This window comes from Ochotona princeps, chromosome 3, assembly GCF_030435755.1.
Source record: "Ochotona princeps isolate mOchPri1 chromosome 3, mOchPri1.hap1, whole genome shotgun sequence".
In the NCBI taxonomy this organism is placed as follows: domain Eukaryota; kingdom Metazoa; phylum Chordata; class Mammalia; order Lagomorpha; family Ochotonidae; genus Ochotona; species Ochotona princeps.
Genome location: NC_080834.1, coordinates 100,764,750 through 100,825,697, shown reverse-complemented (window position 1 = coordinate 100,825,697; position 60,948 = coordinate 100,764,750). Strand labels below are relative to the sequence as shown.

The following is a 60,948-nucleotide window of genomic DNA, read 5'->3' as shown; positions in this document are numbered from 1 at the left end:
AATACATGAATGAGTGAAAACAAGACAGAAGAAGAGACAGGCTGACTGATGTGTGTGGCTATTTATTGGCACGGGGTCCTGCAGGGCCAAGACCACACCCTTCCCCCGTCCCATGCCCTCTTCCCTGTAAAAATAAATTCTGTCCTTCCTTCTCCCTGTCTCCTTTCTTACTGAGTCCAGGGAGAATCAGTCACCCTCAAAGACCAGAACCCCCGACACATACACACTTCCACGTTCAACCTAGGGAAATGATATTGGTGGGACACAGGTAAGAGTTGCACTAAGAGCTGGGCACAACTGGTCTCGTTGGTGAGGGCTGGCAGCTGTTCATGAGCAGTAATATAGGAGCACAGGGCAGGGGTTGCCCCCCCACCAAGGACGGGGCTGAGTCCACTCACAATTAAGCACTGGGTGAGCCTTGGTAAGGATGAGGGAACAAGCCTCTTTCCCACTCTCTGCCACACCTCCCTAGCTTTGCCTGCTTCGAGTGGGGCAGGCACAGCGATCCCCTGGGCTGCCAAGCTGAGCAAGCCCCGGGGCCAGATGAGGCCAACTCCTTCCTATGAGGGGCAGCACCCCTGACCCAGACCTCTCCCAGGCAAGAGGGATACCGAAGGGTGTCACAGTGAATGGTGGGGGCTCTGCTGGAGGCAGGGGCACCCCCAGGGCAGAGGCACAACGTGATGGTCGGTCAAGGGTAGGTACTGAACCCAGCCAGGCGTTGCCTGGGTTTCCTCCTGAGCCAGGAGGTCACAGCTTCACCAGGCATACTGCTCCAAGCTACTCCCCACCCCCAACCCCCACCCAGGCCTACCAGACCTCACACAGCTGCCCTGGGTTCATGGGGGAGCCAACAGGGCAGCCGAAGTGCCGTAGGAAGTCACGGGAGTTGGAGAGAGTACCCAGCACGCGGAAGCGGGCGGGGCTGTGCGGGTCGGTCACCAGCCCCTCGTGAGAGCTCTCTGGCGTGCGGACGGAGCACCACACCTGCGGGCCAGGACAGACATGGGGTAGGGGTGGGAGGGTGCCTAGAAATGTGTGGGATGCTGCTGGACCACATACCCGGCTGTGGGCAGAGCTGCTCCTGGCCCAGGAGACCTGTCCTCTGCCCTGACCCTGGGCCACCAGCACCAAGGGCTGGGACCACTCTCTCCTTGCCAGCAGCCTGAAGACCCCTAACCCCAGAGTCTCGCTGCATCCTGGGTTGCCCAGCATGGATGTGGCAGATGGGGGAAAGTGGGGAGTTCCTGAGCCTGCCTGCTGTGACCCAAAGCACCCAGCACAGACCTTGTCTGAGTCTTCACTCTGCCATTCTCTTCATTCCTGGTAGCCTCAGACAGGCCATTTCATGTCCCCAAGCTCAGTTTCCTCCCCATAGTTACCTCCCAGGCACACTGGGAATCAACACCCGCTCCCATCCCTTCTCCCTGTGTGATCTGCAAAAATTCCACCTGACACTCTCATCCCTGGGGGCCAGCCCTTCCCAACTCAGCCTCCGCCACACCCCAGACCTCTAGTGACACATGCAGAAGGCCATGAAACAGCAACTCAGCCAGCCCCCTGACCCAACCAGAGCCCATACCCACCTGGGCAAATCCCACAAAGAAGAGCTGGTGGTTGTTGAGTTCCACGGCTGGCAGCCACTGCTCCTCACCATGCTTTCTCAGCCATGCCTTGTAAGCCTGGGGAATTCGGCAGGGAGGGGGGTGGGCAGAGTGTAGTCAGGGCCCTATGCAGGCTCACCTGTGCCAAGCACCCTCCCCACTCCAGGGCCAGTGGGTCACTCACATTGTAGGCAGCCTTGAGCCCCCCGTTATCGGCGATATTCTCCCCCAGTGTCTGGCGGCCGTTGAGCCGCTCGCCGTTGACCTGGTACTGGTTGTACTGCTCCTCCATGCAGGCTGTGTGGTTCCGGAAGGTGGCCAGCGACGCGTTCTGCCACCAGGGCCGCAGGTTCCCCTCCTTGTCATACTCGCGCCCTGCGGAGAACTCACCTCTGCACCCCGTGGTGGGATGCATAGACCTGGCCTGCTGCATAGACCATGGGGCAAGGGCAGGGAGAGCTCAACACCCCAAAGCCTTTGTGAGAGCCACAGGGACTTCTGGGCTGGAGGGGACAGCTCCCTGGGCCCCTACCTTGGTCATCAAAGGCATGTGTCAACTCGTGGCCCATTACCACACCGATGCCACCGAAGTTCAGGGCCCTGGTGGGTGAGGTGTGAGGTGAGGGAGTTATGGGAAGGGTCTTGCCAAATCCCACCCCTAGGCTGCACCCAACTCAATGCCAGCCCCACTTCCCCTGCCTCAGACATACTTGGGATGGTTGCGGGCATAGAAGGGGGCCTGCAGGATACCAGCGGGGAAGACAATTTCATTTTTGGTTGGCAGGTAGTAGGCGTTCACAGTCTGTGGGGTCATACTCCACCTGAGGGCAGAAGAGAGACAGAGGCATAGGCTCCTGTGGTCCCTCTGTGCCCCACTGCCCTGCCCGGCTTCCTACAAGGGCCTCTCGGTCTCTGCTCTAGTATCAGTCTTGCCACCCCCTTCCCCCAGCCCTGGAGCACTGCTTTCCCCATCTTTCTGCTGCCCTAGATGTCTGTCCCCCATCCCCACTCTCACTGGTCTCGGCTAGGAGGCTTGCGCAGCTGGTCAGCCATCACCTTCGCAGAGAAGTTGTATAGATTCAACATGTTTTGGAAGAAGGAATCTTCAGATACTTCATACTGTGGGAGCAGTGGGAAGCAGAAGCGAGTGAGGATATATGGCAGGAAATAATAGTCTCAGCCCGGTTGCTAATTAGTGCCTCTCCAAACCTCAGTTTCCCCAACTGTAAAATGGGGCTAAAGTAGCCTATAAATCATACTTGCCAGGATTTAAACAGCACTTACATTGTAGGTTGTGTTTTTGGTCTTGACTTCTTGCAAATCTGTATTTACATATTTGAGAACCAGAGAGAGGAAGAGACAGAGACCAAGAGATTCTGTCCCTGGGTTCAGTTCCCAAATGTCCACAGGCTTAAGGCTGAGTGGAAGGCCAAGGCCAGGAGCCAGAAACTCCAGCCAGGTTTCCCACCATGGAGGGCAAGGGCCCAAGGCCGGGGTCCAACCCTTACTGCCTCCCACAGGGCAAATCAGCAAGAAGCTGGAATCGGAGGGTGGAACTAGGATTGGAAGTAGATGGCATGAAGGTGTCCTAGGCTGCATCTTCCACACTGTGCCAGGGACTGACCCCTGCACCCGTCCTGTTCACATCCTGCCCTATTTTTCATTCTCGCAACAACTGCAGGAGGGAGGTGCTGGCAGGACACCTGTTTTGTGGATGAGCACACTGAGGTCCTGAGAGGTGGTGTCCAAGGTCACAGGAGTAGTTAGGGATAGAAGCAGGCGTGAACTGGGCCTTGACTCCCCTGCCCCAGGTGTTAGCACTGTGTTTCCCCTCCTGTCTGGCCTCAGGCCCTGCACACAGTCAGCACCTCAGCCCAGGCCAGAGGCTTGCACCTGCCTCTGAAAGGGGTTGAGAAGTATCTCCTTCCCTCCGAGTGCTTGAGCTCCAAGCACAGGGCTTCCATGATGCTGAAGCTCAGCCCTGGTGAGTACTGGCACTCACCCCATCGTACACGTCATCCAACTCTTTGGGCTCCAGGATGAAGTCGGGGAAGCCAATCATATCATAGATGGCGTCTGCCTGAAGAGAAGGGGTGAAGGCTTTTCCCTTTCTAGGTCCTGGAAAACACTGCATTCTCCAGCCCCACCTCCAGATGGCGCCCCAACCCTTGCCACGGCTCACTTTCTCCTTGGCTGCCTGGCGGGTCTTCTCATCCATCCAGACCAGCTGCCCCAGGGCCTCCTCAAAGGCTGTCCGGATTTCACTGATCATCCCCTCAGCCTGAGAGACAGGGACACGACTCAGTCCCCCACCTCCACCCACAGCCCAACCCATCTCTCCCACCCAGGGACTGCTTTTCCCCCTGCCTGGACACACACACACATACACTATACCTAAAGTTAGGTTGAATAACATACATTTTTGTAATCTATTTTTTTTTTTCACCTAGAGATATGTCCTGTTAGCACGAAGGCTGCTTCATAATATACCATAATCACAATTTATTTTTTCTCTTCTCAGCTGGTTGCACGCTTAAGCTGTCTTCATTTCTCTCTATTATAAATAACATTGCCACAACCATCTTGTGGATAATATTTTAAGCTCAGCCATGACCATCTCATAATAAACAAGCTTATTTTTTCTAATTCTAGAGAAAGCTGTTTATTAAAAGTTTCAAAAATATAGACAGCTTTAAAACCAAAGAAAACTTTGACTAATCCTACCATTCCACAGCTGCTGCTGTGCTTATGCACGTCCTTGGGGCTTTATTTCCTATACGTACACACCTGTACCAGAGTCTGAAACAGAACCAGGAGTGGAGAGTGCCGGAAGAACCTTACAGACTCACAATTTCCTTGCTTTGCCGGTCAAAGGTGGCCTTCACAAAGAGAGAGCCCAAAGCAAAGCCCAGGGCGTCGTCCGTATTGGAAATGCAGGTCTGCCACCTCGGCAGGCAGGACTGTGAAAGAGACAGAGTCAGGCCCTGGAGAAGAGCTCTGTCCCTGGGGCTGGGAACTTGGGTGACAGTCTCTTTCTCATTCTCCCAGGGAAAGGAGAAGTGCTATCTCCAAGCCTGCCCATCCGGGAAACAAAACCTCAGCAGATGCACATACACTGCCCACTCTGCACCCAGCATCATCCTCTGCAGTTCCTAAGAGGGGCCGATGGCAGGCCACAAGTTTCTCTGGCTCAGCCCCATATCCCAGTCTTCTATCCACTAAGTCCCCGATGCCAGAAACCTTGGAGCCATCCCAGCTTCCTCCCTTTCCCTGACCCCCACCCCCTTGCAACCTGGCACAAGTTTCTGCAGATTCCACTTCTAAATCGCTTCTGTACCCCTTTTTCCCTGCAGCACACCCCAGATCCCACAACACTCCAGCTCTGGCTTCCTAACTCACACCCCAGCTTACAGCTCCCACACAGCAATCAGAAAGACCATCTCCTCTGTTACCAAGCTGGTGATTCCTCTCTCACCATTACATATTCTGTGATTCCCCAGGCCAGACAGCACCAAGGCCAGGCTTCTTAACACAACATTCAGGTCCGGGTCTTGGAGGGCCCGCCCCCACCAAACAACTCAGGCCAGAATGTGTGCGAATCACCAGGTTCCTTCTGACCTCTGGGTGTGTGCACAGGCTGCTCCTTCTGCCCTGGACATGCTCTCTCCCTGCTTTTCTAGTGGATTTGACTGTCTGATAGCTCTTCTGTTGGCCCGCTTCCCACCAGTGCTCCCCACCCTCCCCCACAATATCAGGACCCATGAGGTTACCATGCATGCATCTCAATCCTGCTAGCTAGTCCTGCTATACAGACCAGGAAATGGGCTTAGAGATTTCAGGTGGCAAGCTTAAATTCTCAAAGGTTAAGAAATAGAGGATCTTGGGGCTGACATGGTGGCTCAATAGATTAATCCTCCCTCTGCAGCACCAGCATCTCATATGAGTGCCAGTCCCATCTGCTCTACTTCCAATCCATATCCCTGCTTGTGGCCTGAGAGAGCAGAGTCCCTGGGTCCGGCACCCATGTAGGAGACCCGGAAAAAGTTCCTGGGTCCTGACTTTAGATTAGCTCAGCTCTGGCCATTGCAACCACTTGGGAAGTGAATCAGTAGATGACAGATCTGTCTCTTCCTTTCTGTAAAATCTGCCATTCAAATAAAAGTAAAGAGATCTTGAAAAAAAAGGGGGGGAGGTAGCTGGGACTGGACCCCAAGTGGATTCAATGCGACTCTCTCTCTCTCCGTGACCCACTGCTCCCGTGCAGCTGGAAGCATACTGTCGGGGTGTAGCAGCCGCCAGCCGGGAAGGGAGGCTTGGGCAGAGTCAGCGAGCACACCTTCTTGGTGCCGTAGAGGGTCTCTAACAGCTTTTCCTGGGCAGATTCAAAGCGCCGGTCCAGGCTGGAGGTTGTCTTCTGCACCAGGTTCCAGATCAGGTAGTTGTTCAGCACGCTGACAACCAGATGGGGAAATAAGGAGGGTGGCAGAGGCCTTTTCCCCACCTCTCCCCAACCCCAAACTGGCTTCCCAGGGTCACACAGGCAGCAGGAAGCCTGAGAAGCACACGAGGTAGCTGTTTCAGAGGCGCTCTCTCTCTCTCTCTCTCTCTCTCTCTCTCTCTCTCTCTCTCTCTCTCCCCCCCCTCCCAACTCACTCCGGGACCACAAACCTGCCTGGAGATGCAAGGTCAGAGCATGGAGTGGGAACAGAGCCCACAAGTAGACACCCTGACACTCTGGCCACAGACCTCATGTGGCAAGTCCTGCTCTGGCTAGCTGTGCCAGGCCACCAAGCCCTATCCTTGCTGGGAGCGGTCCAAAGAACCCTGAATCTCAGTCTCTGCATCTGGGAAGGGGCGGGGTCCCCCTTACCTTGGTCGCGTGTGGTTGATGAGCTCTGACACCTGCTGCAAATAATCTGTGCCATAGACTACGACCGGCTCTGAGTCCCCCAACTCCAGCGGTGACAGCAAGAAAGACAGGAACTCAAGCCAGTCCACGGAGGGCGCCAGAGCCTGCGAGCCAGCAAGCGAGCCAGAGAGAACATCTCAGGCTGCCTCGCCTCCCCACAACTCCGCAACCTTCCCAACCTCCCAGCCCCCCCTCCGACTCCAGCAGACCCTTCCCCCACAGATCCACTGCAGCCTGGGAGCTCTTCCCATTGCCATGGCAACAGCTACCGGCTGCTTGGTAACTCCCTTCTGCAATAAATCCTTTTCCAAGCTTTAACAGCTTCTCAGTCTGGGAGCCCAACCACTTGCTATACCGGGAAAACCCACCATGTGTGATATTCAGCTGTGGCACAGAGAGGCAAATATTTTCCTAACAGTTGATAAAATACCATGCCCCTGCCACCGCCCCCCCATCCCCACCCCATGCCCTGGCCTCTCCTGCAGGGCCCCCTCTTCCTCAACCTCTTCTGAGCCCAGCCCCCAAAGGCCAATTCCTGGCACCATTTGGATAGTCTCATGGACATTTCACATAGTCAAGAACACCTTTTTAACCCTAGCCCTCTGGGACAAGAAAGGCTGAGAGCATGTCTATCTGGGAGGGGTGGCCTTGAAAGAGCAGCTGGGAAGCTCAGAGAAGCACTAGGGGCAGCAGCCTCAGGAACATGCCATGAAGGCCAGCCGGCCTGGCCTCCCAACTTCACCCCGGATGTGTCCAGTCCCTCGCCTTCCCCACCTGCAGCTCCATGATGCTCATCTTGTGATAGATCTTCTCCTCGTCACGGCGCTGGTCCTGGGGCACTGTGATGTTGGCCAGCTGCATCTCCAGTTCTAGCACCTGCTGCATCTGCTCCCGCGTGGAGCCTGCCCTTCCACCCAGCAATAACCCCAGCTCCTCCATGTAGTCCAGGTAGGCAGTAAGCACCTGTCAGGACCATCACCTGAGTTACTCCCTGAGCTCAACAACAGGTCCTGCCTGAGGCTGGTGGGGTCTGTCTGCATGAGGCTGCTTAGAGAAGCATTCCTGAATGGCCCAGTATTATTTTATTCTTCACAGAAAGCTTACTCCTGTCTTATTGACATGTGTGTGTGCTTACTTATACCCATTTCCCCAGAGAGAGAGCATTATTCCAGGTTACCACAGCTTACAGCCACTATAAGATGAGGCTGGCCCAAACAAGCTCTCTGTAAAGATCTGTCTGATGGTGGGGGTAGTGGCATGGGGGCATTGTGGCACAGCAGGTTAAGTCATCAAAGCCACTACCTGGGACACCAGTAGCCCCTGTGAGCACCAGTTGGAGTCCTAGCTGCTCCACTTCAAATCAGCTCCCCGCTAGTATGCTTGGGAAAGCAGCAGCAGAGGTTGCCAAGTGCTTGGGCCCCTACAATCATGTGGGTGACCTGGGTAGAATTCCTGGTTCCTGGATTCAGCCTGGCCTAGCCCCTGCTGTTGGTCACCTGGGGAATGAAATTAGCAATGAAAGACCCCTTTCTCTCTTCCTCTGACTTTCAAATAAACATAAAGCTTAAAACAAATCTGTCCAGGGGTGGAACTGCTTCCCACAATGTCGCCTTCTCATTCCCTGAAGCCTTGTGAGTTGGTCCAGCCCATCAGTGGCCATGCACCTACCGTGACCCACCTGCCAGTGGCAACCCCACGTCCTACCAGGCCTCACTCTGGCTGCTTCTGCACTGTTTTCCAGTTCCCACAGGGTAGAAAAAGTCAGCAGCTCCCAGTGTAGACTGAGCTCAGACTCTGCTAAGGGCTTGACATCTAATGTGTCTCCTGTCCTAGGGAGATGAAAGATGCTAGTCACCCCACAAGCTGGCAGGTGCCAGAACAGAGCCCAAGCCAGATGATTCCAGAGATTACAGCACTTCCTTAGGGACCAGGGCAAACAGAAATTGCTGCATCCCCTGCTAACATGCTAGCTCCAGAAGTGAGGCCAGGGGCTGTGCTTTGCTCTGTGCATCCCTGTGGTCCACAGTGCCTGCCACACAGAAGCTGCTCTGATCCCAACCATCCCAGCTCCCACAGACTGCTAAGCACATACCAGCGAGCCATCTCACACTAGACCTTGCCTACTTACTTCCTTCCAGCTTCCGACTTGGGCGGCTGCCCTGAGCCCTGCCTCCACCCTAGTTTTTCTCCTGTTTTACCCTTCTTCATTGTGGTGACTCCCAGATGCCATCACAAGAGCTTCCTGCCCAAGTCCACTGGGGACACACTTGTGCTCCACACCTTCAAAGTGCTGGCTGAAGTTGCTCTCTCTCATCTGCCCCAGCTTCTGCCTGCCCCTGGTTCAGGTGAAGTCCAAATTGCACCTGGGTGCCTAACTTCTGGAGTTCCCCTTTTCATTTCTGTTGGGGTATATCCTGAACTTGACCCACAATGTTCAGCCATCAGGAGTCTGCACATCTCTTTGAAGGACTCAGGCCTCCTCTCCCCTCTCCCTGTGTTTCCACTGCGCAGTCCTCCCCTTCCACGCAGCCCACCTGCACCCTCGCACTAGGCTTGTTCTGGGCTATCCTTTCTCCTCTTTGCCAGCCCCAACACCTGCAAACAGGACAACGGGGTAACAGGACGTTGCATATCCTCACAACACACACATTTAGACAGCAGTGACACCGTCTTATCACTCCATGTCTGGAGGAAGGCCAGGCTGTGGGACAGGAAGGACAGAACAAAGCTTGCCCTCCTGGTTTGTAATGCTCCATGGCTGTCTTCTTGGCCCCTCTCTCTCCCTCCCCCAGCTGCCCTCAAAACATAAAGTTCTCCTTCTGGCCTGTGTTTGTTCCCCACCCCTCTCCTCATACCTCCCCTAAGGCCCTGGCTAGTTCTTCCAGGGGAGGCCCCAGAAGCTCCAGCCTTCATCTTCATTTGTACTGTAAGCCTCCACAAGAGCAACTTGCCTGGCTGCCTGCTGACTTCTCCACACACAAGGTGTCTGGACCCCTCCAGCTCTCATGCCCCACATGTCTGTCACATCCTGGAGTAGAAACTTGCACCCCACATACCTCCTAGCACTGAATGAGGGAGCGGTTAGGATGCCCATTTCAACCTCAGAGAAACTCTCTCACTTGCACAGAGCAGCTGAGCTGGGTTGAAATTCAGGTCTGACCTCAAGTCTTTGCTGGTGACATCACACCGCCTGCTCTGCCTGCACCCGACCCATGTGCCCTAAGCTGTTGTCCCTCCCCAAGGACCCCTCCACTCCACTATCACCCAGCTGTGCAGCCTCAACCCTCCTCTCCCCTCCTCCCTGTCCTAACAGCCTGTCACCCCTAGTCTCTGTTGAGATTGCACTTCCTACCTCCACTTCTCACATCTTCTTCCTGGGCTCTTGTTAACGTTGAGTCCAGAGCCCGACAGAAACTACCCACTTGTGCCCAGGCCCCGTCTTGCATCTAGCATCTATATCTCAGCCAAATGACCTCCCAGGTCTTTCATTTCCCTCCCCTGGAATGTGCAGTGGGCACTCTGAGAGTCCAGGCTGAAGTGTGATGGGACAGCTTTCAGGGTGCCCACCGTCTGGCTGCAGCTCTGCCCACATCACACATCTCCAGCCACTTGCTGCTTTGGACACCCCACACTGCTGACTGCACTCCTTTGCAGGGCCCAAACACACCAGGCCTTCCTTCCTTCTATGCTTTGTTTTCCTGTTCTCTCTACCCAGTGTGTTTTTCTCCAACCCTCTGGATTTTGCATGGTCTGGTGCTTTGGGAAACTTCCTCTGGCTACCTGAGTCTCTCCGGAGTCCTAGAGACAGACCCTCTTTCCAACCTGGGTCTCAGCTCTCTAAGCCCAGGAACTTATCAACACCAGAAGCTCCCTGTGACAATGGCTCTGAACTGTAAGTCTTCCATGGAAACAGTGGGTGCCTACAAAGTGACCTGGGGAGGTGCGGGGTGGAGGGGGCGTGGGGAGAGGAAGAAGGATTATTGGCTTCCTGAGCGACAGTCCAGGCTCACCTTCCCTACCCTGACCTTGGGCAAAGAGTAAACTAAACCAGCATTGGCCTGCCCAGCAGTGGCAGGGACTCCTAAAGATGACCCTTACTTTCTCGTTGGCAGTTTTGTTTAAGTAGTAATCGCGAGAGGGCAGGAAGAGCCCAGATTGGTCCACCTGCAACAGTAAGGAAAGAAGTGAGATCTCATTTCCCTCCCCCCTGCCACCAAGCACAACCTGGACTTCTAGGTAGGAGCTGGGAGGGGCGGAGGGGTGAGGAGCAGGGAGTAGGGAACAGGGACAAGCCCAGCCCCCACCCTGGGATAAGAAAACCTGGGTTCCAAGTCCCTGTCCCTCCCCCAGACCAGCACCTGAATAACATTGCTGTTGGAACTCTTGGAGTCGGCACTGACATAGACGGTAAAAAATGGGGTGGCCCTGTAGGTCCCTGCTACTGCCTTCAGCACCTCCATGAAGTTGTCCTGGTCCCAGGGTCCCGTAATGTTCCACCCACCAATCTGAGGAAAGACCGAGAGTGGTACCCATGTAGCCAGGAAGCTTCCCTCCTCGGAGCTTTCTGGGGTCACATCCTCTCTCACGCCCCCTCTGGTGGTCCACCCCGTCAGTAACCCCACTCAGCCAGTGGCTGGCGGTCTGGAGCAGCCTACTTTGTCAATGAGGTCTCGCAGCGGCTGGGCTCCCAGCTCCTCTATCCGCTCCACCTGTAGGCAGGACAGGTAGAAGCGCTGTGTCTTGCGCTCAGCTTCACTGCTGGAGTTGAAGGTGGTGTTTTCTGTGGGAGGCAGAAGTGCACTGAGGGTGGGGGTCAGGGGGTGTGTCCCTCACCTAGGCTGGTCACAGTCCTGCTGGCTGCGCTCTCAGCAGGCAGACATTCATCCTTAGGGAAACACTAAGGCAATGTACTCCCTGCCCTGTCCACAGAGACGTCGTCCAGTGTAGGAGGACATTGTGACCCGAAAAGGTCAGTGAGCACAGGACTACAGTTGGTTGGATAATATTTGGAGGAGAATAACCAAATGGCTACCTTTTGTATACCTTATTGGATATCATCTGCATATGTATATGAGAACACCTGGTGGAATATACAAGACAAAAGGAGTTCCAAACAAGCATTAATGGTTTTGTTGATAAGCTCAGCACTTCCTCCCTTATCCTATATGACCCTCAGAGTATAAAGTCTGATGCTACTAATAAACCTCGGCTTTTGACCATCAGTCAGGGTCCACGCGTGTTATTATCGGCTCCGTGCACCAAGTCCATCGCTGCGGGACAGCGACAGTCCAGCAATCCCTAAGCACTGTGGCTTCTCAGCATCTATGACACCCTTGTGGTGCAGAAAGAGGCCCCTCCAGTGGCATTCTGCCCCCCTGGTCTGCGTTCCCACAGCAAGGAACGGACAAGCACTTTCTACATGTGGATTTCAATGAGTCCCTGCAAAGTGACAGTCCCTTGTGCTGGGCACCAGGGCCTGTATGAGGCACACACAGCCACACTGCTGACCCCACTCACCAAGCAGGTGCTTCAGTATGGCCTGGTTCTGGTCCCAGAGGCTGTTGAAGGTATTCCATCGGGAGCGCCCATCAGGCAGGGGGTTCCTTCGAATCCAGCCACCGCAGGAGAACTGGTAAAAGTCATCACAGGGGCTCACACTGCGGTCCAGGGACTCCAGGATCTTTCCAGCCACGCGGACGCAGGCCTCCGTGAGACAGGTGCCAGGCGACGGCTCTGTGGCAGGGTGGGAGACTATCAATGGGTCTAGGAAAAGCAACCAGACCCTTGGGGCAGGGCCCTGACCACAAAAGGGCAAAAGGAGGGAGAAAGGCCACTGGGCCCAAGCAGTCTTGGAGAATTTCAGAGGCCCTTGGGCAGCCAGCCAGAGTCCCTGCAGATTCAAGGGTGGGGGGCTGTGGCTGCCTACCACCTACCTCTATGGTGTTGAACCCCTAGGGCCACCAAGCAGCCCACGAGCAGTGCAGCCAGCAGCAGCGAGATCCCAGCCAGTGACAGCTCCAGCTGTGTGCGGGAGCCCAGGAGTGGTCTTGTTGCCTTCCGGAACCCCACCTAGGAAGCAGAGGCACAGATAGCTGCTTCAGCTGCGGGACGGGGATCTGCAATCTCAGGCAGTTTCCAAGAGCCACGGAGCCGCCAAGAAGCTTAAAGGGAGTGAACTTCGGACTTGGAGCCACGAAGCGGGATGAGGGGGCGCCCCGAGCCCCCTCTTTGTGCAACGTCATGGTTGAGTTCGCCTCACCACAGTCCCAGCAGAGGCCGGAGATGGAGCGGACAGAGGTGGGGGTAGGCGACCCTCCAGCACAGCCCAGAGTTCCTGTACGGACCAGGCGTCACGCCAGGGCTGGGAGGGCCTGCTGAGGACGGGAGGACCCCCTTGCCCACCTCCACGGCGTCCGGGGAGGCCCCGCCCTCTACGGGGGTCTCGGGTGCGTCTTCATCCCGCAGCGTGGCCCGCTTGTACTCCACCATCTGCCAGACAGTCGGGGCGCCAGCCGAGGTCAGCCAGAGGGGTGCTGTGCGCTCCCCCTACCCCCGCCCCCGGCTCTGTCCCTGCACCCCTGCCCAGCAGCGACCAAAGCCCTTTCCCACCTGCCAGAGACTTCCCCAGCCAGGATTCCCTCCACCGCACCCCGTACGCAGCCGGAGGTCTTGTCCCATTCCGCCGACCCCATCCGGCTTGGCCCCCTCCACACCGGGCTCTCCTCCCCAGGCCCCTACTCACGTTGCAGCCGCCGCCACCGCCGCCCAGCTCCTGCAGCGCGACGTTCATGGTCGAGTCGGGCCGAGCGGTACCTAGGGCTACCCGCGGCTGGCCCTCTGCCGGGCCGCGGTCCAGGACCCCTGCCCGGCCCCGTCACCGCCGCCGCCCGCCATCACAGCCGAACCGCCGCCCCTCCCCGCCCGGCCGCGGCCGCCCCCGCCCTGCCAAGTCCCCCCTCCCCCCGCGGCGCCGCGCCCGGGGTGGGGGTGGAGAAGGGAAGGAGGGGCTGCGGGTGTGTGGGGGGGTGGGGGGGTGGAGAACCAGACCGCGACTCCGGGCGAATGGCCCTGCTCCCCCCACCGCGACACCCGGGGTCCCTCCACTCTTCCTGAGCCGCCCCCCCATCTCAACAGCATCCATTCTGAAAGCCACCTATGGTTTGTCTTCCTGCGATCCAAGTGCCAACCCAATCTCCAGAACCCAGGCTCTCCCCCAAGCTCCCCAGGCACCTGGGAATGTGCCCTCGAAATAAACATCTTCCCCGAGTAGCACCCGGCAGGCCCCACAGAACTGGGTGTTCCCTAGCATGGAGACCCCAGGCGTCAGACAGGCCGAGCCACAGCCCCAGGCACGGTGCACGCATCACCATCCCCTCACACACGGCGTGGATGCGTGCACTGCACCCCGAGACAACGGGTATGCAGTCCTTGGGTACCCCCCAAGCCTAGGGCAGGGGCAGCGGCAGCGGCAGCGGCAGCATCTATCCAGCTTGCACAGGCGGCCCACCCGGACTCCACTCTCCCGCTGTGGCCTCAAGATGCACTTTTACTCTTCAAGATAATTGCTGTCATCAGATCTTCTCATAAAGGGAAGGTTACAGATGGTGACAAATTGGCAGGGAAAAAAACAGCCACACACAGATATTTAAAGAAAAGACGTGCTAACACTTCTAAGTTGAGGAAAGCAAACCATTTTATTTGGGAGGTTTACAAGAGGAAAAAAAAACCCACTAAGCAATATTTAACTGCTAGGCAATCGTGTGGCATCCATGCATCTGCCATCTGCCTTCCATATTGTCACTCCGTCACCAGGCCTGGCAGTGCCGCCTTCAGCTGGCAGAAGAGTGCCTGGTGTTTTCTACAGTGGGGGAAGGGGCTGCCTCATCCTCCTCCCGCATCAAGATGGCGCCAGAAGTCCATTCCTTTCACCTGAGGCCGGGTCCCCACAATCCAGACCTCCTGACAGGAGGGTGGCTTGGAGGGGTGACAAATGTGCCATCTATTTCTGACCTTCTCCTGCAGAGAGTCCCCACATAGATTGCATGAAAAGTTGCAGGGTCCATCCCAGAATCTCGGGTTCCCAAGCAGGAGACACAACAGTGTTACAACTAGGAGGAAAGATTAGAGATTCTGGATTTAGACCCAGCTTCCTTGTCTGTAAAATGGAAACAAAAATGGCACTTAGAGCCCAGCACAATGGCCTAGTGGCTAAACTCCTCACCTTGCAAGCGCTGATTTTAACCCTAGAAGCCCTGCTTCCCTGGGAAAGCAGTAGAGGATGGCCCAAAACCTTGGGACCCTGCACCTGTGTGGGAGACCTGGAAGGGGCTCCTGGCTTCAGATCGGCTCAGCTCCAGCTGTTGCAGCCACTTGGGGAGTGAATCAATAGACAGATCTTCCTGTCTCTCCTCCTCTCTGTATATCTGACTTTCCAATAAAATTAAAAAATAAATCTTAAAAAAAAAAAAAAAATGGTACTTACTTCAGGGACCATGGTCCTGGCATAGTAAGTTAAGCTCCTGCCTGTGGTGCCGGCATCCCATATGAGCACTGGTTGTAGTCCCAGCTGCTCCGTTTCCTTTCCAACTCCTTGGGAAAGCAGCAGAGGATGGCCCAAGGACTTGGGCCCCTGCACCCACATGGAAGGCCTGAAAGAAGCTCTTGGGTTTGGCCTGGCTCAGTACTGGTCATTACGGCCACTTGGGGAGTGAACCAGGGTATGAAAGATTCTCTCAATCTCTTCCTCTCTCTGTAACTCTCTGCCTTTCAAATAAATAATAAATAATCTTTAAGAACAAAACAAACTTTAAAAACAAAGAAGTAGTGCTGTGCCACAAGGCCCATCCTTGACTCAGCTTTTTGTTTGGAAGTACTAAAACCATTGTAGCCATTTTTTTTTTCTGTTTGTTCATCTCACCCTTATTTATAAATACTGAAGAAGGAAGAGTGGGGCAAGTGTTTGGTGTAACAGTTAAGGTGCCACGTGGGACACCACATCCCATAGTAGCCTGTGATCAGGTCCTGGATCGGCTCCTGAACCCAGCTTCTGAAGAAGGCACACTCTGGGAGGCAGCAGGTGAAGTCTCAAGTACACGGGTGTCTGCCATCCACACTGATATCCACACTCCTGACTTTGGCCTGATGGAACTCCAGCTGTTGTACGTATTCGGTGAATGAACCAGCATATGGGATATTCTTGTTCTGCCTCTCTGCTTCCCAAATTAAAATATTTTTGAAAGGGGGCAGCAAATGGAATCAGTGTGCAACATTGGAAGACTTGTGAAATAAATCAGATGTACTTATAATGGGACACACTATGCAACACTTACAAATGATTTGAGTTAATACACTGGGGAACTGTTCTTTACATGGGATTAAGTGGAAGAGCAAAGGGATTACAAAATCCCTTGGGGTAGGGCTGGTGTTACAGTACAGTGAGTTAGGCTGCTGTCTTCCAGGTCAGTATCTCACAGGAGGTGCTGGTTCAAGTTCTGGCTTCTTTCGATCCAGTTCTCTGTTAATGTGCATGGAGAGGCAGTGGAAGATGGCCTGAATGCTTTGACCCCTACTTCCAAGCAGGGAAACCCTGATGAAGTCCCAGGCTCCTGGCTTTGGCCTGACCCAGTCTAGGCTGTTGAAGCCATCTGAGGAGTGAACCAGAAGCTAGGTCTCTCTCTCTCTCCGTAACTCTGCCTTCCAAGTGAAGATGGGAGTTGGAGCAACTAGCACCCATATGGGATGCCAGCATCACAGTGGCTTGCTATACCACAATACTGATCCCTAAATTAATCTTAGAATACACACATACACATCAGAATTTCTTGGGGCCAGGTGTTTGGTGCAATGGTTAAGTCGCACCTTGGGACACCAGAGTGCCTGATTTGAACCTTTATTGCTTCTCTTTAGATCCATGCACATCCTGGAGACAGCAGTTGATGGCACAAGTGATCAAGTTCCTGCCACCCAGATGACAGACCTGATTGTGACTGTGGCTCCCACTTTTATCTTACCCTTCTCCCGCTTCTGCAAGCATTTGGTGAGTGAACCAGTGGGTGGAAGATCTTCGTGTCTCTGCCTTTAAAAGGAGCAAAAGTGAGCACACACATACAATCTAGAGCCAGTATGGTGGCACAGCCAGTGAAGCAACCACTCATGATGCTAGCATCCCATACTGGATGGAATGCTGACGGCAATCCTGATTAGCCTCCTTCTGATCCAGAAACCTGCTAATGTACGTGGAAAGGCAACGGAAGATGGCATAAATATTTGGGCCCCAGTACCCCAAGACCTGGAAGACCTGGCTAGAAATTTTTGGCTTCAGGGGCTAGCATCTGGCTCAATAGGCTAATCCTCGCTGCTGCTGTGGAGCCAGTATCCCATGTGGGGACTGGTTCATGTCCCAGCTGCTCCACTTCTCGGGCAGCTCCCTGCTTGTGGCATGATTAAGCAGTAGAGGATGGCCCAAGTCCTTGGGACCTTGCAACCCATGTGGAAGACCTGGAAGAAACCCCTGGCTCCTGATTGACTCAACTCTGGCCATTGTGATCACTTGGGGAGTGATCCAATGGATGGAATACCTCTCTGTGTCTCACCTTCCTTTTCCCTACAAAATATGCCTTAAAATAAAAATAACTAAATCTTTGAAAAAGAAAGAAGGAAATTTCTGGCTGCAGCCTGGCCCAGCATGTCCATCGGAGTCAATTGGGAAGTAAACTAGTGGATAGAAGACATCTCTATGTATCACCTTACTTTTCTTTTTTTTTTTTTCACCTTACTTTTCAAATAACTTTTATTTCACTTTTGTGAAGCAAAATGTATAAGATCTCAGGTTGAAAAAAAAAGATTGGAAAGATACCAGACTGAATGTCAAAAACAATATATCTGAGAGCCAGCACTGTGCCACAGCAGGTTGGGCTGTGGCTTTTTCACATGCAACCCAATTGGAGTCCTGGCAGCTCAGCTATTGATCCAACTCCCTGCTGTTGTGCCTGGAAAAACAGTGAAGGGTGGTCCAAGGGCTTGGGCTTCTGCCTCCCACATGAGAGACCCATGTGGGCCACCGGGACATGAACCGGCACCCATATGGGATCTTGGTGCGTACAAGGCAAGGACTTTAGCCACTAGGTTACTGCACTGGACCTCATTCTGCCTTTTTAAATAAGTGAAAATGGATCTTTGATAGGGAAGGGGGAGAATATATCTAACAATAACATTGCTTGAATTTTTTTTTTTTCAAATTTATTTCAGGGCCCAGCGTGATGGCCCAAATCCCGCCCAGTGGCTAAATCCTCGCCTTGATGAACTGGGAATATGGGCACTAGTTCATGTCCCAGCTGCTCCACTTCCCATCCAGCTCCGTTTGTGGCATGGAAAAGTAGTGGCATCTGGCCCAAAGCCTTGGGACAATACACCCATGGGGGAGACTGGGAAGAGGCTTTTGGATTCAGATTGGCTCATCTACAGCTATTGCGAGTATTTGGGGAATGAACCAGCAGTTAGAAGATTTAAATATATATATATATATATATATATATATATATATATATATTTCATAGCTGTGGTGTCCTGGCAGCTAAAAGTCCTTGAATGCACTGGGATCCCATATGGGCACTGGTTCTAATCCCGGCAGCCTAACTTCCCATCCAGCTCCCTGCTTGTGGCCTGGGAAAGTAAGAACGGCCCAAGGCCTTGGGTTCCTGCACCCATGTGGGAGACCTGAGGAGGTTCCTGGCTCCTAGCTTCGAATCGGCGCAGTATCGGCTGTTGCGGTTACTTGGGGAGTGAATCATCGGACAGAAGATCTTCCTCTCTGTCTCTCCTTCTCTCTGTATATATGACTTTTCAATAAAAATGAATAAATGTGAAAAAAAATATTCAAGAGGTGGAAAGTCAGCGAAAGTTCCTATGCACTGGCTCACTTTTCCAAATCCCTGAAGTAGCTGAGACTGTGTGGGGCCATAGTTGGAAGATGAGAACTCAGGGCAGCTCTGCCACAAGGGTAGTCAGGACCAAATCACATGAGCCATCACTACTGCTTTCCAGGGTCTGTGTTAGCAGGAAGCTGCAACCAAGTGCTGGGGACCTGAACCACATATGCTGACGTGGGACTTGGGTGTCTTACTGCTCATGAGTGAAATATTTTTAATTCCTCCTTTATATTTTTCTGTTTAATAATACCTAATATGTTTTTTTAATTTATTTTTATTACAAAGTCAGATATACAGAGAGGAGGAGAGACAGAGAGGAAGATCTTCCGTCCGATGATTTACTCCCCAAGTGGGCACAACGGCCAGTGCTGCGCCGATCCGAAGCCGGGAACCAGGAACCTCTTCCGGGTCTTCCACGCGGGTGCAGAGTCTCCCATGCGGGTGCAGGGTCCCAAAGCTTTGGGCCATCCTCAGCTACTTTCCCAGGCCACAAGCAGGGAGCTGGATGGAAAGTGGGATTAGAACTGGCGCCCATATGGGATCCCGGGGTGTTCAAGGTGAGGACTTTAGCCGCTAGGTCACGCCGCCGGGCCCCAGTAATACCTAATATGTTTTTAAAACTTATTTTTTATTTGAAAAGCAGATTTAAAAATATATATGAAAGCATTCTCTCTTTTTTTTAAGATTTATCCATTTTTATTGGAAAGACAGACACACAAAGAGAAGAGAGAGAGGAATATCCTCTGTCCAATGACCGCAACAGCTGGTGCTGCACCAATCCGAAGCCAGGAGCCAGGAACCTCCTCCAGGTCTCCCATGCGGGTGCTGGGTCCCAAGGCTTTGGGCTGTCCTCGATTGCTTTTCCAGGCCACAAGCAGGGAGCTGGATGGGAAGTGGAGCCACTGGGACCAGAACCGGTGCCCACATGGGATCCCAGTGCGTTCAAGGCGAGGACCCCAGCCACTAGGCCACAGCGCCAGGCCTGAAACCATTTTCTTTCAAAAAAAAATTTATTTACTTTTATTGGAAAGATTTACAGAGAGAAGAGACAGAGAGAGAGATCTTCCATCTGCTAGTTCATTTCCCAAGTAGCTGCAATAGACAGAGCTGAGCTGAGCGGAAGCCAGGTTCCAGGAGCCTCCTCTGGGTCTCTCACACAGGTGCAGGGTCTCAAGGCTTTGAACTGTGCTTGACTGCTTTCCCGGGCCATTAGCAGGGAGTTGGATGGGAAGTGGAGCAGCTGGAACACGAACTGGTACCCATTCCTGTGCATGCAAGGCAAGGACTTTAGCCACTAGGCTACTGCGCTGGGCCCTGTAAGGCAGATCTACAAAGAGGAGAGAGAGAGAATCCTCGTCCATCAGCTGATTCACTCTCCAAATGGCTACAACGGCCATAGCTGAGCTGATCTGAGGCCAGGAGCCAGAAACCTCCCACATGGGCTCTGGGTCCCAAGGCTTTGGGCCTGACAGCTGGAACTGAACTGACCAGAAACTGGGAGCCTGGAGCCTCTTTCTGTTCTCCCATCAAACACTGGGGCATCCCCTGCTGCTCTCCTAGGCCATAAGCAGGGAGTTAGATTGGAAGTGCAGCAGCTGGGACATGAACTGGCACCCACATAGGATGCCATTGCTGATAAGTAGGAAATTAGTCTGTTGAGCTACAACGATAGCCCAAATAGCTAACACTTCAATATTAACCTAAGCACTCTATGTTCGATGACTTCTGTGATTCTTGCAAGGCTCCAGTAAGATAGTCTATTGATATCATTGGCTCTGTTTTACAGCTGGAGACTCTAAAACATAGGAAGCTTAACAACTGACCCAAGTCAGAGGGAAGACAGAATCTTGATTTGATTCAGACTTTTTTTTCTTAACAGATTTATTTTTATTGTGAAGTTAGATGATCTACAGTGAGAAGGAAAGACACAGAGAAAGATCTTTCCTGGTTTACTCCCCAAGTGGCTACAATGGCCGGAGCTGAGATGATCTGAAGCCAGGAACCAGAAGCCTCTTTGGGACTCCCATGCAGGTACAGGGTTCCAAGACCTTGAACCATCCTTGGCTGCTTTTCCAGGCCATTAGCAGGGAGCTGGATGGGAAGTGGAGCAGCCAGGACATGAACCTAGTACCCATATGGGGTGCTGGCACTTGCAGGTAGAGGATTATCCAATTCAGCCATTGCACCAGGCCCTAACTTCAGATTCTTAATCACTATAATACTCTCTTTCCAAAGGTAACTGATTTGGGGCCCGGCGCGATAGTGTAATGGTTAAGGTCCTTGCCTTGAATGCACCAGGATCCCATATGGGCACCGGTTCTAATCCCGGCAGCTCCACTTCCCATCCAGCTCCCTGCTTGTGGTCTGGGAAAGCAGTCAGGGATGGCCCAAAGCCTTGGGGCCCTGCACCCGTGTGGAAGACCCGGAAAGAAGTTCCTGGCTCCTGGCTTTGCACCAGCCCTTGAGGCCACTTGGGGAGTGAATCATCGGATGGAAGATCTTCCTCTCTGTCTCTCCTCCTCTCTGTACATCTGCCTTTCCAATAAAATAAATAATTTTTTTTTAAAAAAGGTGACTGATTTGTCTAGGGGGCTGCAGTGTGATGTTGGTAAGTGAACTAGGACTACATAGTCTGTTTTTTTTTTTAATCATTAAAACTACTTTGCTGCAATGTAAGATACACTAGAAGAACACAGAATAAAAGATGCAATCCATTCTTCTGCTGCTGGGATCATAGCACCCTAATTAGAGATAGCCATAACCATTTGTATGCATTTACATACATAAACATATTAAACAATAAATGCTCACAAATGTGTGTGTGCACATGTATGTACACTTCCCACATACGTGAAATCATAGTCTATCCTTGTTTGGTGATATTTTGGTAGGTCAAGGAGGTCTTACTATGTCTTTTCATACAAGTCTGGCTCTGCTCTTGTAACTTTTTAAAAAATAATCTATAAGCTCCTTTTATTTTATTTTAAAATATTTATTTGGGGCTGGCGTTATTGTGCAGTGGCTTAAACCATCATAGCAACAACATCCTATATGCATACCAGTTCGATTCTAGAGTGCTGCACTTCCAATCCAGTTCCCTGCTAGTATGCCTGTGAAAGCAGCAGAAAATGGTCCTGCACCCACATGGGCAACCAGAAGAAGCTCCTGGATGCTGGCTCCAGCCTGGTGTAGCTCTAGCCCCTGCAGCCATTTGGGAAATGAACCAACAGATGGAAGACCTCTCTCTCTGTGTGTAACTCTGCCTTTCACATACATAAAATACATACTAAAAATTATTTATTTAGGACAGACACAGTGGCATGGAAGGTTAGCCTTCTGTCTGTATTACCAACATCCTATGTGGATGCCAGTTCATGTGTCAGCTGCTCCACTTCCAACCCAACTCCCTACTTATAACCTGGGAAAGCAGTGGAGTCTGGCCTAGGTCGTTGGTCCCTGCACCCACATCACGACCCTGAAGAGCTCCTTGCTCCTGGATTTAGACCATCTGCCAGTGTGGCTATTTAGGGAGTGAATCGGTGATGGATCTCTCTCTCTCTCTCTCTCTCTCTCTCTCTCTCTCTCTCTCTCTCTCTCTCTCTCTCTCTCTGTATAACTCTGCCTTTTCAATACAAATAAGTAAGTAAATATATAAATAAATATTTAGTTATTTGGAGATAGAGTAAAGAGAAAGTGAGAATGAGAGAGAGAATCTTCCACTCCCCAAAAGGCTGAATTGGTTGGGGCTGGACTAGGCAGAAGCCAGGACCTGGAGCTCCTTCTGGGTCATCTTCAGCTGCTTTTCCAGGTTTATTAGCAGTCTTTGAACCAGTGCCCATATGGGATGACAGTGTCAGAGGCAGTAAGTCTACTCATCACACCATAAAGCCAGTCCCATTTTAAAAGAAAAACAGGTAGAGACAGAGAGAACAGAGAGGGCGATAGAGAGTTGTGAGGGGCTCCCGATAAGAGCACCCACATCCACAGGTTCCCTCCATACCTGCCCACAATGACCAAGGGCCAGGTCTGGCTAAAACTGGGAGCTGGAGACTTCATCCTGGTTTTCCTTGTGAGTGGCAGGAACCCAGTGACTCAGTCATTATTGCTGCCTCCCAGGGTCTACAATAGCAGCAATGCTGGAGCCAGCATGCAGATTGGAACACCTTCCATCTGTGGCATCCTAACTGCTAGGCCACTAGAGAGACTTTCCTACCTGAGATGGGCAGGGAAACAGGACTTCAGAATTTCTGGAGAAGATTAGAAATTGAAAACCTTCTCAGGGTTTTTACACTACAGCTGAAGCTTGAACACAGTATTGCAGCATTGTTGCACTGCGGTCTTCTGCTTTAACTAGAACCCACTACACAGAGATTTTGGATCCAGGACCTAACCAAGTGAATTCTGGGTTAAGTTGTTTTTCTTGCAATCTCCCTGGTTCTTGGGAGAGAGAAGGTAATTATTTCAAGTCTTCATGCAGTGCCTTCATCCTTGGCAAGAACCTTCCTGGCCGCCTGGAGAATACTGTGCCCTTAGCCGGTTACCTTCCAAGACACTCACCTCCCCTGCGCATTGTTTGATTTCATCCCGCAAATATGTCCTCAGTCCTACATCTCATCATCCGTGTTATGCAAATACACGGAGGGGAGGATGGAAGACCAGAAAAACACATACCTAAGGCTTTCTGTGAATTTCCTATAATGTCATAAATACCGATGGATTGAATTCTTTTTCCCGCGGCAATTACAAGACCTCCGGCTCAAGATTGCTCAGAAAGTGGCCAAGTCAGGATGGAGCTCATTGCTGCTACTTCCAGTAGGGATAGAATTTTCTGGATTCTCTGCTTAGCTCAGCCTCCCCTGCCCTGCCCTTCCAGGCTGGTCCTCCGCCTCCAGTTTTCGCCTTGCTCCCAGGAACTAGGACGGGTGGAAGACCATTCCATAAGGATGGCGATCCAGGTTTCTTATCCGGGGTAAGCCTGTGCTTCCAGGCACCCTCTGACACCACCCCTCGCCCTCCCTTCTCCCAGAGGCAGGCACCGCCGCACTGGCCTCGGTGTCCCCAGAACGAACACTAGACGTTGAGGTGTTGTAGTAGAAAGAGACCTGACTCTCAGTATCCCATTAGCTGAGCGATGCGGTTGCACTACAAAGGAGGAAAGCGCCTCCACCCGGCGCGGACTGAACCCGTGGGGACGATTATTACCTTATCGGAGCTGTCGTCACTGTGGCTGCACGTGCAACGTCCCGCCCCTCCGAGGCCAGAACCGAAGCAAGGGAGCGGGTAGGTGACGCTGCCGCTGACGGACGGCCAGGGCGAGGGTGCGCAGCGGAGAGCGAGGGCTCCCATCCGCCCTGCGAGAACCCTCCCGTGTCCCCGGCAAAAAGGGCGGGGGGCGCCCTTCCTTCCCCTCCTCTCCTCCTCGGGCCACACAGCATTAGCGCACGGCGCGTCCTCAGGCGCTCCGGGCTTCCCCGCGTCACCCGCAGCCGGGGCGCCCCCCGCGACGCTGCCATTCATTCCTCCCACACGGCAGGCGCAGCGCGGGCCTCTGAGAAGGGGCGGGGAGCGAGGCAACTGCGGCGCGCGGCGGGCGCTTTGAGTCCGGGTTTCCGCGCCAGCTGCGGGCTTCGGAGCATGGGAGAGTCCGGGGCGCGCCCGTCGGCCGTTTCTAGCCCCTCATCCCACCCCACCGCAAGAAACATACAAGACTATGAAAGTCGCGATGGCCCGGAGACCATGCCGCCTGGCACAGAGATAGTTACAAAAGCGTAAAGACACGTGAAGCAGAAGTAAAACAGAGACCGTAACGGTACGGATACAGACACGCTGACAGGCAGACACACAGCTAGGCAGACGCCGCACAGATCCCCGTCTGAGCCGCAAGACAATCAGGTTTCAGAGCGCTCTAACCGCGCAGGCACCATCCCCTGGCCCGAGCAGCCTGGGCGCGCGTCCCGCGCCTCCGTGCCTTCTCCAGTCGTCGCCCGGTTCCCGATCCTGCCTGCCGCGCTGCTGGCCCGGCTGCAGCCGTCCGCGCCCCTCCCCGGTCCCGTCCCCAGCTCCCCCTCGCACACTTCGGGGTCGGACCCTCCCTCTCACTTCCTAGGTACACCGGGATCGTTCCCGCATCCCCCGATCCCGGTCCCGCCCCTCCCGCCAGATCCACGTGCGGACCGTTCCCGCCGCCGTGCGGGACCCTCCAGACGTCGCGCCCCCAGCTCCAGCTTGCAGCACCTTGGGGCGCGCGGCACCCCGCCCCTCCCCCGGCCGGCCACTGCCGCCCCGCCTCCGCCGCGCCCCGCCCTCCGTGCTCTGCCGCAGTCGGGCGCTCATCGTCATTCCGCTCTCGCCGCCGCCGCCCCCGCCCCCCGCGCGCCGCCCCCGCCCGGTCCCCGCCACCGCCGCCGCCTGCCCAGCGGCCCGGGAGGCGGAGGCGCGGGGGAGGAGGCCCCGCTTGGCTCCGCAGCCCCGGATGCTGCATGACTTCATCCTTCCGCCGGCTCCCCTGCTGAGCTAGGGCCGGTCCGGCCAGCCAGCCCGCCGCCCGCGACCCGCTGCAGTCCCGCGCCCGCCCCGCGCCCGCCATGTCCGAGATCCTGCCCTACAGCGAAGACAAGATGGGCCGCTTCGGCGCAGACCCCGAGGGCTCCGACCTCTCCTTCAGCTGCCGCCTGCAGGACACCAACTCCTTCTTCGCGGGCAATCAGGCCAAGCGACCCCCCAAGCTGGGCCAAATTGGCCGAGCCAAGCGAGGTACGCGGCCCGGGCCCGGAGTCGCCGCCTGACCCAGAAACCCTCCGCCGGGCATCCCCCGCGGCCTCTACTTCCCCGCCGAGCGGCCGCAGCTCGTGCCGCAGACCAGCGCAGCCAGCCAGTCACTCTCCGGCCCGGGTGGGAGGCGGGAGGGGGGTCCCCGCCGCAGTACGGTGTCCCTCTCCTCCCCTCTCCCGGGAACACAGTGCCCCGGATTCGATGCTCTCCACCTCTGGAAGCAGAGCCCAGGGCGCCCTGGCGAGGGGGAGGGGCCGGTCGGGGCATTTGGGGCTTCCTTGCAAGTGGAAGGCGGGGTGGGCCGAACCTTGGGAATCAAAGCTGAATTGGTGGAAGCTACGGGAGAGACCTTCGGGCCGAGTGGGGCGTCGCATTGGGGGGATGGGGGAGGGAGGGGCGTGCGATTGCCCTGGTTGTTTGCATAGGGGAGAGGGACTCTGTTGCTGCCACGGTCAGAAGAGGGGTTCTAGCCGCCAAGAGTTTTGGGCAGGGGGTAGTGCTAGAGTAGCTGGCATTCCGCTTGAGCCCTATTCACTGAGGGGGTTCCATTAAGGGTTGAAGGGGGAGGGATGTTCCTTGAGCGAGAGGTTTCTGATCATCTCTGAAGGCAGCATCAGGGTGGGCAGAGAGCTGGAGCCTTTGGCAGAGGGGCGTTCCACCAAGGGATAGGGAAGCAAAGGCCTGAGAGAGCCAGGCTTGGCCGCGGCTGGATCGGCCACAGAGTTGGGCAAGGGAGGGATCGGTGGCGCTGGCATTCGAGGGGCACCGCTGGGCTCCGGGCAAGTAGCCCGCGCGGGCTGACGCGCTTTCTCCCTGCGCAGTGGTGATCGAGGATGACCGGATAGACGACGTGCTGAAAGGGATGGGGGAGAAGCCGCCGTCCGGAGTGTAGACGCGCCGGCTCGGGCGGCGGGCTCCGGGCCCAGCCCCGCAGCGGCCAGGAGCGCGGGCCGGCGATGCGGCTGCCGGCGCCCCCCGCCCCGGCCCAGGCGCCCGCGGGCGGGGGCTGCAGGGCCGCGCCGCCGCCGCCGGGTCAGTGTCGCTGCCGCCGCTGCCCGACGCTCCGGAGCTGTCCGCTTCAGCACCACGGCGGCAGCAGCGGTGGCGCGGACCGGCCCGGAGCCCGCCACCGCGCTCATGCACTTTAGAACCTCGGGCCGTAGCCCTACCCCGCACCGGAACGGACAGAGACCCGCGGTCCCCAGCTCCCGGTCCGCCCCCTCCTGCACGGCTCCCCCGCCCCGCCCCCTCCGGCTAGTACGGTCTGCAGACTGGACGGCTGCCGGTGTCGGACCGTGTGCGTGGCCAGGGATGTTTGGCTGCGTATTTGCATGAGCTTCCCACCCACCTGAGTCCAGCCCTCAGGGCCGCTCCTCACCCCTGCCCCACCCCTGTCTGGCGTGACCCCAGCCTCAGCCTCTTTCTAAGGGACTTCCTCAGCACATTTGTATTTTTATATCCGACTCTTTGTTTACTGGCTCCACTCATGGTTCGTGCCCCTCCTCAACCCCTTACCCCCCACCACCCAACCTAGTCTCCACCAAGCTCTTCTGCGCCTGGCAGATAGGACGGGTGTTGAGGCTGAGCTGGGCCAAGCTCCAACATGGTAACCAATCCCATGGCCAGTCTATCCAGGCTGGACCCCAGGAGGCTGTGGGGCAGACCCCTCTCACCAAGGTTTCAACCTCCTTAAGGGCCCAGATCTGATTTTACCTTGGACCCCTGCGTCCTGTCCCTGAGAAGCCAGGAGACTGCTGTGCACCTTCGGATGACACCTGTGGCCCTGGCGATGTTCTCAATCCAGGGGTATCCTTTGTAAATGTCCCTGTCTTCACTGTACCAGGAGTGTGTGAATAAACACAGACCTCCTTGTGTGTGTTGCCCGCTGCTTCTGTCGGCCGTGGATCCAGGCCAGAATGGGAGGAGAACAGCTATGTGGGAATTTCCAGTGCATGTTGCTGGCCGGGGTGGGTTACCCACCATGCTGGACAGGTCCCTGGGGTTGAAGCTGGAGGCAGGGTCAGAAGCATAAAGCAATCTGGATTCCAAGTCTGCAGCCTCAGGTGGATAAATACAGGCTGGTCGGGCGTCTCTGAGGCTGGCTGGTGTACAGAGAGCTTATGCTGAGCTTTATTGAAGGGGATGGAATCATGGGTAGTTCTTGGGGGAGGCAGATGGAGAACCCAGGACAGCGTTGAGGAATCGAATTGAACCTGAGCTGTACTGGGACACATGAGCTTGTTCTTAGATATGAGGCAGCTCAGGGGTGAGCACCTCAGATACCACCTCCAGCTGGAGTCAGGAATTTCAACTGCTTGAGACAGCCAGAGTGGAAAGGCCAGATGCTGGGAGGACTTTGCTTCTGGCCTCACAGCTGGATGGTGCTGAGGAAGTCCTCGGGATCCGAGTCCTGAAGGAAGCAGGGTGAGGCAGGAGGCCTGGGGGGTGACAGGAGCTGGGCCCCCAGGGCCAGCTGGGCTGCACTGAGCTCACCACCTTTATGCATGAGGTAGAGATGGAAATGGAAACCACTGCCGTAGGTTGCATGCCTCAGGGACCAGCCGTAATGGGCTTGGGCATAGTGTCTGACCCGAAAGTGGGGGGCAGCAGAAGTCATGGAGAGGAACCGGCCCCCAGGGACCAGCACCCGGCTCACCTGCAAAGCAGACGGAGAAGCTGTCAGTGAGGAGTCACGCTCCAGATTTGTAAAGGTCAGTGCTTCCTGCGATGGCCTCCCTGGGCTGACTTCAGGCACTCTACATGGTAAGCTCAGCCTTTCCTGGCTAACAGTAAGCTACTTTTTGCTTCTGGCTGCAACAGCGGAGTAAGGCTATCTTCTAGCTAGGTGAGGAGTACAAGAGTGCTGTCAGATGCAGGGGATACTGCTTTCCTGTCAGCTGCTCTCCTCCCAGTCTGTGTCACCTGTTTGAAACCTGTGCCACCTCATCCCTATGCAACCCAGTGGCCAAACATCAGCCTGGGTGAGGCTGGCTACTTTAAGCTCGCTCTAATTTCAGCCCAGCAGCTTCACCTTACTCTAAAATGTGTCCTCTGGCTTCTGAGTTCATCCAACCCCTGAAGTGTCAACCCCTCACCCCACTTGACCATCTGCGCTTCTCTCTCATTGCCTCCTCACCTCACTCAGCACCTGGTCCACAGTTTGGACACCTTCAGAGGAGATAGTCCAGGGATCGTGTTCTCCAGCCAGCAGGGCATCCAGAGTGCCCTTCTCAAGTACCACATCGAAGGAGGCGCTGGAGAAGTCCAGTGCCCGCACATCCATGGTCTCCCAGCGCAGACTGGGCACATGGGCATAGCGGGTTTGCATGGCGGCTACCACAACTGATGAGTAGTCGATGCTGGTCACATCAGGGAAGCCTCCAAGGAATAGCTCGTAGCTCAGGGCGCTGTTCCCGCAACCTGGAGTGGGAAGGGATGGGTGGCAGAAAAGCCAGCCTGCCTTCAGTCCTCACCTTCCTGATTATCCATCTTCTCTTGGTCCCGTTTTCTCTCTATCCAAACATGCCCCCACCCAGACACATAGCTGGACATAAATCTTGGCTACCTCATTCCAGGCTGGGAGGGCTAAGGCAAACTGCTCACATAATAAGAATATGGGCTCCTTGGTCACGGAATGAAAAACATGTCTAACCCATATGTACAGCATGATTTTCTGCTTTTAAGAAGCAAACATCCCAGGAGTAGCTGAGGGAGCCCTGAACTTAGGAAGCTTCTAGTCACATAGCCAATTCAAGTCATTCTACTTTTCAATTCTCAGTTTGTGCAAACTGAGAATGGGGATAATACTGGAATCCAAGGCTAGAATACCATGTTCAGAATTTTATTTACTTACTGAGTTGAGAAGGGGGTGGGGGAAAAGAGCAGAGATTGTGACCTGCTGCTACATTCCCTAAACGTCCTGATGCATGCCAAAGCTGGGAGCTGGGAACAACGCAACCCAAGGCTCCTGGCCTGCCTGTGCCATCACTCCTGCCTCTCAAGGTCCATACTGGCAGGAAGCTGGAAAGGGGAGCTGCAGCTGGGGTCAGGGACTAAGCTCAGGGACTTTGTTGTGGGAGCTGGTGTCCTAACTGCTAAGCTAAATGTTGGCTCCCCAGAAGATTGTTACTCTCAAGGTAACATCTAACCTATTCCAGAACTTCAGAAGACAGCCACCCTGGGAAGGCTTCATGGCAGAAATGACTATCCTACTTTGGTTTTACGTGTTTTAAAAATTTATTTAAATTTACTTTTCTTTCTTATTTATTTGAAAGAATTACTGAGAAAGAGGAAAAGACAGATCTTCCATTTGCTGGTTCACTCCTCAGATGGTTGCAATAGTTGGGGCTGGGCTAGGTCTGGAACTGCATGTGGATAGCAGGGGCCCAGACACTTGGGTCATTTTTCACTGCTTTTGCAGGTTGCTGGACGGGAAGTAGAACAGCCAGGACTCCATTCCATGTTCATATGGGATGGCTTCGCAGGTGACATGGCTTAACCTGTTTCGCCACAACCCAGCAGAAGGGAAACCAGGTGGGGATACAACCGAGGTGGCCCTGTAGTTCTCCATGCTGGCTCTGCTGCGTAGTTAAGAGTCTCTGTCCTTGAGGAGCTCAGGCTCTGGCGGAAAAAGCCACTGTGGAATCAGGCACTGCACTGGCCACCCAAGGTAATGAGTATTGTAATGGCACCAGGCTGTAGGGACACACAGGAGGGCCAGCCAGAAAGTTAAGGGGAGCTGAGAACCAGGCAGGGTCTTGGGGGAAAATGTGCAAACTAGCAACACTGTGAGAAGTGTCTGCACATTCTCCAGGAGGGCAGGTGTCAGGCTGGGGAAGGCTGGACACTAGACGAAGGGGTGTGGATCTGTGGCCCAGTGGGCATGACTTCCTTAGAAGATGCAGTAGCCTCTGCAGGGCCCTCTAGTGGCCAGTCTCCACCTGAGAGCACAGCTGGATGACAGCTTTCTGCAGCCCCACTTGGGAATCCCCTGACTTTAATCCCCACTTGCCCCTTAAGAGGATCACAGGATCAGCTGATGGGATAGCCCTAATCTAGCAGGGCTTGGCACTTTGACAGGGCACTCAGAGGCAATTGGCCAGTTCTCAGTGACCACTTCCTGGGTTTCCTCTTCAGGATCCAGAATTGGGAGAGCAGTGTCTCATCTGGGAGAACCCAATCGACTCCCCTCAGTGGAGCTGCGTCAAGCACTGGTAAATACAGCACACAGTGTGTGTCGAGGTGGTGGTGGTGGGGGGGGCAAGCAGTTACACTGGGTTTCCGGACCCATAATCCCTTCATCCCTGCCTACCCAGCCTCATGTGCCTACTGGGTTGTGTCCACTGTGGACAAACCCACAGTCCCTTCTTCTATTTCTCTTGGTACAGCACAGTATTTTCCCCAAGATGAAGGGAAAATGAAACCTGATCACAGGCCAGTGGTGCTTACAAAGCATTGATTTCTGATTCTGCCACCTCAGTGATTTGGAGCCAGCAACTAAAATGGGATTTGAGAAAGCCACAGACTGCCAAGGTGGAGCCCCTGGACAACAGAGCCAATAGAATCAATCTAAAACCCCAAGAGCATGTCACATGGGGCCCAGAGCCACGAGAAAGCTAAACCAGCACCAAGAAGCTGAGAGGGAAGTTGTGAGCCAACATGCTCATCTTTAATAGGAGAAATACCCACCACAGGCACTGGATAGTGGAAGCTGCTGGTCAGTCCCTTCCCTCTCTGTAGGAAATCTAAATTGGAAGTCAGTTTATCAAAAGATTTCTAGGAAGCACAGAATCAGGACAGAGAATGAAAGGATCATGACAGCACAGTTACAGCAGTCAGCCACACGCGTTCACCTGCCCCTGGGGAGCAGGCTTGGGCAGGGGCCTGTGGCTTCTGGACAGCCCTGCTAACTGCCTCTCTGACTCCTGTTTCCATGCACAGTCACTAGACACCAGACTGAATGATCACATACGGATACAGCATACTGTTTTGTTACTCCCACTCCCATGTTCTAGATGAGAAAATTAAGGGAAGCAGATAAGAGCCTTGCCCAAGGTAGGAGGGTCAGTGGTGGAGCAAAAACTGGCACCCAGGCTTGTCTCAGTACAGAGCCAGCCCTCCTCTGGTTACCAAGAGGCCCACCCGCCTAGTGCAGTATGACCACAGACAGCAGGCTGAGTTCCAGCACAGTCATTTTAGCTGTCTTAGAACCCTTCTTGGTGACGCAACACCTGTCTACATGGTGATAAACAGAGGCACCTTCACCACCTGCTGCATGATGGCAGTGGAAGTTGCCCATACCCTAACTAGATCTCTGTCGGAGTCCTTTTGCCAATGTTTTCATGTCCTTAGGTTTTGGCACATATTTGCTTCTAATGAGACTCTTAGGGTGAAACTAAGTGATCATAACCTTGCTGGCTCCCCGTTTCCCCGGCCCTTTCCTGTTCTACCATAATTTCTCCTAGAAGCAGTTCCCTAAATAATGACTTGAACATAAACCTTCATCTCAGGATTTGCTCCCAGTGAATGCAACCTTAAGACGATGACTTCCAGCAGGGCTTGTCACATCCAGCTGCCACCCATTTTGGTAAAGTGTTGGAACACAACTATTACTCATGCACTGTCTACAGCTGATTTTTCTCAACACCAGCATTAGTAGCAGCAGCAAAGGGTGTATACCCTGCAGAATATAAAATGTTTTCTATCTCTCCATTTTCAGAGAAAGTTAACAGATCCCTCACCTAGAGTAAGGCTCTTAAAATGTATCATTTTAAAAAAAGATTTATTTATTTTACTTTGAAGAATTATATAGAGAGATCTTTCATCCACTGGTTCACTCCTCAATTGGCTGCTGTAGCCAGAGCAGGTCCAAAACTGGGGGCCAGGAGGTTCTTGGCTGGGAGCTAGGGTCTCCTATGTAAGTGCAGGGGCCCAGGGATCTGGGCTGTCTGCTGCTGCCCTCCCAGGCCATTGGCAGGGAGCTGAATTAGAAGTGAAGCAGTTGGGCCCAACACAATGGTTTAGCTGGCTAAATCCTCCCACTGCAAACACCAGGATCCCATAGGGGCACTGGTTCATGTCCCAGCTGCTCCACTGACCTTCCAGCTTCCTGCTGATGGCCTGGGAAAGCAGTGAAGGATGGCCCAAAGCCTTGGGATCCTGTACACCCATGTGGGAGACCTGGAAGAAGCTCCTAGCTTTGGATGGGCTCAGTTCTGGCTATTGTGACCACTTGGGGAATCAATCAGTGGATGGAAGAACTTTCTCTCATTTCCTCTCTGTACAATCTACCTCTCAAATAAAGATAATTAATCTTAAAACAAACAAGCAAACAGCTGGGGCTGGTCTTGTGGTGGAGGTTCAGGCACCACTGGCTGCTCCATTTCCGATCCAGCCTCCTGCTAGTGTGACTGGGATGATGGTCACCCACAAGGTAGAGTCAGATGGAATTCCTGACTCCTGGCTTCAGCCTGGCTCACATGTGGCTGCTGCACCTACTTGAGGAGTGAAGCAGTGAGTGGAAGATCTTCTCTCTTACTCTCTCCCTATTAGTGTGAATTTTTTTTTTTTTTTAAGAACTAGTTTTGGAACTTGTTGAAAACAGATTCCTGCAGACCGGCACTGTGGCACAACAGGTTAAGCCTCCACTGGCAGTTGCTAGCATCCCATATCGGTGCAATTTTGAATGCCAGCCTTTTCACTTCCCATCCAATTCCATGCTAATGCACCTGGGAAAGCAGCAGATGATGGCTCAAGTGCTTGTTGCCCTGCACCCACCTGGGAGACCCAGAGGAAACTCCCAGCTCCCAGCTTCAGGTCAGCTCAGGCCTAGCTGCTGCAGCCTTTTTGGAAGTGAACCAGTAGATGGAAGATTTCTTTCTGTGTAACTCTGCCTTTCAAATAAATAAATCTTAAAGAGGAAGGAAGGGAGGGAAAGAGAAAGGAATGAAAAGAAAGAGAACAAAAGAGAGAGAGGAAAGAAAGAAAAGAACAGAACAGAACGAAGGGAAGAAAAAGAAAAGACAAAACAGACTTCTGGTACCCATGTCAGACCATTGCAGATTTCTTGATGATCTTGATGCACATTCAAGTTCAAGGGGCAGACTGAACCAAGACAAGTAGCTGCCTGGAATCCACGTTCTTAACCTACTAGGATACACTCCCTTCCTAAACCTAATAATGTCCCATTTCTCAAGCTCAGTCGGGTAGATCTATACATTGCATAGTACACACACAAATATCTACTACATCATCTATATAAAAAGAGGTTTTTTATATATGTTACACATTGCACTCAGGCACATAAAGGCTTTTACAAAGAGTGAAATAAAAGCTATAATTTCAAGGCAACCTGTGGTTCAGACTGGGCCAGCACCCTGGAGTGAGGGCTGCCGGTCCAGCCCTCCTTCACTTCTGGCACTTGCCCCAGGGGAAGCGCACCCGCGGCAGCCGCACTCGCCCAGCCGAGCACAGAGGGCGCTGTCCTCACCCTCGCTGGATGCAGGATGCGAACACGAAACGCAGCCTCCCTCCCTCGCGCGGGGTGCTGAAGGAAACTCTAGGTGACCACTGCTTCCGAACCCCATCGGAGGCCCGGGGCTCGCGGAACCAGTGCGGGCCGAACTGGCCTTGACCTCGCAGTCTCATGGTGAGCCAAATAAGGCTAAAAGCTCAGACTGAGCTCACTGACAGACCTAAGTTACACACACAGCTAGCTTAGTGACTCCAAATAAGCAGCTGGGACCTCTCAAGTGCCCCAGGCTGCCTGCCTCCCGAGGATCCCCGGGACACCCTCTCCCCGACTGTCTCTTCCCCCTCTGCGGAGGAACCCGACAGTGCCATCCATTTCTCCTGCCTCTTCCCGACAGGGGAATCCTCTAAGGACTGCACAGACCAGCGGACAGCGAGGCTGGCCCGAAGCAGTCAACTCTTCTTGAGCCTGGCGTCTGGACAACCCACCTAGCACGAGGATACGGTCCTCGGGCCGCAGCTCCGGCTCTAGCAGGGCGCGGAAGGAGGAGAAGTCTCCGAACCACTCGTAGGGGGCAGCGTCGGCCGCGCCTCGGTAGCGCCGGTCCCAGTACTGGACCTCGCAGTAGCCACAGTTGCGCTCGGGTAACTCGGGCTGCTGCTCCGGGGCCCCGGGAGATGCCATGCCGTCCTCCGGCGGGGCTTGGGGAGCCCACGGGGACCGGGGAAGCCGCAGGTGGAGGCGCCGCCAACCCCGCCCCGAGTTGCTCAACACAAACACGTGGAGCTTCCGCCTGCGGCTCGGCGCGCTGCCGACAAGCCTCCGGCCGGAGAAGCCGGGCCGTCAGAGCCGCAGTCCTGCGGCGGGCCGCGCTCCTGGCAGCAGACCCGCTCGGGCTCGTCGCTGGGTCCACTCACGTTTAAAGAGCACCGTTATTCCGTCCTTTCATAGGGAAGTGGGAAGCAGGGGCAGGCTTTCGTTACTGTGTGCTCAGCACACTAGGTTCCTGCTCGTACGGAACGTGCAGTGCATCATAACGGACTGGTGGAGAAGTTAAGTTTTTTGTTTAGAGTAAATTGGGAATTCTGGCGACTCCAGTCTCCTCAGGCGGCGTGGCGCCCCGCAGAGGAGGGGCGGAACCTAAGTGTCGAAGGTTCTGCTTTTCCCGAGTGCTGGGTCTACAAAGAGCGACGCACCATCAAGATGGCGGCGGGGCTGCGGAAACGCGGCCGGCCCGGGGCCGCGGCTCAGACAGCGGGGCTGTGCTGGCCATGGCTGCAACGCGTCTGGCAAGAGCGGCGCCTGCTGCTGCGGGAGCCGCGCTACACGCTGCTGGTGGCCGCCTGCCTCTGCCTGGCGGAGGTGGGCATCACCTTCTGGGTCATTCACAGGGTGGCATGTGAGTGCGCCGAGGGGGCGGGAGGACACGGGAGGGGACTGACGGGGCCGGGGGGCGAGGAGGGGAGAGGAGGGGAGAGGAGGGGAGAGGAGGGGAGAGGAGGGGAGAGGAGGGGAGAGGAGGGGAGAGGAGGCAAGTGGGCAGGAGACCCAGATCCCAGACCCATGCTGGGACCCAGGCTCGGAGGCACCCCAAACCAGACTGCAGGTGCACTCATTCACCAGCTGCAGAGCCTGTTCCCCCGACCCCCCGAAAACCGGAGGGTAGGACCCCAGGAGATGAACCTGCTAAATCGCAGAAAGTAGATCAGCGTGAAAATCAAAAGACCTGAGCCCCAGTTAGTGTACCGCTGCCGCCAGTCTCCATCACTACCCCATCTCAGTGTTCTCAACTGCTCAATTCCAGTCTCAAACAAACAAACAAAAACCAGCGTGTGTCTTGAGTGTATGCTGAGGTTGTGCTAGGTAGCAGAGCCGGAGTGAATCAGAGATGTGTTTCCAACCTGGGTATGTGGAGCTGACAGTAATACATCCACAGTGTCTTTTGTTCATCTTCACGATAGTAAAATCAGATGTTGTAAGGGCTTGGCTGGGTGCTTCAGCCACACCTGAGGGGTCAGGGAATGCTTCCTCAAGCCCCCCTGAAAAGCAGCCAGCAGCACAAGCAGAGGGACTCCGTGCCGGAAACCACCAGTCAGCAAAAGCAGTCTGGTTCCTTTGAAGAGTTGGAAACGCTGTTGTAAATCTAGAATGTAGAGATCAAGTGTGGGTAGTAGGGAGAGGTGAGCTCATGAAGAATTTGGAAAGCCCTTGTCACAGGCAGAATGAGGATCAGGTACTTGGGAGTGGGTGAGTTCCAATCCCAAGACTACCCTCTGAATTGAGTCACTTTACATAATCAGTTCCTCTAAGAAAAAGTAATTGAGTTGGGTTTTTATCTTTTAAACCTTGGCATGGGTAAAAGAAAAAAAAATCCCTAAAGGGTTTTACGACATATCCGATAAGATCTAGGAAGAGCTATATGGCACGGGGTGGGAGATGTGTTCCAGTGGGAAGAAAGTAGAAATGGAGACCCTCATCAGGGAGCTGTCATGCTGTGGCCAAAGACGTTAAACTGAGCGGGTTTGCGTATGTAAGGTGAAGGTGGGTCAGATGGTGGAGAAGCAGGAGGAAGAACAGGCACAAGAGAGAAAGCAGCATCAAGGCTGGTTAACAGGTTCCTGACCTAGGCAGACAGCAGGCTCCACCGGAGTCAGAGGGACGATCATGCCTGCCGTCAGAGCTCAGAGTTCACCCAGACAGTGTCAGATGGGCAGCTGAGTGTGGGAAGCCCTGAGGAGGAGGTGGAACTGTATGGTCATTTGTAGCTCTGGGTGGGTGGGGGGCAGACAAGGGTGGGACTTGGAAGTGACCAGCTCCTCTTGCCTTCCTGCAGACACAGAGATCGACTGGAAGGCCTACATGTCTCAGGTAGAGGGCGTCCTCAATGGCACCTATGACTATACCCAGCTGCAGGGGGACACTGGACCTCTTGTGTGAGTGGACTAGGGGGTCCAGGATGGATGGGAGGGGCTGGCCGAGGACCCAGGCTCACGTTCCCTGGTACCTTCCAGGTACCCAGCTGGCTTCGTGTACGTCTTCATGGGGCTGTACTATGCCACTGGCCGGGGCACTGACATCCGCATGGCACAGAACATCTTCGCCGTGCTCTACCTGGCCACCTTGCTGCTGGTCTTCTTGATCTACCACCAGACCTGCAAAGTGCGTTCATCTTCCCCGTGCTTGTGGGGGTGGGGCCCATCTTGAGAGGCCTGGGGAGTAAAGTCGGATCAGGCTTGTTGAACTGACATTCCTCACTGTGTCCACCCTGCAGGTACCTCCCTTCGTCTTTTTCTTCATGTGCTGTGCCTCTTACCGTGTCCACTCCATCTTCATGCTGCGTCTCTTCAATGACCCAGTGGCCATGGCATTGCTCTTCCTCAGCATCAACCTCATCCTGGCCCAGCGCTGGGGCTGGGGCTGCTGCTTTTTCAGGTCAGCACCCCTCTTGTCTGGCTTCTCCAGTGCTTTTCCCCCAGTGTTCTGCAACAAAAGGGGCACTGGAGCAGGCTGGTAACATAGTGGGTCACTCATAGCCCCCAAGGCAAGTCCAGGATCTGTAAAGAGTGTCTGCTACCATACCACACGCACCCCCTTCCCAGATTCTCTCCCCATTATTGGAGTCGGTGTTTGCACATTCTAAATATGTGTCTGGGCACCCTGTCTGAACATAAGGGTGGTGCCTACCCCTGTCACCAGCTTGCTTCCAGGCTAGCTTACCTGAGTAGGCACCCCAACCTGGAGCCTTCTGGCATGGGCAAACCATTGCTGTGGTGATGGTAGTGGGGAGGGCATTTGGGTGGGCCACTTGGCCCTGGAACTGACCTTTGCCCTTCTTCCCCCTGCTGACCCCAGCCTGGCAGTTTCTGTGAAGATGAACATACTGCTCTTCGCCCCAGGGTTACTGTTCCTTCTTCTCACCCAGTTTGGCTTCCGTGGGGCCCTCCCCAAGCTGGGCATCTGTGCTGGCCTTCAGGTACCTCCCCCTGCCCTTTGCCAGTGAAGGAGAGGCCACCTGTCTGGCGTCAAAGCCACAAGGTGGAACTTGGGACTTGATTCTGAGCTGGACAGCTGCCGTCCCTGGGCTACAGTCTTCCTGGACTGGAAAACAAGAATGTTGAACTAGGCGGTCCATGAGTGACTTGGTGAACCAAAACCTTTAAGCACAGTTATCATCTGCCTCCTTGGCTGCTTGGGCTGCATGTGCTGGTTGGGGGTGGGCATGGGAATGAGAGATCCTCCAAGGCCTTGTGTCTCACTGCTGCACCATTCAGTAGTTAGCATGGTGTTTGGGGTGAGGCTTGGAAGCTCTGCTAACTTCAACCCACCCTCAGGTGGTGCTGGGGCTGCCCTTCCTACTGAAGAATCCCCTCGGCTACCTGTCCCGTTCCTTCGACCTGGGCCGCCAGTTTCTCTTCCGCTGGACAGTGAATTGGCGCTTCCTCCCTGAGGCCCTCTTCCTGCATCGGGCCTTCCACCTTGCCCTGTTGGCTGCCCACCTCACCCTGCTTTTGCTGTTTGCTCTCTGCAGGTGGCACAGGTGAGAGAAAGTGGAGACGGGTGCCCTGGTTAAGTTGGGAGAAGGCATGAAGGGCCCCAGGCTTAGGGTTGCTTGGTTGGATACAGAGTGGGGGTGGGGGAGGGTTGGGGTTAAACTCATGGGGGGTAAATGTAGAGCCTGGCCCACCATGGGCTCTGATGCATGCCCTCTGACTTCTCCCCAGGTCAGGGGAGAGCATCCTGTCACTGCTGAAGGATCCCTCTAAAAGGAAGGTTCCGCCCCAGCCCCTCACCCCCAATCATATCCTTTCAATCATTGCAAGGTAAGGCCTGCCATCTGCAGTTGCAAATGGAGCCCCAGTCATCAGTCCCAGGTGGCTGGCGACCTGGGAGCGGGACGGGGAGCCCACCCACAGGGTTCCTGCTCCATGCCAGTCACCAGGCTAAGCTGAGCATGTCATGGGTGAACATTCTGAATTGTGAGCTGCTGGTGCATGTGTTCACATCATCTGTCTGGCACTGTCCCGAGAGCTGTGTGTGCATCCTAACATCCACAGTCCGCAAGAGATGCTGAGGTGGGATAGCTCTCATCACGTGACCCTACTTTACAGATGGCAAGACTAAAGCTTTCAAAAGCTAGGGAACTTAGCAAGGCCACACAACTAGAAAGGGATTCAGTCATTAGGATCTATGGCCCCGGCTGTTAATGGCTCCGGGTTAGACTAAAGATGCAGAGACGGGAAGAAACTGGACCAAAAGTGAGAATCTGGGGAAGGCAGAGCTAAGGGTCTTTCAACCCTAAAGCTTTCTGCCCCTCTGTTTTGGGAATCCCAACTCCGCCCCTTTCTGCTCCTGCCCTTGACCATCAAATACAGATCGTTTCTGTCCTCTTCACCTCCAACTTCATTGGCATCTGCTTTAGCCGCTCCCTCCACTACCAGTTCTATGTCTGGTATTTCCACACACTGCCCTACCTCCTGTGGGCTGCGCCTGCACGCTGGCTCACACACCTGCTCAGGTACTGGCTGGGCCAACCTGGGGAGTGGGATGGGTGAGGGAGCTCCTTGTCGCAAGGCTGTGACCATGGAGGGGATTAGGGGGACCCGCGTTAGGGCACAGGTAGCGGAAGGGCAGCAGACCTCGAAACCAGACACAATGCAGAGCCTTTCTCCCCTCCAGGTTGTTGGTGCTGGGGCTCATTGAGCTCTGCTGGAACACATACCCATCCACATCCTGCAGCTCTGCTGCCCTGCACGTGTGCCATGCCGTCATCCTGCTGCAGCTCTGGCTGGGCCCACAGCCCTTTCCTGAGAGCATCCAGCATGACAAGAAAGCCCACTGAAGCCCACCTGCTCCCTTCCACTCCACTCTCAGGACCCTGGGTGGGGTGGACTCTGCCCTGGGGAATAAACCTTGCCAAGTCCACCTCTGCAGGGGAAGCTGGTGCCTGAACAAAGCTGTGCATGTACAGGGCAGATGAAGAACTCACTTCAGAGTCCCCAAGAGGCACTTTATTGCATAGGAATTGGAAACTGTGACTTTCTCCCTTTACACAGAGCTCAGCCTGGAGCCAAAGGGCATGGTGTGGGAAGAGCAGGAGAGAGCTGGAGCAGGCACTTTTTGTGGGGCAAGAAGATTCTGGGTGGTGGAAAGGGAGATGAGAAGCAGTGGGGGGCGCCAGCCTACTCCTTTCCCGCCTGGAGAGGCCAGCGCTGGGCGGCAGTGTTTTGGGGAGCCAACCCTAAGGAGCAGGCAGCTATCACACATTTGCAGGGCTGTAACACAACAGGTGGAGCTGCAGGTTCTGGTCCCAGTGGCGCAGCAGCAAGAAGAGCCCCCTAGCGGCGGCTTTAAGCGCTGCCAGATCAAGGCCATCGGGCAGATGCTGGGCCCGCAGCCAGCAATCTGCCTTTGCAGCAGTCAGTTCCCACTCCCCGAAAGCGGCAGCACAGCGATGCTCTAGCCACGCAAGCGCCACAGCCGTGGCCCACGTGCGGCCCCTCAAGTCAGCACTACCCGGTCCTCTTGTTCCTTCCGAGGTCTCGGTGTCTGAGCCGCGCCCACTGTCCACCTGGCATGGGCCCTCAGAGCCTGAGCTGGCGGACGGGCTGCAGGAGGCTGTTGCACTGTCACCCTGGCCTACACCAGGACCTAGAAGTGCCCAAGGAGATGAGGCTGAGGTGGGGCTGAGGCTGGCACGGTGTGCTGCGAAAGGTGAGGCTCGGCATAAGCGCTCCTGTGAGATGCGTACGGCTGCGCAGAAGGGTGCGTCCAGGCGGAAGGACCCCAGCGCCTCCTGCAGCCGCACCTGAGGAGAGAGGAGGTGGGGGGAGAAGCGAGTTGAGACAGCATCCCGGCTCTGGCAATGATACCCTCCACCTCCCGAGTCCTCACCAAGGGCAAGTAGTCATGGTCGCTGCCTTCGCTGCTACCCTTGCTGGTCTGACCCGGGTCGGGGCTGCAGAGTGGGCGGCGGCCCAAGCTGAGCTGGGATGGAGGCTGTGAGAGTGGGTGGGGAGGACCTCCAGTAGGGAATGTGGGGTCCCTCAAAGCAGCCTTGGAGTTGCCATTTTGACCCAAATCACAGGCACCTACCAGAGAGAGCCCATGAAGTCCCGGCTGGCGCGGGCCCCATAGAGCTCCCAGATGGCGTCTCTGCCTCTGACCCTCCACCCTGCTCTGGAGTGGGCTGTTACCGTTAGAGGGGGCGTTGGTGTGCAAAGGAGCTGCAGTGGGATGGGTCTGCGGGGCAGAAAGGGCACTTGGGGGCTCGAGGACCTCTGCAGGAACATAAGACACGGACTTGTCTGAAAGGCAGCCATGGAGCCGAAGGCTACACCCAGAGGCCACCAGGGGACCCACCTGAGCTTTGCACCTGCAGGGCCTCGGGTAGGGCCTCCCTGCTGGTGGCATCCACAGCTACAGGGCAGGTGAAGCAGGAGGGGGCAGAGCTGACCTTGCTAGTCTGAAGGGCTCGGAGCCAAGACCTCCGGGCGTGGCCTGTGAAAGCAAGGAAGAGTCTGCTGGAGGTACCACTAGCCACCTCTGCCCAGTGCTCAGGCCCAGGTCAGCTCAGCCCACCCCGACACATACACACTGGCAAGAAGTGTCAGCAGGACTGGGATCCCCCCCTGGAAACCCAGACAGCATTCAGCAGTATGAACAGCATCCAGAGGAAATGTTGGTTGGCTGGTAGACCTTTCACTCCTCCAGCACCATACAATAGAACATTCTACAAGGGTGAAAGTTTACATGATCCAGGACTATAGCGGCCAGTCATATATGACTGGCCATTGAGCACTTCAGGTGTGGCTGGGGCTTCTAGGGGCAACTAAAGTTTTAACTTAGTTTTAATCCTCGTTTCCCAAGTGACAAAGATCTGTTTTGATGTTGTGGATGCTGTGTTGGCTGCCAGGAAGCTTGTCAACTTTGCATTCCCCTGCTTGCCAGGAGACATAACCTCATAGCATGCCATCTTTAATGTAACCACATTCTCACATTCTCAGCTGCCTTTTATTTCCACTTTTTTTTTAACACCCGTCTGCTCTGCTGAAGTTTCTCTCCTGCTAAAATGGTGCACCAGCTCGGGTCTTCTGTGAATGAAGTGGGGTATAGACGGCAACAAGGACCCAGTGTGTAGTATCCCATGTAGGAGCATTGGTTCTGTGCTTCCGATCCAGCATGCCTGCTAATGAGCCCACTGATGGGAGGACAGTGGAAGACGGCCCATGCACTTGGGGCCCTGTCACCCAGTTGAGAAACCCAGCTGGAGTTCCTGGATCCTGGCTTCAGCCTCAGACCCGGCTACTGCAGACAGGTGCAGAGTAACCAGTGGATAGATCTCCTTGTCTCCCTGTCTTTCAAATCAATGTATATACCTATCTATTGATTATCTACATCTATCATTATTTATTTTTAAAGTAGCAACAGAAGCACAGGCTTATATCTCTTCCATTTTGGGTCCCAGGTCTCTGAGGCCCTGACCCCTCCAGCCTGCTGCTAACTCACCCCGGTCCACCGTGGTCTCTGTGCCTCCTCGGAGAGCCATCTGCTCATTGTCTCGCACCACAGAGGCTGCAGTCAGTCTGTGGAGTGCTTGGTCCCAGGAGGCTTCTCTCACAGAGGATGATGAAGGCTGTGGGCCATCCCCAGTTGCTCCCCACAGTGGCTCCAGCCCAACACCCACTTCCCAGCACATGGGCTGCTCCCCACACAGGCCCCGGATCACCACGTGGCAGTGTGGCACCTGGGGAGGCGATGGCACTGCTGGTGGAGCTGACTCCCCACCAGGGGGCACAGATGTGAACAGGAAGGGCGGTTCCATCAACATATCCCAGTCCATGGGGACCGGGGAGAGCAGGTTTCCTACTGGGGAAAGAAGGGTGGTGGGCATCAGCACCTGGGGCTCCACCTCCTTGGTGTCAGGACCCCAGCTCCCCACTCGGACTCTCACCTGAGTCATCCAGGCCCTGTCCCAACTGTTGGCTTGGTTCCAGGCCTGGCCCATCCAGCACCGTACCCAGAGAGGGCTGCCGTGGCCGGCCAGCAGCTGGGTTTGCTCGGCCTGGAGGGGATGAGAGGCTTCGGCCTGCCAGTGCCGCTCTACGCCGACGACCTAGCACCTCTGTACTCAAGGCCACGGTCTGCATGTGAGACATGGGGGCCATTGATGAAGGAAAGCAGAGCTCCCTGGCTCTCCTACACACACTGCTGGCCACACGGCCCTGGTGGGACACCTCAGGGTGGCTGCTTGCTACCCTCAAGAGGCAGATCATGCTGCAGCCCCCTTCCCAGTGTCATCTGCCTCCACTCCCTATTTCCCACTTACAGCTGTCACTGGTCTCTGCACTGTTTACCTTCTCCCCCTTACCTAGCTGGCAGCTCCCACTCCTGTAACTGCTCATAGTTTCCCGACTCTCTTAGAGCTGATCACCCTGACTCTGCACCACGTAACACCATGTTCCCCTGCTCATCATTGTGTGATGGGCAAACATTCACCACTCTCTAGCAAGACCTCACAGTAAACAGTGTGGCACAGCCGGCACCCGGGAGGTGTGGTAAGCAAACATTCACCGGACACATAGTGAGTGAAGGTGGGCTGACGTCTCACCTTGAGTGCAGTCTGCGGGGGTGCCGGTAAGGGGCAGGAGCGGGAGCCTGCAGGTTCTCCCCAGGCCAGGCTACGGCAGCCCTGCTGAGAAGGGGGTCCCAGGGGAGTGCTGGCCTCAGGGGAGCCAGGGCCCTGGGATCCTGGGGACTCACTGCTGCCTGTGGAGCCTGGCCCGGGCTCAGGGCTGGCTGAGCAGTGGGTGAGCACATACTGCTCTCTGATGTAGGAGGATTGGAAGATGCGGTGCCATATGGCTGGATCAGAGGAGGGGTTGGGGCCAGGGTCTGTGATGGGCTCTGTCAGGGCATCTGAACCTGCTTGGAGAAGAGCAGCAGTCCTAATCCTGACCCCCTTCCCCTGCCCAGCCTCTGCCACCACCACCACACACACACACACACACACACACACACACACACATGCACCGGGCACTCACTCCGCTTGGAGTCCCCAGCAGTCCACAGACCAGACAGCTCTGCTGACACAGGGCCTGTCCCCGGTGGTTCAGAGGTGCCTGTGGGCTCAGTGCCAGGGCTTGTGGCAGATGGTGCTTCCTCTGGGGATGGGAACACCGAGCCGCCCAAGCTCTGCCATCCTGGCTCTTGGCCCTAGAAGAAAATCAATGGGGAGGAAAAAAATGGATTATCACACATTACCTTTTTCCAAACAGGATGTGAAGGTGGCACAAGCAAGAGTCAAGAAAGCTGCCTATAGCAGAAAGGGATGCCCCTCATGAAGGCAGGTGGCAGGAGTGTGCTAACCTTGAGGATTAGCAGCAGCTCTGGGCTGCCCTGAGCTGCCTGGGGGTCAGGCAGAGGTGGCCTATTTCATAATTCTCAGGATCAGAGAGGAAAAGCATGCTGTGTTTTAGAGAGAGCAAGATTTTCTTAAAGCCCACCTCTCAGATTCACACTGTGTAGCAAGAACCCTATCACACCCCCACCCCCAACACACACCCACCCCCAACACACACAAAGAAGCATCATTTCCCAGTAAGGAAATGGGCTGAGAGGGGTCTGGTGACTTGCCCTCAGCAGGTGCCTAGTGGGTGGCAGAGGTGGAATCTGAGCTCACATCCACATTAAACTCCTCTCCCACTACAGAACTCTGTGGGAAGGAGCTCACAGCAATCCTGGAGCTCTTCCCTGTAGCCAGGTGCTTTAGGGACCTCGGTAAAGGGGCCACACTTCACAAGGCCACTCAATGGATGCCCTTGTGGGACAGGGACAGCAGCAGCCTGAGATGCTCAGTGGCACCCCATGGAGTCCTGCGGGACACAGCCAGGGAGCCTGGCAGAGAGAGAAGGGGGAACAGGAAAGGGAAGGGCCCCATGTGCACATATAGCAGTACTGAGTCCAGGCCTACCCCTGATGGGCGGGGCCAGAAGCTGTCCACCCTGAAAAGTGAGCAATAACCAAGCAGCCGGTCCCCAGGGTAAAGGACCGGGATCTCTCGGGGAGTCAGCAGTGCCTCCACAGCGTCGGGCACAAACCAGTCCACAGAGATGTCACTCAGAGCGGGCTCCAGGGCCTTCCGCAGGGCCTGCACCAGCTGTGGGGAATGGCCAAAGGGAGGACACGGCAGGTGTCACATACAGGGCGACACAGCAGAAAGGCCGCGCTAAACTTAACCCCAGCCATGGTGTCCCCAGGTCCGCGGTCGGTCGGGGGAGTGTGTGTGTGGGATGGGGGGAGGGGGTGAGGACCAGGGTTGGGCTGACGTCAGGAGAAGGAACAACCGGATAAGCAAGGGGATTGAGCATGCTCAGAACTTGGGCTGTCTCTTGGCCAGAGGCTGCCCACATGGTGGGACAAGGTTGCCAGGGTGAGACTCAGCTTCAGGACAGAAAGGGAAAGAAGATCTAGGGGTGGCCAGAGGATTTGTGCCCAAACCTCAGACAGTACCAACTGCTCCCCACTGATTGGCATCTCAGGGAGGGGAGGGATTGGAGGGAGGATGGACTCAGAGCTCCCTAACTAGAGATCCGGCCCTGATATGTACTTCTGGGGGCAGGTAACAGGGTCGAGGCCCAAGCTCACCATGGGCTGCAGCCTCTCCCCTGGCCTCAGGAAGTAAGCCTGGCCCCTGCTGAGGGCCGACAGATCCCGGAGCAGCTGGTGGCAAGCAGGCCCCAGCCCAAAGGAGAAGCACCTGCCGAGGCAAGCGAAGCAGGTGTGACCTTCAAGTTCCCCCCGGAGTGGGATTGGGGGTAGTCAGTCTTCAGCTCCTGGCCCTGCTCACCTGGCTGCCCCTCTGTGCCATCTCATGAGCTCTAGAGCTTGGTGGGTAGTGGTAGGCGCAGGTGAGGCTGCGGTGAGCAGAAACAGCTGCCGAGGGTGGGCCTTGTGCTGGGGTTGCACCATGGCCCAGTCCAGAACAGCCAGAATGTCTGGGGGACCACTCACAGCTTGCAGGGTCTCAAGGCTGTCACATAGCAGCTGCACAGTGTCCTGGGCAAAAAAAAAAAAAACCAACATGCTGGGCCATGCTGCACTGGGACATCACCCACGAAGCTCCGCAGGATCCCTGGGCCACACTCACGTCATTGCAAGGCCTGCTGTCTGGGAAGAGTGGTCGCACTGAGGTCCCAAACACTGCCAGGTTGACGAGCGTCTGGGGTGGCAGAGATTTCGCAGCCAAAACGATAGCATCCTGGGGAGAGCCGAGCAGGGTGATTGGTGAGACAGGTTGGCTGAGGTCATGGGGAGGACGGCGGGGACTGTACTGCTTCCAGGAACGGGGGTGGGGGGAGAGCGGGGTGGAATAGGGGGAGAGGACTGTGTGTGTGTGAGCCAGTTCCATGGACTCAGCAGGTGCAGGAGATGCGTGACGTGTGTATGACTGGAGTGACTGAGGGTCACTCTATAGGAGGGGCCCTTGGGAGTCAGAGGGGTGTGTATATGAGTGTGTGTGCAAGCATGAGAAAGCAGGGAAACCACAACAGTGTGTGTATGTGTGTGCATGCAGCAAGGGCCAGACTACTCCCTAAGAAACCTCCCTGGGGAGTTACTGCAGGTGGGGATGTCCACTTTGGGAAACTCCTGGCTTTGACAAGGCAGCCTCCAGCCCCACTCAGACACCCTGCTTCTGTTGCCCCAGGCCTGCCCCCCATTGCCCCAGACCTGCCCCTTGCCTCTTGCCCCCACCGCCCCAGGCCTGCCCCACCCCCTGCCCTCACGAGCCTTGTGAACAGTGCTGCTGCTATCCAGCAGGAACAGGAGCTCTCGGGTGGCAGTGCCCAGGTGTCCAGGTTTGGTGCTCAGGTCAGGGCAGAAGCTCAACACCAACACGGGGTTAAGCAGGATGTCCTTGTGGAAACGTCGCTGCAGGAAGCATACCTGAACATGGGAGCACCGTGACAACCTGGGCCAGGGTCAGGGCAGTTCTGTCCAGGGGAGCAGTGGGACCCTTCACTGGGGCTTTTCTCTGAAGGTCATTTGTAAGACAGGGGTGGGAAAAGTCCAGAGAGACCCAGGCTGGCTCTCTTGTGCCAGCACTCCTCAGCCTTCTGCCAAGTTGGGTGGCAGCTACAGAGAGAGCAGGTCCCTGCCCATGTACACAAATGCAACCAGCAACAAGGCCAGGGACTGGGCCCTGACTCTGTGCAGCCATACCTGCCAGTCCCCATCACTGTCCCTTCTTCGCTGCAGCCTCTGAAAATCCCGGCGGGCCCTCACCCACGCCTCGTACTCCACTGCACTCAGACGACCTGCCTCGAGTATCAGGTGTGGCTGATGGGGCTCTGATGGGGAGGGACACAGCTGGTGTTAGGGAGGCCCCTGTCCCCAACCCCGGTCCTGGGAGGAGCCTGCACTGGCAGCCTCCCATGTGCCACCCCCCCCAACCTCTGCATGCCCAAAATGGCTGCTTGGGGTTGTCCTATAGCCCATGGGCCCAGGGCCAGTCTCTTACCACTTGGGTGCAGCAGGATCTCCAAGAGCCGGTCACAGCGGTGGCCCTCGGCCAGGGTGACACAGATGGTGGCTGCTGAACTGGCATGGGGAGGCGCATCTGCCCGCAGGGCATGGGAGGGGCTCTCCAGGCCTGGGGGCGCATAGAGGCAGGGAGAGGTGATAGCTGCCCTACCCCAAGCCAAGACAGAACACATATTCCACCTATCCAGGTTGGTCGGTGGCTGTAAATGGGATCATGGCTGAGTCTGCTCAGCTCTTAGTGTCTGATCCATGGGGTCGGAGAGAGGGTTGACCTGCCTGCTTTCATAGAAGTGGGCTCTCAGATCTGTTTCTGGCTGCATAAAGTGGCAGCCACCAGCCAATCACAGATACAGCACCCTGTCCCCATCTATCTACCAAGGGACGTACATGTGGTAGCTCAGATGGACCCCATTGTCAAGAACGTTCCCCATCAGTGCAAACCGTGGAAAGTGAATGAATGACATTCTTGATAAGGCAGAGTGAGTGTTCAAGTGCCCCAGGGGATGCTCCCACTGGAACAGGGCTCCGGTGCCCATCCTCTTTCCTATCCCAGGTTCCTCCCACCCCTAAGCCTCGAATGAGTTTCCCATCAGTTGTCCTTGGAGGAAAGGGGTGAGCCCGGGAAGGGAGGCCAGGCCAGAGGCACCCACCTGCCAGCAGGCATGGCCCTGTCACCAGCATCTCAAAGGAGAAGGTGTAGGGAGCAGGACAACGGGCAGGGCCTGAGAACACATTCCGCGGGGCAGCTGGCTCCTCCCAGGCCAGCCCTTCTTCCTGGGGGCTGCCCACCCCAAAGCAGCTGGTGGGGCTGCAAGGGAATGTGAGGAGCGTCACAGGGCCACCAGCAAGGCCCCAAGCCTCTCTGGCTGACCCTGGCCCCAGCCCCTCCTCACCACCCATCCCTACAGGGCATGCTGCTGAAGCCCCCTCACCCGCACTAGACCCAGAGAAGCCGAGGGAGGGACGAAGAGAATCACCATAGGCCCAACCTGTCGTCACAGAGCCCCGGAGGCCTGAGGGGCCCCGGTGGGCCTGGCGGGGCCAGCGGGGTGAGTACAGTGGGCAGGACCACATGCAGCACCCCGTCAGGCCTTGAGGGCAGCTCCCAGCTGCTGCACAGGGTCACTGTCATGGTGCCAGCCGCAGCAATAAGGCCCGTAGGCAGCACCAGCGCAGACCGAGCCTGGGCCAGATCCAAGACGAGATGACCTATGGTAGGTGAGAAATGGGGGCTAGGTGAGATGAGGGGGTCTTGAGGTACCTGAAGGGGCTGACTCAGGGAGCCCCAGCCAGGGGGCCTGAGCGGTTGGCGGGCACTAAGCCGATGGGGGCATGAGATGGAACCATGGCAGGAGAGGCAGGGGTGCTGAAAGGACCTGGCCATCCCTGCTAACAGAGGGCTGAAAGATAGGGAGCAGCTCCACTCCCAAGGACTTCGGGAGACCCACACACTCTGCGTCTCTCTGCCTATCTGCCCTTTCTCAGTCAACCCTGGACACCATCTTTCTAAAAACTCTGAAGGCTGGCACTGAGGCACAGCAAGTAAAGTTGCTGCCTGCAGTGCCAGCATCCTATATAGGCGCTGGTTCGGGTCCTGGCTGCTCCACTTCCAATCCAACTCTCTACTAATGTGCCTGGAAAAGCAGCGAAGGACAGCCCAAGCGCCTTGGGTGCTGCACCTATGTGGGAGACCCAGAAGAAGCTCCTGGCTTCAGGCTGGCCTAGCTCTTGTCATTACAACCCTTTGGAGGCAAAACCAATGGATGAAAGATCACTCTTTGTTTCTCCTTCTCTTTCTGTTAAGTCTGCCTTTCAAACAGCCAAATAAATTTAATAAAAATAACTCTGCCTTTTAGCTGGGGTGCTTGGGAACCAAGGAGAATGCCCCAGGAGCCTTCCTAGGTGGCCCCAGGAGGAGTTTGTGGCAGTTGTCAGCACTGAGGCGGGAGGTAGGCCAGAAGACACAGTGCCGCATGTGCCTTCCAAGCAACGGTTGCATTTAGACTTAGGATTCCTGGGTTGGGGTGGGATGAGATGGCTGGTGGAGCCGTGACAGTCACTGTGGCTGCTAGGGGACGAACATACATGTGTGGTCCCACACACGTGGGCCGCCTGCCTTCACAGCAATCATGTCACCTCCCTGCCTTACTGTAGTCACTTTGAGAAATACTTGCTGTGTAAATACGGGGAAGGCAAAGATGGACAGGAAGGAAAGGAAGGAGAAAGGGGCTTTTCTCCCAGCCTGCTGATGTTTGGAGGTGTAGGATCCTTGGCAAGAACACAGGGTCAGGTTTTCTGTCAGCTCTGTGACTCCTAATGATGTCCTTTGGTAACTCTTGCTTCGTTATCCACAGAATGGGAATCCTAAGAACTATACCATGGGGTCTGGCATCCTGATGTAGCAGGCAGAGGTGCCACCTATGATGCAGGCATCCCGTAGAGGTGCCAGTTCAAGTCCTGACTGCTTCATTTCCTGCCCAGCTCTCTGTGCCTGGGAAAAACAGAGAAGATGGGCCCCTGCCACCCACGTAGGAGACCCTGTTGAAGCTGGGATTTGGCCTGACTCAGCCCTGTGTCTTAGGCAGCCATCTGGGGAGTGAACCAGTGGACAGAAGATCTTTCTCTCTCTTTCAAATAAATAAATAAATGTTAAAAAAAAAAAAACTACAGGTCAAACACTGTGACAAAAATAAATGAAACATTGTACACAAAGCTTCCAACTTTTGTAAACATGCTGCTATTACTTTCAACCCCTATTAAAGAGGGAAATGGGGCTAGTACTGTGATTCAAGAGGCTAACCCTGTGCCTGCAAGTGCTAGGATCCCATATGGGTGCTGGTTCATACCCCAGCTACTCCACTTCCCATCCAGCTCCCTGCTTGTGGCCTGAAAGCAGTCAAGGACAGCCCAAAGCCCTGGGACCCCGCACCCACGTAGGAGACCCAGAGGAATCTCCTGGCTCCACACTTAGCTTCAGATTGGCTCATCTCCAGCTATTGCAGCCATTTGAGAAGTAAAACAGCAGATAGAAGATCTTTCTCTCTGTCTGCGATCTCTATAAATCTGCCTAATATAAATAAATCCTAAAAAAAAAAAGAGGGAGAGAAACTCATGCATTATTACCTACCTCTCTGGATTCAAATTGAGGGGATGCCAGCAACAACACAAATTAAACTATAAATCACTATAAACACAAGATATTGGGTTACTCAGCAGAAGCTGTCTTCAATCCTGTGTATATACCACTGCCTCTAGCCATTTCACCAAGTCCTACCCTTCCTTCCACAGGCTGCCTAAATGTCCTTCTGGAATATTCCTGGCGCTTGGCCCAGAACTCACAATGGCTTTGAACCACCTGCGGGCTTTATACTAGCTCTCAGCACCACTGCTTGTGTCCTTCTCACTCAGATGGTAAACCCCTCAGCAGGAATCCAAGCACTATGTAAATGAATAAATGACAGGACACAGGGAGAGCCACAGAACCTGGCCAAGTGCTGGGTCCCCTGGGAGTGGCTGGGTCTTGGAGGTGAACAGAACCCTGTCCCAAGCCCAGGAGCTAGTGCTCAACTGGGGACCCGACAGGCAGACCTGACAGGTCAGGATGTAAGGAGGTGGTGCCAAAAGCCTCTCAGTGCAATTGACCACCGAGGGGCTTGAGGAGGGAAAGGAGGGAAGATGTGGCAAGGCTTCCCAGGGAGTGACAGCTGGATGGTTCTTAAAGGACCAGTACACACTTTGCTATTTAGAGATGGGAAATCAGGGAAGGGAGGTGCAGAAGTACCTGGCAGGGTGGCCAGTGTGGTGCCAGGGGTGGGAAAGGGGGTGAAGGGATGGGATCAGGTGAGCAAGGGGTTTGTTAAACAGAGGAGTCTGCACTTGACCCGGGAGCTGGGAGTCACAAAGGGCCTAGAGGAGGAGGTCTGCGGCTCCCCAAAAGAGTCTGAGGGGGTAGCCATAGAGGTAACTCCCTCAACAGCCCCCGGAGGGTTACGATCACCTGGGCGGAACAGGCAAGTGTCCCAGCAAACCCGTGCTATCTGCCTGCGACCTAGAGCCAAACCTAGGTCACACGTCCGCAGCACCTGGGGCGGGCCAAGTGTGCAGTCCACTACCGTTGGATGAAGAGATGAATCAATGGTGGCAAGCTCAGTGCGGGGAGAGCGGGTGCAGGGATCTGAGCGGCGGCTGGCCTGCTGGAGGAATGCGGGGAGGCCGCGCTGGACTCACCCTGCGCGCAGCGGCGGGGCGTGGAGGCGCCCAGCGCCGGACCCAGCGCGCGACAGCAGGCGGGCTGTGAGCGGCGCCGGCTCTGCAATTGGAAGGAGACGCGCCGTCCCGCCGCCTCGGCCTCGAAACCCGACACCACCTCGGCCTCAGCCAGCGGGTACACGAACACACCTGCGGGCCACAGACGGCGTCGGAGCGCGCCCGGCACACCCCGGCGGCTCCCAGCACCCCCGCCCCCACTGCCCCCGGGGCCTCACCCTCCACCGGCTGTGGCTGAGGGTTGTGGTAGGTGAGCCGAGCCCGCAGGCTGAGGCAGGGGCCGTTGGCGCAGGCCCGGACGCTGGAGTCGGTGAGGGGCAGAGGCGTCCAGCTGGAGGGGCAGTAGAGGCCAGGCATGGTGCCGGGAGGTGGGCGCTGCAGGAGCTCGGGAGGACCGGTCTAACTCCGCCGCGAGGCGGCTCGCCTGCGGGAGGCACAAGACTGAGACCGGGGGCTTGCGCCGGGTCGACAGGTGGCAGGGGCGATAAGCCGAGGGGAGCGGAGGGCACGGCGAGTTAGGGCATCCTCGCCCGTTACCTGGGAAACCGGGGCAGACGCGGCTGTCCGCGGCGTGGGGACCCGGGGAGCCGAGGGTTAATCATTAACTGGAGTCCCCCCCATCCCCTGGCGCCCGGCAGTCCCGCCGCCCGCCCGCTCCTCTGGGGCTCGGGGGGCGGCCACAGCTGTTCCGTCAGCCGCTGCCGGGCCTCCCCGCCACCCCCGTACCTGCCGGCCCCCCGGGGCCCCGGCGGCTGCCAGCTGTCGGAAGCGCTGCGGGGGTGGGGTGAGTGGGGAGCGCTGGGAGATGCTCGGCGTGCGGAGCGAAGGTTTAAAGGGGCCGGATCCACCCTGGCTACCCTAGCCCGCGGGGCGCAGCACGGGCGGGGTGGGCCGCGGCACTCAGAGGGGCTGCATGTCCGAGTAGTGGGGCTAACAGAGACTGGGAAGCGTGACAGGAGGTGTAGGGACAGAGAGCGCCCGAGCAATGGGTGTAGGGCATCTCTCCCCCACCCTGGCAGAGCCCACCGGGAAGTCTCCCCGCTTCGGGTTGCTGCGGGCTGGGTCGTGGGTTCTCTCTCCACCCACCCATCCCTGCGGGCGACTCCAACCTCACCGTCACGTCCTCAGCGGAGTTTGGGGCGCCGCTAAGGGTCCAGGGTGGGTGATGCGGTCCCCGCACCCCGAGCTGCACTTCGGTCCCCGCACCTGCTGGGGCGCCGGCTCCAGGCTCTTGCAGCTGCTGCTCGGAGTCCGGGCGGTGGTCCCGCCCCCCGCGCCGGGAGTCCGCCCTGCCAGTCCGCCTCGCCCCGCCTGCCGCTGCGGCGGGTGGACGCTCCCCCTCCAGCGGGCGCGGTTCCGCCTCCGCGCCAGCCCGGGCCGCGGGAGCCAGACTGGGCTCCGCAGTGCAGGGACCCGCGCGTCCCCCGCCGCCGCCACACACTTAGTGCGGGACCGAGGCCTTTGTGGCCCCCGCCTTTTCCAGCTTTGAGGAGAAGAGGGGCCCGAGCAGCTCATCCTGCGCGCCCCGGGCCCTGCCGCGCCTGCCTCAGCTGTCCCGCTGTCACCGCAAGCAGCCCACCCAGCCCCGCCCTGAGGAGGCTTCCGTCCCTGCAGCGCACTGCAGCCAGCCCCTGCGCCGCGGCACCGCGGAACACTTTTCCCGCAAGCATCCAACCAAGTGCTCTTTTATTTCTGCGACAAACTCCCGCATCCCGCTGGCTCCTTTAACTCCGGCGCACGTTGTTAAGCCCCGAGGCGGGACTCCCCCGGCACTGCAGAGATTGGTCCCCACTCCAAAGCAGCCAGCCCTCCTCCCTATTTTTGCCGTATGAGGGGCGCCTTTTTCCGGTTGTAACTCGGGGTGCAGGTACTGCAGCCTGCAGCCCTTTCTGGGCCAGTAACTGCAGCATCTCATGAGGAGACGTCGCTGTTTAGGAAGGGTCCCTGAGCCTACCGGGAAGTCTACAAACCTCTCAGGAACCCTGCGGGGACTGAGGTCTGGGCGTCCCCTGTGCACATTTTCTGGCCCACTTAGGTTCTGCAAAGGGAGGGACTTTGTTTGTTTGTTTGTTTGTTTGTTTGTTTATGATGGGGGAGAAGCTCAGCCTTCCTGGTGAACTTCATCCTCCTGATCGAAGTCACCTTCGTCACATTGGCCCTGGGGACCTCTCTCTCTTGAAGCACCTGAGCCCTCAATTTCATTTCCCCTCCCCGGCACAAACCACTTAGGGGACTGGCAACAGCAGTGTCTTTTCCCAGAGGCCTCTGTGAGTGGAGAGACCAGGGGACCATCCAGGGAGCACTCAGGCGGTCGCACAGAGGAAGCCCCCGGGGGGCAGCTGCAGTCAGGACTCTAAGCTGTTAGCCCTTTGACTCCTCTCTTCCCTGCCAGTTTCACTCTCAGCCTTATTCTGAATGAAGCTCCCTCTTGTAAGAGGGCCTGGGGAGTGACAGTGGAGGGCTGATGGTCCTTTCAAGGGGTTCAGGTACCTTGCCTGACCTTGTTATTCAGACCATGACTACCACCCCCGCCCCGTTGATCCTTTGTGCTCTGCCCCTTCTGCGAACGAACCATGAAAGGTCAGTGTTGTGGCACAGCAAGGTAATCTGTTGCATGTAATGCCCACATCCCATGAGTGCAGGTTTTGAGTGCCGGTTACTCCACTTCCAATCCAGCTCCCTGCTAATATTCCTGGGAAGGCAACAGAAGATGGTCCAAGGGCTTCGACTCCTGGATCCACATGGAAGACCTGGAAGAAGCTCCTGGCTCCTGGCTTCAGACTGGCCCAACTCTAGTTATTGCAGTTATTTGGGGAGTGTACAGGTGGGTGGAACATGTCTCTCTGTGTGTATCTCTTCCCTCTCTTTCTCTTCCATTCATATAAATAAAATAAATATTTTAAAAACAGTGAACTCTGTGCCCTCAGGCATTGATGAAGTGGCAGAATGGTCACAAGGAGACTGGGGAGCATGGCAATGGAAAGAGAGGTCCTGTCTTTGTTGGTTGTGGGGAGGGCTTGGAAGTCACACAGCTCCCCTGAAAGATGGGGTCCCTGTCAGAGACTAGATGAACAGGTTGGCACAGGGCAAACGTGGCTGGGAAGCAGCACACGCCCCCGGGTGCTGTTGGGAAGGCTGCCTAGGGTAAGGCTGCTCTATTGTCCTGCAGGTGGGCAGTCAGGGCAGGCTGCCCAGAATCTGCCCAGAATCTGGGCAGCAAGGATGGGGAGGCGATGCAGGATGGCAGCAGAGAAGGGAGGGGACAGCACAGCCTCTTAGGGCTGTGTTTCAGGTGGAACTGAGCAGGTCCGAAGGACAGTGTGGGTGCTGGGTGCCAGGAATCCTCATGGTAGAGGACACAGAGCTGCAAAGGCTCAGCCCCTAGGGGCTCACGCTGCAGGGAAGAGGGCACTGGTGCCTGCATTTAGATAAGTGCCGCACCACAAAGGAGCCATAGGAGGGGTCAAAATGATTAATGGGTGCTCTTGGGAGGAGCACCCCGGCTGGTAAGGGCAGACATTGAGGCGCAGCCCTAAGTGGAAGGTATGTCAGCTGAGGGGATCTGCTTGTTAAAAGGTGAGAGAGCCAGTGAGGGGTGGGAAGGTGATACTAGGGAAAGTAAGGGCACATTGGTTCTGAGTTAGCATCCGTGGAGCTCTTACTATGGGCCAGACACCTGCAGCACAAGCATGGATCATCAATCCAATCAGCAAGAGCCTTAAGAGAGGGGTGTCATTGTTTTACTTACTGGTGAAAAAGTTATTCATTACAAGACAGTGATGAACTTGGCTGCTCTGGCCCCAGAATACATTTTTTTTGGTTACTTATTTATTTATTTATTATATATTCAGGTATATTATATGTTATATATTTTGTTTATTTTTATTATTTTTATTTAACTAAAATTAATTTTGGGAAAAATGTTAAGATTTATTTATTTTTATTGCAAAGTCAGATATACAGAGAGGAGGAGAGACAGAAAGGAAGATCTGTCCACTAATTCACTCCGCAAGTGACTGCAATGACCAGAGCTAAACCAAGCTGAAGCCAGAAGCCAGGAGCTCCTTCCAGTTCTCCCACCCGGATGCAGGATCACAACGTTTTGGGGCTGTTCTCGATTGCTTTTCCAGGCCACAAGCAGGGAGATGGATTGGAAATGTGGCTGCCGGGATATGAACTGGTGCCCGTATGGGATGCCAGCGTATGCAAGGCAAGGACATTTAGCTGCTAGGCTATTGCGCTGGGCCTGGAAGAAAAATATTTTAAAGATTTATTTGTTTTTATTGGAAAGGCAGATCATATTTACAAAGAGAAGGAGAGACAAAGAAAAATTTTCCACTCACTAGTTCACTCCCCAAATGGCCACAATGCCCAGAACTGGCCAAGTCTGAAGCCAGGAACCAGAAGCTTCTTCAGGGTCTCCCAGGTGGATGCAAGATCCCAAGGTCTTGGACTATCTTCTACTGTTTACCCAGCCCACTAGCAGGGAGCTGAATCAGAAGTGGAGCAGCTGGGACACAAACTTGATGCTATAGGCAAAGGACTAGCCTACTATGCCACAGCACCAGCCTCCAGAACTCTTGTTTTAAAATATAAACAATATGTCATCCTTTTAACTGAAGTACTTAACTGAAAAATAAAAATCACATATATGTATTGTGTATGTTATGTTGTTTTGAATTATGTCTATATTGCAGAATGACTAGATCATATGACTTGTTTCTCTTTTAAAAAATTTATTTGAAAGGCAAAGTTAGAGAAAGGGAGGTAGAGATCTTCCATCTGTTTATTCCCCTGATGGCTACAATGGCCAGGGCTGGGCCAGGCTGAGGTCAGGAACCTGAAACTCCCTCTGGGTCTTGCCTGTGGGTGGCAAGGGCACAAACACTTGTGCCTCTCTCCCTTGCTTTTCCCAGGCCATTAGCAGGGAGTTGAGATGGTAGTGGAGCAGCCGAGACATAAACCTCTGTCTGTGTGATGCCAGTGTTGCGGGCAGTGGCTTTACCTGTTATGCCACACCAGAGTACACATTCTGGCTCTTTGTTTGTTTGTTTGTCTAAGATTTGCTTGAAAGGCATAATGATGAACAAAGATGGAAATATTCTACCTACTGATTGACTCCCCCAACGCTAGGAACAGCCAAGCCAGGCTAGGCAGAAGACAGAAAGAACCCAATCCAGGTTCTTCCACATGGTTGATAGGGACACAAGTACTTGGGCCATCATCTGTTATCTTTCCAGGTACATTTCAGGAGAACTAAATCAGGAGTAGCTGGGACTGGAATCACTCCAATATAGAAGGCAGGTGTCCCAAGTGCAAACATGTCCTCCCAGCCCCAACCAATATGCTTACATGGTTTTATGGTTTTCTTTACTTTTTTTTCCTCTTTTTTTTTCTCTTTCTTTTTTAAAGGTTTACCTATTCGAATGTTCGGCCGTGGGCTTGGGGCAAATGCAGCTCCCTGCAGTATGGTGGCTGTGAGGGGTGCCCCACCCAGGCCGGACCCACTGCTGGGGACTCAGGCCAAAGTCACTGCTGAAAGGCAGTGACCAAGTCCTAGGCTTTGGGTAGGCAGTGCGCCTATTTGGCGCGAGGCTCTGCCTGCTGGCTGTCCGGCGGCAAGCTCTGGGGTTTTTAGGATATATAATTGCTGCCTAGGGACATGCAGGAATAAGGCCAGTGTGAGTGTAGGTGAGGGATGAATTCTGAGTGATTCCCAGCAATGGGGTCACGGAACTTTCTGGCAAGCATGGGGACTGAGACCTGGTGGTTTGGAGGGGAGAGTCCATAAGATCTGTTTGGGCCAGACTGATTCACCAGCCCAAATGGGAATTCTGAGATGGGCTGTTAGCATAGAGCATCACTGACTGCGACATACCAGTCCACACAAAAGGTATGAATGGGGGCTTGTATGGCAGGGCTAGGTACAGTACCTGACTGAGTGGTGGAACAGTGGACAGGTCATACTTGGCAGGGTCAAGACTAACCGGCATGCAAGAAAACCAGGTCCAAGGATAGATTCTGTGGGGGAAGTATGAACCCAACCTTGTGGAAATACAAGTCCCACTGGTTAGCTCATGAGATAGGGTGGTGATGGGCTGAGCTAGGTGTGACCATGGAACCTGCCATCACTTATGGGTAAAGGAACTGACAACAGTCTGGGCAGGTCAAGGCAGCAGCACCCAAATGTGCATCTTAAAATAGGATGTGGGGTGGGCCAAGCTGCAACTGGAAGGGGGAGGACCGAGCAAGTCCGAGCAAACTTCAGTTCACAAGGAAGAACAGAAATCAGGATGGAGCACAGGTCATGCCAATCTAGATTTTTACACCGACTGGCCTGCATGAGCCAGGGACACTAGGCCACAGCACTGAAGGCAAAGGTTGAAACAGGTGAGGGGCTTAGCCAACTGGGTCAGAGCAACCACTAGCACACGTGTAATCTAGGGCTGGGAATAGGCTCGGTTGGGGAGCTGTGGGAGTACGCCCTTGCTGGGTTGGGGTTCCCACAGGAGAGTGCAGGGGCCAGAGTGGGGGCTGCATTCTAGTCTGGATGTGGTGGCAATCTCCCTTGGCACAAGTGTGAACTGGGGCTGGGTACACCTAACCAAGCTAGACGCCAGCACCATCTGGCGCTCTGGAGAACCTGGGTAGATGTAGGACGGATTAGGCTGGGTCTCTACCCCTACTGAGCCATGTGTGAGCAATGTCTGGATATGGACAAGCCTTGACTGGGTTGAAACATCCAACAGTAAGAACTGGAATGGATTGAAGGACAGCAAGGAGGGCTGGCTCATGGACCCACCAGTGTGTGCAAGATCTTGCATAGGGAGAGGTTCTGATGGAGGAGCTTGGGAAACTCCTCCGTTAGGACACAGTCCCTGCAGCTTTTTGGTTGTTACCCCATCATGACAAGATATCTTCCAATTCTGAGATTCTTTTTTCTGCCTCATTCATTTTATTATGGAGACTTTCTATTGATTTTTTAATAATGCTCTATTGCATCCTTCATTCCCAATAATTAGGCTTGAATTTGTTTCAGTGTTGCTCTTTCCTGTGTGACATACTCCTTAAATTCCCTAAAAACCTGTATGTACTTCTCATTGTTGATAACGAGCTTTATAATGAGTTTTCTGAATTCTGTATCCCCCATTTTCTCAATGTATTCCTCAGTTAACTCTGAGGGTGACAAAGAGTTTTTTGCTCCTTTGCAGGGAAGTCTTCAGTAATATTCATTGTGCCTCTGTCTCTTCTTTTGCTCTTGGTCATTGTATTTCTAGTTAGCAGTATCTTCTCCTTAGTGTAGGTTTCTAAGCTGTGTCACCCTCAGGTCTATAATTCGATTTTACTTGTTCTGGTTTGTACAAGGCTCTTTGTTTGCAATCATTTGTGCCACTCCCTACAGCAAGTTCCAGGTCTGGGTTCTTATGTTAATTTTCATCATGGTCTCTGTAGTCCTAGCTCCTGGCTCACCAGTCTCCACCTCCTGTGATACTGTGCTGAGGCTGCACCATTGTCTGTACAACCTTTCTCCCATTTCCAGTTTAAGCAGTTCACAGGATTAGGGAGACACAAGGTGTCTTATATAGCGAGATTGTTGGTGGTGCTGATCTTGCTGGAACCTGTTGGCTGTTAGGTCTGAGAGCCACAAGGACCTATTTTGATCATTATAATGCCAAAGTCAGTATTATTTGCCCTATGAGACCAGTTCAATTCACTGAGCCAGAAATGAGTTCACTTCCAGCTTGATGCAAGTGCAGTCCTGTCCTATATGCTTTGCCTCCTTAAACAAAAAGGTGCCTGATTAGGCTCTGATGTGTGGACATGGCTGTGAAATGCACCCTGTTCTCCCACTGCCTGTTTGGGGAGTGAATCATTGGATGGAAGATCTTCCTCTCTATCTCTCCTCCTCTCTGTATATCTGTCTGGGATCTGCTGAGCATGGTGTTTTCTGCATTACGGAATTCAGCTTACTGTCCACCAGGCAGTCTGAGCAGAAGGACACGCCGATTCCCTGCCCAGGGCCTGTACAACCACCTGGTTGAGTTCTCTGTGGACAGGGGAGTGGGCAGCACTTTGATGGAGGAGGTGACAGAGCACAGCAGCACCCTGTGGCGTTGAGAGGATGTTAGTTTCTGCCAAGATCTGAAAGATTTGCCTAGAGCCAGAGCAGAGCAGAGAGCGACACCAAGGCCTTAATGCTGTGGTGACTTTGGGCTAGTGCAGGGAGCCTGAAGCCAGATGCAAGTGCCTTGAAATGGTTATCACTCAAAGATTATGGAATGGCAAGTAGAATGATGTCTCAGGCATTCTCATTTATTATCCATGATTTTTTCTGTATATATCTAGTATTTCTCATTTTTGCATAACCTAATGGTAAACAATATAAATTAGTTTATCCCCTCAAAGAAGAATAAGCACTTGTGTAGGGAAATGCTTTGACCCATGTAATCATCCTGACCATCAAAATCTCACCCGCATACCATTTTTAATTTTTTTTAAAGATTTATTTTTACTACAAAGTCAGATATATAGAAAGGAGGAGAGACAGAGAGAAAGATCTTCCATCCGATGATTCACTCCCCAAGTGAGCGCAACGGCCGGTGCTGTGCCGACCTGGAGTCAGCAGACAGGAAATTCCTCCAGGTCTCCCATACAAGTGCAGGGTCCCAAAGCTTTGGACTGTCCTCGACTGCTTTCCCAGGACACAAGCAGGGAGCTGGATGGGAAGTAGAGCTGCTGGGATTAGGACTGGCGCCCATATGGGATCCTGGCGCGTGCAAGACCAGGACTTTAGCCGCTAGGCCACCACGCCAGGCCCTCACTCGCATATCTTAGCATCAGTTGATGTCCCAATACGCACTTTATATCCATTTTATTAAAGTGTACTTTATACACAGTAAAATTCACCATTAGAAAGTGTTTATCTGGGGGTAGCATTGTGATAACTTTTAAGCTGCCACTCGGGGTGCCTGCATTTCCCATATCAGAGTGCCTGGTTCTAGTCCCTGCTATGCTGCACAGCAGATTCAGCTTCCTGTTGATACGACTGGGAGGAAGTGGATGATGAGTCAAGTACCTGAGAGCCCCGTGGGAGGTCTTGGTGGAGCTGCTGACTCCTGGCTTCGTACGGGCTCAGGCTTGGCTGTTGTAGGCCTTTGGAGAGTGAATCAATAAATGGAAGGTCTTTCTCTCTGTTATTTTGCCTTTCAAGTAAACATAAATGAATCTTTAAAACACCATTCATTCATTGATTTAGTTTTATTTAAAAGGCAGAAGGAAAGACAGAGACAGAGGGCCTGGTCCTGTGGGGCTGCAGGTTGAGATGTTAGTATCTGATATCAGAGCACGGGTCCCAATGCCGGCTGCTCTGTTTCCAATCCAGCTCCCTGCTAATGCATCTGGGAGAGCATCATAGTATGCTCCAAGTGCTTGGGCCCCTGCCATCCATGCGGGAAACTCAGA

General features: G+C 54.8%; 4 protein-coding genes across 6 annotated transcripts; 2 read left to right on the top strand and 2 right to left on the bottom strand.

Annotated features, from left to right (window-relative positions):
• Positions 1 to 359: 359 nt before the first annotated feature.
• Positions 360 to 34,747, bottom strand: ECE2 (endothelin converting enzyme 2). 3 transcript variants are annotated; one of them, XM_058662165.1, is made up of 20 exons: positions 34,170 to 34,747; positions 28,348 to 28,631; positions 12,916 to 13,002; positions 12,447 to 12,582; positions 12,031 to 12,246; positions 11,169 to 11,293; positions 10,872 to 11,018; positions 10,612 to 10,677; positions 7,288 to 7,476; positions 6,475 to 6,617; positions 5,941 to 6,055; positions 4,454 to 4,564; positions 3,787 to 3,885; positions 3,607 to 3,684; positions 2,620 to 2,723; positions 2,315 to 2,425; positions 2,137 to 2,204; positions 1,789 to 1,979; positions 1,587 to 1,682; positions 360 to 987 (listed from the first exon to the last, which is right to left on the bottom strand). In XM_058662165.1, exons 1-20 carry the CDS (start codon positions 34,363 to 34,365, stop codon positions 811 to 813), a joined length of 2,739 nt encoding a protein of 912 aa, XP_058518148.1. In that variant the 5' UTR covers positions 34,366 to 34,747; the 3' UTR covers positions 360 to 810. The 3 variants fall into 3 exon arrangements, with proteins under 3 accessions (XP_058518148.1, XP_004577807.2, XP_004577808.1); XM_004577750.3 differs by lacking the exons at positions 12,916 to 13,002; positions 28,348 to 28,631; positions 34,170 to 34,747 and adding an exon at positions 13,256 to 13,452; XM_004577751.2 differs by lacking the exons at positions 360 to 987; positions 1,587 to 1,682; positions 1,789 to 1,979; ... (13 more) ...; positions 12,447 to 12,582; positions 12,916 to 13,002 and adding an exon at positions 27,315 to 27,867.
• CAMK2N2 (calcium/calmodulin dependent protein kinase II inhibitor 2) lies at positions 24,794 to 27,085 on the top strand. The gene is made up of 2 exons (XM_004593274.2): positions 24,794 to 25,193; positions 26,033 to 27,085. The coding sequence occupies exons 1-2, from the start codon at positions 25,025 to 25,027 to the stop codon at positions 26,101 to 26,103; spliced, it is 240 nt and encodes a 79-aa protein (XP_004593331.1). The 5' UTR covers positions 24,794 to 25,024; the 3' UTR covers positions 26,104 to 27,085.
• Positions 34,748 to 34,785: 38 nt separating the features above from the next.
• On the top strand, positions 34,786 to 39,607 carry ALG3 (ALG3 alpha-1,3- mannosyltransferase). Its single transcript, XM_004577752.2, has 9 exons — positions 34,786 to 35,080; positions 36,515 to 36,614; positions 36,693 to 36,840; positions 36,953 to 37,113; positions 37,534 to 37,654; positions 38,013 to 38,218; positions 38,403 to 38,479; positions 39,052 to 39,196; positions 39,358 to 39,607. Exons 1-9 carry the CDS (start codon positions 34,885 to 34,887, stop codon positions 39,518 to 39,520), a joined length of 1,317 nt encoding a protein of 438 aa, XP_004577809.2. The 5' UTR covers positions 34,786 to 34,884; the 3' UTR covers positions 39,521 to 39,607.
• A 101-nt stretch (positions 39,608 to 39,708) lies between these two features.
• VWA5B2 (von Willebrand factor A domain containing 5B2) lies at positions 39,709 to 52,135 on the bottom strand. The gene is made up of 19 exons (XM_004578223.2): positions 51,705 to 52,135; positions 51,448 to 51,618; positions 48,210 to 48,429; positions 47,871 to 48,028; positions 47,198 to 47,329; positions 46,900 to 47,027; positions 46,468 to 46,623; positions 45,827 to 45,937; positions 45,527 to 45,735; positions 45,325 to 45,436; positions 44,651 to 44,836; positions 43,722 to 43,893; positions 43,289 to 43,602; positions 42,632 to 42,821; positions 42,187 to 42,543; positions 41,041 to 41,178; positions 40,875 to 40,958; positions 40,573 to 40,769; positions 39,709 to 40,486 (listed from the first exon to the last, which is right to left on the bottom strand). The coding sequence occupies exons 1-19, from the start codon at positions 51,841 to 51,843 to the stop codon at positions 39,938 to 39,940; spliced, it is 3,723 nt and encodes a 1,240-aa protein (XP_004578280.2). The 5' UTR covers positions 51,844 to 52,135; the 3' UTR covers positions 39,709 to 39,937.
• Positions 52,136 to 60,948: the final 8,813 nt, after the last annotated feature.

Excerpts from the sequence above, each read along its gene's own strand:
- CAMK2N2 (XM_004593274.2), top strand. The coding sequence starts at position 25,025 with ATGTCCGAGATCCTGCCCTACAGCGAAGACAAGATGGGCCGCTTCGGC. Across the intron at positions 25,194-26,032 it reads AATTGGCCGAGCCAAGCGAG|TGGTGATCGAGGATGACCGG; the intron begins GTACGCGGCCCG and ends CTCCCTGCGCAG.
- ECE2 (XM_058662165.1), bottom strand. The coding sequence starts at position 34,365 with ATGGCATCTCCCGGGGCCCCGGAGCAGCAGCCCGAGTTACCCGAGCGC. Across the intron at positions 28,632-34,169 it reads GGACCGTATCCTCGTGCTAG|GTTGCGGGAACAGCGCCCTG; the intron begins GTGGGTTGTCCA and ends TTCCCACTCCAG. Across the intron at positions 3,685-3,786 it reads GCCAGGCAGCCAAGGAGAAA|GCAGACGCCATCTATGATAT; the intron begins GTGAGCCGTGGC and ends CCTTCTCTTCAG.
- ALG3 (XM_004577752.2), top strand. The coding sequence starts at position 34,885 with ATGGCGGCGGGGCTGCGGAAACGCGGCCGGCCCGGGGCCGCGGCTCAG. Across the intron at positions 35,081-36,514 it reads GGTCATTCACAGGGTGGCAT|ACACAGAGATCGACTGGAAG; the intron begins GTGAGTGCGCCG and ends GCCTTCCTGCAG. Across the intron at positions 38,219-38,402 it reads GCTCTCTGCAGGTGGCACAG|GTCAGGGGAGAGCATCCTGT; the intron begins GTGAGAGAAAGT and ends ACTTCTCCCCAG.
- VWA5B2 (XM_004578223.2), bottom strand. The coding sequence starts at position 51,843 with ATGCCTGGCCTCTACTGCCCCTCCAGCTGGACGCCTCTGCCCCTCACC. Across the intron at positions 45,938-46,467 it reads GCAGCAGCACTGTTCACAAG|GATGCTATCGTTTTGGCTGC; the intron begins GCTCGTGAGGGC and ends GGCTCTCCCCAG. Across the intron at positions 42,544-42,631 it reads ACAGGGCCTGGATGACTCAG|GAAACCTGCTCTCCCCGGTC; the intron begins GTGAGAGTCCGA and ends TTTCCCCAGTAG.